This window comes from Panicum virgatum, chromosome 9K (genome assembly GCF_016808335.1).
Source record: "Panicum virgatum strain AP13 chromosome 9K, P.virgatum_v5, whole genome shotgun sequence".
Classification (NCBI taxonomy): Eukaryota; Viridiplantae; Streptophyta; class Magnoliopsida; order Poales; family Poaceae; genus Panicum; species Panicum virgatum.
In genome coordinates this window covers 29,189,071-29,260,831 of record NC_053144.1, presented here as the reverse complement: position 1 = coordinate 29,260,831, position 71,761 = coordinate 29,189,071, and the positions used below count along the sequence as shown (strand labels likewise).

Below are 71,761 nucleotides of genomic sequence, written 5' to 3'. Positions count from 1 at the left end.
CTCATCTTCGCCTCCAAATATTAGGAACATATCCTTAGTTCTTCTCAAGTACTTAAGGATACTCTTTACAATTGTCCAGTGAGCTTCACCGAAATCTGACTGATACCTGCTCGTAACACTTAGAGCAAAGGAAACATCTGGGCGCGTGCAAAGCATAGCATACATGATCGACCCTATGGCTGAAGCATAAGGAATCATATTCATCCTCTTTTGCTCATCAGGTGTCGTAGCACACTGACTCTTGCTTAGAGTAATGCCATGTGACATTGGCAAGAAACCTTTCTTGGAATCTTGCATATTGAACCGATTCAATATCTTGTCAATGTACGTGTCTTGGCTTAATCCAATTAGCCTTTTTGATCTATCTCTATAGATCCTAATACCCAGAATATAAGCCGCCTCTCCTAAATCCTTCATCGAAAAACTCTTTTTCAATGAGGTTTTAACGGCTTCAAGCATTGGAATATCATTTCCGATCAGTAATATGTCATCCACATATAGGACCAGAAACACAAGTGCGCTCCCACTAGCCTTTTTGTAAACACAAGGCTCATCTTCATTCTTGATGAAGCCAAACCCTTTGACTACTTCATCAAAACGAATATTCCAACTCCGAGATGCTTGCTTCAATCCATAGATGGACCTCTGAAGCTTACATATTTTCCCAGCATTTTTAGGATCGACAAAACCTTCAGGCTGTGTCATATACACATCCTCACTTAGATGTCCATTAAGGAAAGCGGTTTTGACATCCATTTGCCATATCTCATAGTCATAATATGCGGCAATTGCCAGGAGAATCTGGACAGACTTTAGCATTGCGACAGGCGAAAAGGTTTCCTCATATTCAACACCTTGAATTTGTCGGAAACCTTTCGCCACCAATCGTGCCTTATAGATGTGAACATTTCCATCCATGTCTAATTTTTTCTTAAAAATCCACTTACAGTCAACAGGTCTTACACTGTCAATTTGATCGACCAAGTTCCAAACTTGGTTATCATGCATGGATTTTAACTCGGATTCCATGGCTTCAAGCCATTTGTCGGAGTCGGGTCCCATCATTGCTTCTTTGTAGGTCAAGGGCTCATCATTTTCCATGAATAATACGTGGCTCTCCTCCGTAATAAGGAGGTTGAGCTTGTCAGTAGCGCGACGTGCCCTTGTAGACCTTCATGGGGCTGGTGGCTCAACTACGGGTTGTGCAACATCTTGCACAGCCCGTGGATCTTTAGTGGGTGCTGAAACAGTTTCGGGTGTTTCCTGAATTTCTTCAAGTTGCACCTTGCTCCCACTAAATCCTTTTGAGAGAAACTCCTTTTATAAGAAAACATCATTGCGAGCGACAAACACTTTACCTTCCGCCTTATTGTAAAAATAATATCCTTTGGTTTCCCTAGGATACCCCACAAAGAAGCATTTGTCTGACTTTGGAGTGAGCTTATCTAACATCAAACGTTTGACATAAGCCTCACATCCCCAAACTTTGAGAAAAGATAATCCGGGACGTTTCCCAGTCCATATCTCATATGGTGTCTTTTCAACAGACTTACTTGGAACCCTATTCAGTGTGAACGCAGCAGTTTCAAGAGCATAACCCCAAAATGACAATGGAAGATCAGCTTGGCTCATCATGGACCTAACCATGTCCACCAAGGTTCTGTTCCTCCGTTCGGATACCCCATTCCATTGAGGCGTTCCGGGCGGAGTTAGCTGCGGAATAATTCCACATTGCTTCAAATGATCACCAAATTCAAGGCTCAAATATTCTCCTCCATGATCAGATCACAGAAATTTAATTGTCTTGCCTAATTGATTTTGTACTTCATTCTGAAATTCTTTGAACATTTCAAATGATTCAGACTTGTGCCTCATTAAGTAGATATGGCCATATCTACTAAAATCATCAGTGAAAGTAATGAAGTACTGAAAACCACCTCTGGCTATTGAGCTCATTGGTCCACATACATCGGTATGTACAAGTCCCAACAAGTCACTCGCCCTCTCACTATGACCAGTGAAAGGCGCTTTGGTCATCTTTCCAAGCAAAAAAGACTCACATGTGTCAAATGATTCAAAATCAAATGAGCTTAACAATCCATCTTTATGGAGTTGTTCAATGCGCTTCTCATTTATATGACCTAAGCGACAATGCCAAATAAAAGTGAGATTCAAATCATTTGGTCTAAGACTCTTAGTATTAATGTTACAGACAGATTTATCCTCAAGATCAAGAACATATAATCCATTCACCAATGGACAATGAGCATAAAAATTACCATTGCAAAAAATAGAACAACGTTTGTTCTCTATTACAATCTTAAAATCACCAACTTCTTCCAAACATGAAGAAGAAATAATGTTCTTGTTCAAGGCAGGAATGCAATAACAATTATTTAACTCCAAAACTAATCCGGAGGGTAGAGACAAGTGGTAGGTGCCGACCGCCAACACCGCAACCTTTGCGCCATTGCCGACACGAACGTCCAACTCGCCTCTTGCAAATCTTCTAGTCTCACTTAGACCCTGCAACGATTTGCAAGTGTGAATCATCGATCCAGTATCAAATACCCATGATTCACAGGAAGATAATGCAATATTTATTTCTATAACATTTATACCTGAAGTGGAAGTCTCACTTCCCTTCTTCTTCTTCTTTTCTTCCAAGTACTTCTTGCAGTTCCTAGACCAATGTCCCTTTTCATGACAGTGGAAGCATTCATCCTCAGAAGTAGGGCCAGATTTGGCCTTAGGTGCTGGCTTTAGCTTAGAGCCCGAGGACTCACCACCGGAACTCTTTTCCTTGCCTTTACCTTTGGGATTAGGAGGCGTCCAACGCTTCCTCTTTTTGTTCCCCTTCTGAATCATCATCACATAATTGGGATTCTTCTTAATGCTCTCCTCTGCTGTCTTTTGCATCCCATGCAACTCACTCAATGTTTTATCCAAGCCATTCATCTGAAAGTTCATGATAAAAGGCTCATAGCTCGCTGGGAGTGACTGGAGAATAACATCAGTAGCCAAGTCTTGGTGAAGTTCAGAACCAAGTCTGTCCAAAGTCTCAATGTAACCAATCATTTTGATCACATGAGGACTGACTGGGTTACCTTCTGACAGCTTGCACGCAAACAAGGACTTTGAGATATTGAACCTCTCAGTCCTGGCTTGGTTCTGAAACATCCCACGCAGCCCCTCGATCATGGTGTGAGCATCCGCATGCTCATACTGCTTCTGCAGATCAGGGGACATGGTGGCGAGCATCAGACAGCTGACATCAAGTGAGTCATTGCAGTGCTTCTCATAAGCTCTGCGATCAGCAGCAGTTGCATTGTCAGGGAGATCATCAGGATATGGCTGCTCAAGAACATACTCCTTTTTCTCTTGTCTGAGAACAATTCTCAGGTTGCGGTACCAATCAATAAAGTTTGTTCCATTCAACTTTTCTTTCTCAAGAACAGAACGCAAATTGAAAGCGGAATTGTTACTGGCAGACATGATCTACAACATTAAAGTAAAGCAAGATTTCAGCACTAAGTTTATGTAAAGACTTTCATTAACTGATTTAACAAAAGACAACCTACTATATCAAAGTCATCTTCCCTCTAATGACATATAGTGGTTCAAGATCCATAATCACTAAAATTCTAGTGAGCTTTAGCATCACGGCTAGAAAAGTAGTGATACAGGTAAGTAACAAATTACTAATCACATCTCTATGTGACTCTTGTTTGTTGGGTGGCATCCAATGCCCCGGCCCCAACCCTCTGCCTTAAAACCCAAAACTGTTTTGATAGCTTTGCTGAGTAAACCAATACTATGCTTGTGAATGTCCGACATCCACCCTATAAAAAAGTGATAGCTGAGGGTACTCTACTTTGGTAAACCTACCACACAACGATCAAAATTTATAGGTGCAGCTATTGGTAAAAGGCATCAAAAACTCAACCCTTTCTGAGGGAAGCTATTCTATCATGATTAAAGTATCCACCATATGTAAAAGCATGAAAGAATAGTATGACAGGAAAATAAACATCACATGCATATAATCATATTATATTGTGAATAGTATGGCCTCTTGCATCACAATGGGCTCCATCGCCATGGCTCCAAGGTGACCTCCATTGCCATCCGTCCTGTCTTGTGGTGATCATCATCGCCATCATGATTGAAGCCTCCATGAAAAGATACTAAGTTACTACATCTAATAGCTAGTGAAATAATTACATGAGGATTCAAACATCACAAGTCGACACATAGGTCGTTATACAATAATGGTGCAACCTCAACCCGGTTGTGTTAACTTGCGACACGCAGGCCGCACAAATCATCACATACATCATCACATGACATTGAGGCCATACCATTCACATCACACCCTGCAAAAATAAGTTAGGCGTACGACGTGTTCTACCAAAGTAGCGCTTAGAAAGCAACGGCGGTCCTGCGGGCCTCAGGGCCCTAAAAACCTCACGGAATTACACAGATCGCATCTATGGAATCCCTATGAAAATCTCATCAGAGTGATCGCATCACCTCAAATCCGAGCCATTCATAATGCCTCAATTTTCACTAGGTCAATCACATTGACCGTGCAAACTTTGCACTTAAGAAGACTGCATCTACACATGACCTCGATCTGTTGGTCCAATCTGCTGACTTATGCACACAGTTAGTCCCGATGGTGATTCCAGCCGGTAGGGACATGTCGTATGCATAACAGAGAAAGAACACAAACTAATCTTTTGTCACATGCCACGCAATCAACTCGCTCCAGTTTTAACCCCTTATGACCAGTTGATCTAATCAAACCGTGCAAAAGTAATAGATCCAATCTACTACAACAACATATCACCTATATGCAAATGAACCAGACCAAAAACTACGCAAGATGGCTCTGGTACCACTGTAGGGAATCGGGTAGGCTACGCTAGCATCACTACCGCATATACCCAAGATACTTGCGAGTAGAAGATCATAAATCGTTACCACTAGACGCGCAGCGCAGCAGAAGAAGTCGCGCGTCGATGTAGAGGAAGTAGTCGATCACGTCCCACGAACCGAGCTCAACGCAGCAATCGCAGCAGCGCCTCCACGGAGGCCACACGTACGGGGATGAAATGCCGGGCGTCGGTGTGCTAGCACCGCACGCACGGCATAGGCGGCGGCCGAGAGAGAGGGAGGGGCGGCGGCTAGGAGGTGGCGTGGCTCACCGGGTTGTTGCCCCCTAGCCCCTCCCTCGTATATATAGGGCGTAATAATGTGCTTTTATCTCATAGGCCCATTAGTAACTCTAATCTCTTGAATCAATATCATTTTAGATCTTTAAAACATATTGTAATGATGGGCTATTGGGCATATCAACAACACCTACCCCTACTATGCTTCCTTCTGCTACCTTTCCCTTCGACCAATTTCTGCTCCCCGTGCTCCCTTGTGCCCCTCGCTGTGCAGCCATGGCCGCCGCCGCCCCTCTTCCAATTCCAGCCACTAGGAGCAATCTCCAGCCAAATTGACTCCCGTCAACGCAATCCACGACCTCAACTATCCCTCCCAGGCCCCTCTCCCCTTCCACCAGAGCCGCCTCTGCCCTGGCACCAAGCACCACCTGGTGCCACCACCATGCATGGCCGCGGCTGGCAGCCGTGGGGACCAGCCCCAGCCTAATGATCCACAAAATGGAACCCGCATGTTCCGTAGATGATATTCCATACCTCAAATCCAACCTCCCAACTCATCTTGAACCATTGGATGGGGTTTCTTTGCATGGCCATGGTGTCGGTCTTGAGCAGGAAGACGACCCCTTGCTCCCGACGTTCGGGGTCCATCTACCAGAGTAGTTTTTTGAGTGGAGGAGAGAAAGGATGGAGAGCCTGTTGGATCTCCCGCCCTTTGACTAGCTTTTATTTTTTATATAGTTCTTTACTTACCTAGTCATTTAGCTAGAAATTTTATCTAATTTATTGGAGTTACTCTTAGATAAAGCCATGTTCCTTATATTAATATAAAAGAGACCTGCGCTTCTCGATTTGGATGTCGGCTCACACAACACCTGGAGAAGCACGCCAAGAGCTAGAGACGGAATACTCGCTAGCATATGGTTTTTACGATTTTTGTCTCCACCCTCTCTCCACCAGCTCAGACTAGGCCGATGATATCGACAACCAATGAACAAGTCTTTAGTCACACTGCTGGTTGCCACGACTGCCGGAAGCCGCGGTCCAATCCATGGAAGAGTCATGAATGCTTAGATGTTTCTACTGCTTCGTTCCTCCTGGATGCCCAGTTCTCAAGAGTTGCTTCAGCAGCATCTGTTTCTTCAACCCAGCGCCCCCCCCCCCCCACCCCCCCCCCCCCCCCCCCCCCCCCCCCGCGAGCGGCGGCCGCGGCCGGAAGGCTCCAGCGAGGCTGCCAAAGCAGCTGATGCTCCCTGGTGGTGTACCTCCACAGGAGCCTAAAAGCGACCACAAACCTGCTGTTGCTAGTTCTAGGCTCTAGCAGCCATTTCCTCTTCCTCCTGCCTCGCCGCTGTGTATTGAGCTTGTGGTGGTGACGGGAGAGAGGCTCTCCTATTATCGGTGGGTGGTATGAGCATAGATGTGGAAGGTTAAGGTCCGTCCGCTTCACAGGCACCCCACGCCACTGATTGTCCCCCACTTCTATCTGTGGAGTCATTTTTAGGTCGGGATGCCTATCTTAGATTTTGCTCACTTTTCTTTCTTATACTTCACTTTCTTTTTTATCGTGTTCTATATTTCTATTGATGAAAACGAAAATGATAATTATGGATTTCCGATGATCGGTTTCGAGATTTTACAGACTTTTAAGGCTAAATGAAAATGAAAACAATTATCAAAAAAATGAAAATGAAAATGGTAAAAAATATGAAACTGAAAACGAAAGTGATTTGAGCATCTTCCTATCGTTTTCGAGAAATATCGTATTTTTGCGGTTTTCTACTGTATTTTACCGATTGAAATACCGTATTCACATACAATGTCAGTACACCCTGCTATCAATATTTTTAGAATGTCAAATCTATATTTTTAGAGTCATGACTCATTATCTTAACCCTAAATCACAACCTAGCGACGTGAATTTATGGGACTATGTATAGTTTCATGGATGACAAGATTAATGTCTAACATTTTAGTATTATAAAATGAGATACATGTCATGGATGGACTGATGCTTGGACTAATATCTTAACCAATAGTAATTGTGTACGAAATATGTCAAATCATATGGTCAGTTTTGCGCTCTATGGTTTGACATCATTTTTCAAAATATAGTTTCGACGGGTTTCGATCGTTTTCGATGTGTCATCAATCATATATTTTCGTTTCCGAAATTACCGTATTACCGATGTCATTTTCATTTCTGATAATATTGTATCATTTTTGTTTTTGATGAAAAAATGCAAAAGTAAAAGTGGTGAAGCCTTTCGATGATCGTTTCTGACTGTTTTCGTCCCTAGTCCTTTCTTTAGGGTCGGGGTTATTTACAGGAGTGTGTAACTTTTCAAGTGATTGAAGTTTTGCTGCTTTTCATCAGTCATCTTCTTATTTACAATTAGACCAGTATTGCTTTATTTGAGCTATTCAGTTGTAATCTAAATCAAGTGAGAGGTAGCAAATTTTCAGCTATGGAAATTGGCAAAGCTGTTATTTCTTAGGAAATTGGATTCGTGATACCCAAAGATTACAGGTTTAGAAAAAATGCCACTCAACCCGACCTGGTATACAACGTTAGTATTGTCGATAGATGTCACCGTGTAGATTTTTCGCCACTCATCTAATTTGGGTGCTAATGGCTAATTTGCATTTTTGTCCTTGTCCTTTTCGATCTAAATAAGATAACATGCACTAAAAATCAGCAACCCTATCATTGCTCCTAGCCACGGTCTTTTCACCACCACCCGCAACAAAATTATCTGCCAACCATCGTCGTCAAATTGGCCGTGCCCTTGCAGCAAGAGACTTTTTTTTTTAATTACACAGTATAATTCAGACACTTACAACGCACGCACATCCATCTCTATGAATATATACACAAACATCTAACCCACGGTAACATCGTCTCCCACTAAAATTACAGCGCCGATAAATTCTAGAATATTCGCTCCCATTAGGAGACGAACTAACCCAGGACCAGAGGTGTTACCGTAACCATTAGACTACATGCCCATGGTATGTATTTTGCCATTTGACTTGTGTATCTAAGATGAGATGATGTTTCACTCAAGGCAGTCTCTAACGTCACACTTTGACGGTTGGTACCTGTAAGGATCGTGGTCCAAGAAGGGGGTTGAATTGGAACTTTTTCAAATTTCAAACTAGTCCTTAACCTAGACTAGTATTGCACAATCTACAAATTTGAAAACTACTCACTAGAGCATGCTAGCAAAAGGTCCTTAGGTAGGTAAACACACTATTATAATCATTTTGTCTAGAAGGTTGTACACTAGCAAGATCAAAACCTAAGCGAGAGTTCACATTACCATGCAAGTTGTCTTAGTCAAACTACAAGCAATCAAAAGCAAGAATAACAACAAAGGGATTTAATTGCTTGAAATAAGAGTAAGGGACACGAGACAACCGGATTTTTTTCCCGTGGTGTCGAGGAGTTGACGCTCCCCCCTAATCCACGTTGGAGCACCCACACAAGGGTATAGCTCCCTTGCTTCACCAAGGAGCAAGTGATCACTAAGAATGCTCTTTCTCCATATCCGGAATGGCGAGCTTCACACCGTGTACAATCTTCTTGTCTTGGGGCTCCCACAAACTCCAAGAGCTCACCAAGAACCTCCCGATCACCAAGACCGGCTAGGTGCCGTCAAACACCAAGAGTAACAAGCTCCTAAGCCTTCACTTGACCTACACTCAGTTAGCCCTAGCTCAAGCACACTTGCTATACTTGCAAAGGATGAATTCTTCAAGGTTGAAGCACAAACAATTCACTAGATCTTCTCTCTTTTGCTCAAAGCATTTTCTCTTCTTCTTAAAGGTGGCCTCAGGTATTCAGGGTGTCAAAGGCAACTGAAATGAGCTAGGGGGTGCCCTTATATAGAGTGGAAAGAGTTATATAGCCGTTGGAAGTCCACTGCAGAAAAACCGTGACCACCGGAAGAACCGACGGGATAGAAAGTATAAGCATCGGTTCAACCGGTCTCTCTGTGTCCAATTAGTAGCCGTTGGAGTTCTGACACAATATCCACGCTTGCGTCATTGCACCGGTGCATGCTCCATAGGGGCATCGGTTCAACCGGTGCTGAAGAGATTCACTGATCAACTCAAACAATCGTTCTGGAACAAGGTACATCCAATGCACCGGTGCTTTGATTCTGAAGCGTCGGTTCAACCGGTGCTGAAGAGAAGTTGAAGTCCACCAAAACATGCTCTCTAGAACAAAGTACATCTAATGCACCGGTGCTTTTCTTGGGACCATCGGTTCAACCGGTGCTATAGATTTTTTGACTTGATTCCTGCCTGCATCCAGAGAAGATAGACCGACAGGGCATCGGTTCTTCCACCAAGCATCGGATGCTCCGATGCTAGGGCACCGGTTCAACTGGTGCTGCTGTTTTTCTTTGTTTTCAGCTGAATTGACTTGGATTTGAATGTAACTTCGATTGTTTCTTCTTCCAAGTGTCGTGTTAACTTATGTTGACCATCTTGGGCTGTTTTTGAGCGAGTGTGCAAGATTTCTAAAGCCAACTCAATTTTGGTCAAGCTACTAACTCATGAACCCCTCTTAATAGTACGGTCAAGAACTAAAAACTATAAACCCTATCTAAAACAAGTGTCCTTCATCTCCTTGTGACACTTGAGACTAGAAAGATCCTTAATCTTTGAAATTGAGTCCTTGGCACACATGGTTGTTCCAAATTGAGGGGTCTCTTTTCACATTTCATATGAGACTAATTTAATCATTAATTTTTCCTTCAAAACACACGTTAGTCGCATACGATTGTCATTAATCACCGAACCTTACCATTAGCATCTATCGGCTTAGATGCACTTCAATCTCCCCCTTTTTGGTGATTGATGACAACACAAAGTAGAGATACACAAGATATGAAATTGAAAGCGATAAACAAGCATGCAATACTCGAAAAAAACACATGTAGGGACATGTCAACGCAGAGCATACACAATATCCAAATAACATGTACATACACAAAATCCATGAAGATCCAATCACGCCACAAACCACCAAGCTCCCCCTATCTCTACTCCCCCTATCTATCTCCCCCTTTGGCAATAAAGCACCAAAAAGGAAGGCGATCTAATCCTGAGCTGGAGAAGACGGGGTCTTCCGGCTGGGTCCGGTGGAGAACTAAGCGGCGGAGATGTCGGCGTCGTCGACCGAAGATGACTTCTGCTCGACCGGAGTTGTCGGAGCAGCAGAAGTAGCTGGAGTAGCGGAAGTAACTGGCTCGGCGACGACCGTGGAGTCCGTCGGAGGAGCAGACGTGACGGGAGTCAGGTCTGGCTGTGTAGGGCGCACGATGGATGGACGGAGCACCTCAGGCTGCGAGGGTGACTCAAACGTGAGGGACTGAGCTGACGGGTGCTGGAGCTGGTGTAGGATCTGCTGCTGCCTAAGGAACTCTGCACGCTGCTCGGCAGTCCAAACACTAGGCTGTGGAGCAGGAGCCGGAGCAGCAGTGGAAGTATGAGCAGGACTGTCAAACAACCCGGTCTGAAGAAGGGGTGACATCGGGAAGGACGCCAAGGGTGTCTGCACAAAACCGCCAACAGGTGGAGCGGGAGTAGTGGGGTCGAACTGGAGCTGCTGGGGTGTAGGGAGCTGAGGCTCAGGCAGTCCAGTGTGACGGTACAGCTGACCAAAGCATCCCGAGAAGAAAGTGAACATCTGCTGCTAGATCTGGGACTGCTGCTGAAGCTGTAACCTCATGGCCTCCTGCTGCTGCCAAATCCCCTCAAGCACTAGAGTCTGGACCTCTTGCTGACAAGCCTGCTCGGCTTGCATACTCAGCTGAGCTGCAGCAAATCTGTCCTGCTGGTCTGATAGCCGAGTAAGTATAGCTGCAAGTGAATCTGCCTGTGTGACCTGAGCTGTGGTAACTGGGGGAGCAGGGGCTCATGCTGCACCGGAGGATCCTGCCTCATCATCATGAGCACCTCGAGGGACGGTAACAATAGGTATGAAGTCCTCGTCATCCTCCGAGTCCTCTGAATCTGTGACCAGGTAGTGTGGGAGCTGGGCCTCTGCCACTGCTAGTGAAGCGTCCTCGGCTGCTGTTGGATCATTTGCAACTCTGCCCTCAGCCAAGACACGCTCATCCAGAATCCGCTGTGCTCGGCACTGGCCTCTCGAGCCACGACGACCGTCTCGAGGAGTAGCAGGTGAGTAAAAACTGAAGTACATCCTTGACTGTTCCAGCTCATCCATATGCTCATTCTGACTGAGCTGAGTGAGTATCCAGCAGATCCAATGAGCAAAAGGATGGCGACAGTGAACTGTCATCCCATCCAGAATCACGTCCTCTAGCTCGCAGATAAAGAAGTCGACGAGGTCAAAATCTCGTCCTGTCATGATATACAGAAGAAGCCACTGCTGCAGAGCTGTGATCCCCTCGTTGTATCCAATCTGGAACAACAGACTCTTCCTCAAAGCTAGGTGTACAGAGTGAGCTACGAGAGTCAGCCTGTCCGGGGTCCTCGGTGTGCCAGGTAGGAAGGGCTGCTGAAAGAGAATGCTGATCTCCTCGTCAAATGGGACGTGCGACTCATGACGACGAGGAGGAGGCACTGTGTTGCCATAAGCCTGATAGTGCACGAAGTGTGGCTCCTCGGCAATCTGAACTCCTAGCAGGGTAGCCAAACGTGCTTGAGTCAATCTATAATGCCTCTGCTGGAACATAAAGTCGATGAACTGCCGGTCCTCCTCAACAAATAGGGTGGCGTAGAAAACGCGAACCCACTCTCTGATGTACCGAGACCTCTCATTCAGCAGAGCTGGTAGACCCTCATATCTCTCAAACAAAGGGAGGATAGGAATGCCTCCTGCTGCCACGCGCATAGCCACCCAATGGAGCATTTTGTGCTCACTGATCTTGATGTCCATCTGTGTATAAGCGTGGTAGAAAGACTCCTGGAGAAAAGTGTGAAAGCGATGGTCAACTCCTACGTCCCTTTGCTCGGGAAACCACTGATCCGGGTGACATATCTCAATCTCTTGACCCTAGGTCCTGGAATGCCCCGAAGATCAAATAACTCAACCTCAGGCAGCTCCTCACCACTGTCCTGACCTCCTGTCTCAGTGCCACTGCCGGTGTGCTGCTGCTGTGCATGACCTGCTCCCCTCTGAGTACCACCACATCGAGTCCGTGGATGTGAGCGGGACTCGGGTGTGGTCTGAGCTGTCTGAGTACGTCCTGAGCGACGTAACTGCTGCTGTGGCTCCCCCTGAGCCTGAGGATCTCTGATCCTGAGAGAACCCTGCCTGTCTGCTGCATCTGCAACTGCCTCTGCTCTCTCTCGCTCTCGGTCCTCACGAGTGCGCTTCTTCTTCTGCACAACCTGCTTGCCCTTGCCCTTTTTGTCTTCGGCCATCTGTCATAGAAGCATAGCATGGAATGATATGAGCCTAAAGCACGAAATCTAGTGGATATCCGTCGAAACATTACACTAAAAAGGGATTTGCAGGATCAAGAAAGGGTGTGAGTGTATATGTGCATGTGTGCGAAGGATGATGTAACAAAGGAACTTCACATGCCAAAGAGTGTGTAGGCCATACCCTTGCTAATCAGAGAAGTAATCGAAGAAAAAGCCTTAGAAGCAATTCCTCGAACACCTTGTGTGCACTCGGGCAAAGGGTGGAAGGAACTCCAAAACGAGCTCATGTGCACGTGCGTGGGGAAGGAGTGGAGCAGCGCTCAGGTGGAGAGGAGGGACAGTAGTGCAGGCAAGCGGCGGTGCTGGCTCGCGGGCGGTGTAGGTGCGGAGCAGGCGTGGCGCGGGAGCGGGCGTGGGTGCGGGCGTGGCGCGGCTGAGGCATAGTGGGGTAGCTGCGGCGGCGGCTTGGAAAGGAGAGCACGGGCGCGGCGGCGGCGGCGGGCGGTGGAGCAGGAGTTCGAGCGCGGCGGTTCGTGTGGAGGAAGAAAAGATCTGTGAGACTGACGAGCCGGGCCCGTAAGCAGACAGGTGAAAAGGTGAGCGCGGGCCCTCAAACCCTGAAGCACCAGAAGGTCCGATGGTGCAGAGACAGGAGCATCGGTGTATTAACCGGTGTAACATTGACCAGAACTGAAAGCGTTGAAAACATGGTCAACAGGGGCACCAGAAGAACCGCTACTGAGGCATCGAAGCATCCGACGGGTGTCGGTGTAATGGCAGGAGTAAGGTCCAGAGACGCTGCAAGGGCCAAAACTCCACGCAGTAGCACCGGTTGAACCGATGCTAAGGCGTCGGTTCATCCGCCAACCATCGGATGCACCGGTGTCCATCGGTGTAATGGTCGGAGGTTGTTCCAGAGACGATGCAGAAACGGAGCCGCGAAGACTTAAGCACCGGTTGAACTGATGCAGGGAAAAGCAGGGCGTCGGTTTAATCGGTGGTTAAGGAAAATTTCTGCTGAACTACAAACTCCACTTCTGATCCAAATTTTCAAAACCAAAGCCATAAACACTCAATTTGGACCATTTTCGAGAGACAACCTCACCCCTCAAACACTCATACTAAGTGCTCGCAAACTTTTACATTAACATAGGCAAAATAAGATCCAAGCGAGGTTTTAAACACAAAAACCAAATGTATGAGCCACTTTGCCTATGAACTTAGAGATTGAAACTTTAAGTTTGATAGGACGTGGCTCAATAGGCATGAAAGCGCAATATTGATCTTATCACTCTTGTAGAGATGATATATCATATTTATCATGAATATCTTTCTCGAAGTGTGATTTGCTCCCTTGTGATGTAGTGCCAATGCAAAGCTAGAAATTAAACATGGATGCATTCTATATGGCAAGCACATGCATTGCACAAATTTAAATCTATCTTGTCAAGTTTGAACCCTTGGCAAGCTTTTTCATGATGAACCATTCTTCATGCCATGAGCGAAACGAAGATCACCGGCTCATGCAAGACCCATGTTCATCACTATCTTGACAAGGTTAGACAAGCCCCTAGCATTTGTACATATGAAATGCATCTATATGACAAGACAATTATATGACGTTAGAAGCATCTAGAACGTTAAGCTCACTTCGCAACCTATAAAAGGTGCTCTTATCTAGAGGTTTTGTGAAGATATCCGCCAATTGATCTTCGGAACGAACACCACAAAGTAGTATATCATTCCTTGCCACATGATCTCTTAGAAAGTGATGGCGAATATCTATGTGCTTAGTACGAGAGTGTTGAACCGGGTTATTAGCAATTTTAACGGCACTCTCGTTGTCACAAAGGAGCGGGATCCTATCTAATACTACACCATAGTCCAAGAGGCTTTGCTTCATGTAGAGGATTTGAGCACAACAAGCCCTGACGGCAATATATTCCACCTCCGCGGTTGACAAGGCCACAGAATTTTGTTTCTTAGACGACCAAGAGACTAAGGAACGCCCTAGCAAGTGGCACCCACCCGATGTACTCTTGCGATCCACACGACATCCGGCAAAGTCCGAATCCGAGTATCCCAAGAGTGTAAAACTAGCGCCTTTGGGGTACCACAAGCCTATGCCAGGCATATGCTTGAGATATCTAAGGATCCTCTTAACGTCACTAGTGTGTGATTCCTTAGGATTAGCTTGAAAGCGGGCATACATGCATACGCTAAACATGATATCGGGCCTAGATGCGGTTAGGTAAAGGAGTGACCCAATCATGGAACGATAGAGGGTTTGGTCAACCGATTTACCTCCCTCATCCAAGTCAAGATGTCCATTAGTTGGCATTGGAGTCTTGATCGGCTTGCAATCATCCATCTTGAATTTCTTGAGTATATCCTTTGTATACTTTTCTTGATGGATGAAAGTCCCTTCCTTCAATTGCTTGATTTGAAACCCGAGGAAGAAATTGAGCTCACCGATCATGGACATCTCGAATTCCCTAGCCATCATTTCTCCAAATTCTTTGCAAAGAGTGGGGTTAGTTGAACCAAAAATGATATCATCAACATAAATTTGACATACGAATAGTTCTTCATTGATGATTCTTGTGAATAGAGTTGTATCCACCCTCCTGATCTTGAAGCCCTTGTTAAGAATGAAGTCACGAAGGCGTTCATACCAAGCCCTTGGCACTTGCTTGAGCCCGTAGAGCGCCTTGTGCAACCTATAAACATGATTAGGATATCTAGGGTCCTCAAACCCGGGAGGTTGTTCAACAAACACCAACTCATTAATAAAGCCATTTAAGAATGCACTCTTCACATCCATTTGAAAGAGTTTCATGTTATGATGTGAAGCGTATGCTAAAAGGATCTGAATGGCTTCAAGTCTTGCAACGGGGGCAAATGTTTCACCAAAATCCAATCCTTCAACTTGTGCAAAGCCCTTTGCCACAAGTCTTGCCTTGTTGCGAATCACTACACCATGCTCATCTTGTTTGTTGCGGAAGACCCACTTAGTACCAATGATATTCTTGTCTTGAGGACGTTCTTCAAGAACCCAAACTTCATTGCGGGTGAAGTTGTTGAGCTCTTCTTGCATGGCTATCACCCAATCCGGATCCTCAAGAGCTTCATCTATATTTGTGGGTTCCAAGCAAGAAACAAACGAGTAATGTTCACAAAAAGAGGCATATTGACGTCTTCGAGTTCTTACTCCACCGGAGGGGTTACCCATGACCAAGTCAATGGGATGATTTCTTGAAGTTCTTGTAAGCCTCTCTTGTGCTTGAGACCTTGATTCTTCTAGTGATTCGCCATCTTGATCTTGAGCTTGGGCTTGTTCACTTGTGATGTGCGTGTCATCAAATGGAAGTTGTTCTTCAACCACTTGTTCATCTTGGGCATCATGGAAAGGAGGTGAGACATCATCTTCTTCATCGGATGACTCTTCATGATGATGTGTTTGTGTAGACTTGTCTTCATCCTTTGAGTCATCCTTGGAAGTGACTTCAACTTGAGTGGATGAGGCTTGTAGCTCTTCTACCTCCTCCTTTGGCTTGACTTGCCCAATAGTGATGTTCTTCATGACTTTTCGAAGTGGTTCATCACCTACATCATCACAAGAGAAAACTTCCCCTTGGTTGCCATTAGTCTCATCAAACTCCACATCACAAGTTTCTTCAATCTTGCTAGTAGCACTATTGAATACTCGATATGCTTTGGAGTTTGATGAATAACCAACAAGAAAACCAACATCACATCTACTTTCAAACTTGCCTAGGTGCTTCCTTTTCTTGAATATGTAGCATTTGCAACTAAACACCCGGAAGTAGGAGATGTTGGGCTTCCTCCCAATGAGAAGCTCATAGGGAGTCTTTCCCAAGAAGTGGTGAAGATAAACTCGGTTGGATGCATGGCATGCGGTGTTGATGGCTTCCGCCCAAAATCTTTATGAGATGCCATAATCATCCAACATTGCTCTTGCAAGAGTGATCAATGTCTTGTTCTTCCTCTCCACCACTCCATTTTGTTGGGGTGTGTATGTTGATGAAAACTCATGCTTGATCCTCATGTCGTTGCAAAGCTCTTCTACTAGAGTGTTCCAAAACTCCGTGCCATTGTCACTTCGAACCTTCACAACACTTGACTCAAATTCATTTTGAGCTTGCTTGACAAAAATCTTGAAGATTCTCATAGTCTTGCTCTTGTCCTCTAAAAAGAAAGTCCAAGTATATCTAGAGTAATCATCAACAATTACAAGACAATAGAGATTACCGCCAAGACTTTTGTAGGTGGTTGGCCCAAAGAGATCCATGTGTATTAGCTCCAAGCTTCTTGATGTTGACAAATAAGCCTTCATGGGATGTGATGATGCAAATTGCTTCCCGGCTTGACAAGCACTACACAATTTATTTTTGTCAAAAGTAACATCTTTGACACCAACCACCATACTTCGTTTGAAGGCCTTCTTGAGTTGTCTCATGCCAATATAAGCAATGCGGCAATGCCAAAGCCAACCCATGGAGTTCTTGGAGAAGAGACATGTCGCCAAGCTTGCATCATTAGATGAGAAGTCAGCAAGGTAAATGTTACCATGTCGAAATCCTTTGAATATTAAACTCTTGTCCTCCTTGCTTGTCACTACAACCTCACTATCACTAAAGGTGCATATTAGTCCTAAATCACAAAGTTGAGCAATAGATAATAAATTGAAACTAACCGACTCAACAAACAACACATTAGAGATAGAAAGATCCTTGGTGATGGCTACCTTACCCAAACCTACCACTCTTCCTTTTGAGTTGTCACCAAAGGTGACATGTTCATAATCGCCCACATCTTCATCTAGTGAGGTGAACATCTTTACATAGCCAGTCATGTGTTGTGTACATCCGCTATCAAGCACCCAATGCTTGCCACCGGCTTTGTAGTTCACCTACACACAAATGAATCACTTTTGAGGTTTGGGAACCCAAGCAAGTTTGGGTCCTTTGACATGAGTTACTAAAGCTTTAGGAACCCATAGTTGACGTGGTAGCTTTCCCTTCATATGAGTGCCAATAAACTTTGTCTTAACTTTGCCACTTTTAAGCTTGCTTAACAAGAAATGATGTTCATTGAATTGAGACTTGTAATTATGAGGCAAGGTAGGAGGTGGACGAGTAGGAATTGGACACTCCCTTGTGTGATGCCCGGTGATTTGACAATGTTGATAATATGAGCCAACTTCCTTGGTGAAGCATGCCTTGAGCTCCGGCGACTTGGGACAATTTTCCGGAGGGTTGGGAAATGATCCAAGTCCATTTGTCTCATAGTGCCTTGCATTGTAGAAGAGAATCTCCTTATGCAAGTATTCTCCCATTGTCACATTGAACATGCATTTGGTCATGCTTTCAAGTTCCTCCTCAAGTTGTTTCTCCCTATCATGGTTAATATTTGAACAAGAAGAAGAAGCATGATGACAAGTAGTAGGGTGAGGCAACTCCACAAGATCATCACAAGAAGTAGCTATATTGACTTTGATGACTTTCTTTTGAGTTTCTTTTATTTCTTCATCCAAAGCATCAAAGGCAAGGTCAAGTTCTTGATACTTCATATTTAAGTTAGCATAATCAAGCTTAAGCTTCTTGTTGCATGAAGTAAGTGACTTGTTAAGCACAACTACTTCCTCATATTTAACATTCAATTCATTATGCTTAACAAGTAGCTTGTCATGCTCCTCTCTAAGTTGCTTGCTAGGAACAATACTTGTATCATGAGTTTCTACTACCTCATTATGCCTAGCAATCAACTCATTATTTGAGGCCTTAAGCTTGGCATATTCAATTTCAAGAACTTTACATTTTGATTTGTACTTCTTGATCACTTGTTGGTACTCATCTAGGATGTTTTGCACTTCATTAGGAGATAAGCAATGTTCACTTTCATCACTAGAGGAGTCGTCATCATTACTCACCTTGGAGTTACCTCTTGCCATGAAGCACATGGGTGGTGGAGGTAGAGGTGCCTCATCACCATCATCTTCATCATTATGCATGGCAATCCCCACAATCTTTTTATTGGATTCTTCATCACTTGAGTCATCATTTGAGGATTCACCATCCATGATCCATTCTCCAAGGAAAGCCTTGACCTTCTATTTTCTTGTGAAAGACCCTTTCTTCTTGTGGTCCTTCTTCTCATGACTTTTCTTTGATGACTTGTGTTGATTGCCATCATCTTCTTGTTTCTTGTTGAGCTTTGAAGGCTCCGGACAATCATAAAAGAGGTGACCATATTTACCACAATTGTAACAAACTTTCTTGACATTGTCCTTGCTCTTCCGGGTACGAAACTTATTTTTCTTGGGGTCATAGTTGTACCCTCTCTTGTTCAACCTTGACATCATCTTGGAGGTCTTTCTCATGAGAAGTGCTAACTCAACATCACCATCCAGATTCCCAAAAAAAGAGACACGGACAGCCTTACTCAAAGTGATCGGTGGTCAGACATCCAAGGACGCTTTGATTGGTCACCTGCATCACTTAGTGATGAGGACATCACTTCTATGGATACAAATGACACTCCTCAAGATGATTACTAGGTCCTATTACTCGCGCATGCGCTCGACAATTGAACTTGCAGGTGAGCTCGTTCCTAAGTAATGTTTATTGTGAATCTGAGAATAGATTACTACCTAATGACTTAATTGTACTTAGGAACAAAGGAGAGGACCAGCAAGGGCGTGGAGAAGGCCTTGGAGGCGTGGAGGACCAGCAAGGACGTCCGGATCAAGATGGAGGCCCAAACCGATTTGACTTCGTTTCAGTTTCGGACTCCAAGAACAGCCCACACTAAAACGGATGTCCAGGTTGCATTCCGAGTTGGATTTGGGCGCACTTGAAATGGATAGAAAGATAATTTCAAGACGCTTCCGATGGCACTGGTCTCAGGCCCAAATTCATCCGGAGTCGACAGGAATCGTCCATGAAAGTTGACGTCCAGAATCTGTCCCGGTGCTGCATCACTGTTTTTGGGCCGATGGCCCGTGTATCATGTTGGAGCCCAATAGGGGCGCGTCCAGGGGGTCTTGCACGACCTAAACCCTTATTAGCAGCCGCCGCCACCATCGTGAGACTTGAATTTTGCTTAGATTCATTCTGTCAAGAACAGTTGTCGTCGTTCACCGGTTTGTGAAACCCCAACTCGTGAGATTAATCATTCATCTGCAGAGTCACTTCATTTGAGCTGCGTCCTTTCGAGTTCTTGCTTGTGTTCTTCGTTGCGCTTGCAGGGATTAGCCTTCTTGGCGATGTCAACCGGGTTGTGACACGGTTGATAACCAGAGGAGTTGTGGTGCTAAGATTGTTGGATTCGGGTCTTAGGATCTGAAGCCGGATCGGTGTCTCGCTCCGCCTACAACGAGAGTTATCCAGAACCTGACGGAAGATCGGAAACCCACGTCCCCATTACTTAGTCCCTGGAACAGATAGGTGGGATGTGCAAGCTCTAGGCCCCGACACGTGGACGACTACCTTCCCATCTAGGGGGGCCTTACGCCGAGCCGTGAAGTACGGGGCAGCGGACATAAAAAATAACATGTTTTTAACATTCGAAGAGTTTGAAGAAGAAGAGAACTTTGGGTATGAGGTCTCCACAGTTTGGATGAGGGTCACCAATTTGCCACGAATCTTCAGAAGGTATGATGTGCTCTGGGCTATTGGGACCATGTTTGGTGCTACACAGTGGGTCGATATGGAAACAACTAGAAAGAACAGTTTCAGTCGTTTTCAGGTTGGAGTGTTAAACAAAGATCTGGTCCCCACACAGATGGATGTGGTAATTGGGAATAGATACTTGGAACTCCTGTTTGTTATTGAGAAGGAGCAACAAGCAGGGACAGCTGCGACTAACACACTATCCACTGATGGAAACAGTGACCAGCAGAATGATGATGCGAACGCTCAAGGAAAAAAGGACAACACTTTCGAAAAGAACTTAGGGGGGGCTGCTAATTCTTCTAATAATGCAGCACCGGGTGCAAAATCTAACACCCATGAGATGGAGGAGGAGGATGTACAGGTGACCGATTTTGATATGGAGGAAGATGATCTCCTTGAGGAGGGCCCATCACAAGTGCAGGTTCCCATCAAAGTGTTGCGAGTCCACCACTCGCCTTCCAAGCAGCCTGCCAACCAGGTCCTCGCCACGGAGGCTGCTGTTTTTGCTGCACAGCCATTCAGCAACATTAAATCCGCAGCAGTTCCTTCCCAGACCAGTGACGGTGCTGCTACAGCCAGCGGTGCTAAGGTGGCTCCTGTGGTTGAAATGGCAACGCAAGAGGATCTGGCTACACCACCTCTTGTCCCTCTGATCGACCGAGCATTGCGTGAGGCGAAATCAACCCAGATTCTAGCGCAAATGCAAATTCCAGAGAGGAGGAGTCGGAGGAGAGCTGCAACAGCGGATGAGGACTCTATTGAACGTGCATCGAGACGGGTAGCTTAAAGAATTTAGAAGAACCAGAAGGTATGTTTTTCACTAACTCTTTCCTTTCACTTTCTGATAATATAGTAACTGAAAGATTACAAGCATAGGCATATCTTTAGGCGATGATGCTGATTTGATTCGTAATTCAGTTACTCTTATTAAGAACGTCAAAAAAGATAGAGTTCAACCTATGCCGTTACAGATGGCTATAGACAGCCAGCTAGAGGTAGAGAGTACAGTTTCTTCTGAATTCGAGGAAGAGGACCTGACCATAGATAATTTTTGTGATACCTTTGGAGATGACATGGTGGGCGATTACAGTAATGGCCTCGCCGTTCGGTCTAAGTCTGATTCTCGCTGCACACATAACTCATCTAAAGGTACAAAAAAAATAACTAAAAAAGGTTGCCCGGTGCAAAAAAAAGCTTTTTCCACAATGAGAGGAATTTTTTTGGAATAGTAGAGGCTTGAGAGACCTCGCCAAGAGGAATTTTCTACATGACCTGTCGGTTGAGAAAGGGCTGGACTTCATTGCCATACTCGAGACGCACAAAAGAGATTTTTCGGATGAGATCCTAAAATCTTTTTGTGCTGATAGAGAATTTAGTTGGCATTGGATTCCTCCTAAAGGATAGTCTGGTGGTATTCTGATTGGGGTCAATTAACAAACCTTCTTGGTAGAAAACGTCCACTTGGGCGAGTTTCACATTAAACTTCATGTTGAAAATAAATACGATGGTTTTCGTTGGGTTCTTGTTGCTGTCTACGGGGCAGCTCAACCTGAACGTAAAGAACTTTTTCTCGCAGAGTTCGTAAACATTTGCTCAAATGAGACCTTGCCACTTATGGTGGGGGTGATTTTAATATTATTAGGAACCCGTCAGAAAAAAACAATAATCGGTATGATGGTAGATGGCCAGCCTTGTTTAACGCTTGTATTGAATCTTTAATTCTAAGAGAGCTCGATTTATCAGGCAGAAAGTTCACATGGGCCAATTCTGCGGAATGTCCAACTTTTGAACGACTTGATAGAATTCTGGTGAGCACTGATTGGGAACAAAAGTTCCTGCTGTCAACGGTAGAAGCTTTGACTAGAGAGATTTCATATCACACTCCACTTTTATTAGACACAAATCAGGCAGCCCATAGAGGGAACACACCCCTATTCAAGTTTGAATTAGGGTGGCTCACTAAGGATGGCTTTTTTTTATTTGATTACTAACGTGCCGTGCACTGAAACTAGGGGAAATATGCCAATCCCTCGGTGGCAGAATAAAATTAGAGGAGTTAGACGTTTCTTAAGAGGCTGGGCTAAAAACCAAATGGGTGAAAATAAAAAGAAAAAACAATGGCTACTACAACAGTTAGACTGTTTGGATAGAAAAGCAGAATCTACTTTGTTGTCAGAGCAAGAGATCGAAAGTAAACGAGTGTTATCGGTGGAGCTTAGAAAGTTGCTTAGAGAAGAGGAGCTGTATTGGCTCCAAAGATCAAAGGCAACTCGGTTGCTCGAGGGAGATAATAACACAAAATACTTCCAACTCTTGGCAAATGGACGACACCGAAAAACAAAAATTTACCAGCTCGAACAAGATGAGGGCATTGTTATTGGTGATGATAATCTCAAAGACTATATCACCAATTATTATAAGAACCTCTTCGGGGAACCCATGCACAATGATTTTTCTCTATAGGAGGAGAGGAGGGAAGACATTCCCCAGATCTCACATTTAGAGAATGAAATTCTCTGTGCTCTTTTTAGTGAACAGGAAGTCAAGAAGGCGGTCTTTGAGATGGAACATAACAAAGCCCTAGGTCCGGATGGTTTTTCAGCTGAATTTTATCAATTCTTCTGGGAGACTATTAAAGGGGACTTGATGCATCTTTTTTATGACTTCCATCAAGGGATTCTACCCATTCATAGTCTAAATTTTGGGGTTATAACACTCTTGCCCAAAAAGGCGGACACAAGTAGAATCCAACAGTTTAGACCCATCTGTCTGCTAAATGTTAGTTTTAAAATTTTCACAAAGGTTCTCACAAATATATTATCTTTGGTAGCAAATAAAGTTATAAGACCATCCCAAACTGCATTCATCCCGGGAAGGCATATTTTGGATGGGGTGGTCATCTTACACGAAACCTTGCACGAGATGCATAGGAAAAAGAACATTGGGGTCATCCTGAAACTTGATTTTGAAAAAGCATATGACAAGGTGAAGTGGCCTTTTCTTCAACAAGTGTTGAGAATGAAAGGGTTTTCGCCTACATGGTACGACTGGATAAATCAAGTGACGACTAAAGGGACAGTGGGAATAAAGGTAAATGAGGATATTGGCCATTACTTCCAGACGAGAAAAGGAGTTAGGCAAGGTGACCCACTGTCACCCTTACTCTTCAATATCATAGTGGATATGTTGGCAATCCTCATTTGTAGAGCCAAAGAAAATGGACAGATATCAGGGGTGGTTCCGCATTTGATGGATGACGGGCTCTCTGTTTTACAATATGCAGATGATACGATCATTTTTATGGACAATAATCTTGACCAAGCTGTCAATATGAAGCTCTTGCTTTGTGCCTTTGAACAGCTTTCTAGACTTAAGATTAATTTCCATAAGAGTCAATTGTTCTGCTTTGGGGAAGCCAAGAACCAACAATGCATCTACTCGCAAATTTTTGGATGTGGTATGGGAACTTTCCCTTTCAGATATCTAGGTATCCCAATGCATTTTCCAAGGATCAAAAATGACAACTGGAAAGAGGTGGAGGAAAGATTCCAAAAGAAATTATGCGCTTGGAAAGGGAAAATGCTCTCGGTTGGAGGGAGATTAGTTCTCATAATTGCGTCCTAAGCAACCTTTCAATGTATATGTTTTCGTTTTTCAAAGTCCCTAGGGAAGTGCTCTAAAAACTAGATTTCTATAGGTCTAGATTCTTCTGGCAGTGTGATGAACATAAAAAGAAGTATAGACTTACTAAATGGAGCATACTCAGTTCCCCGAAAGACCAAGGGGGCTTGGGAATCCTAAACCTTGATGTACAAAACAAATGTCTGTTAATTAAATGGTTATTTAAATTGATAAATGAGGATGGGATTTGGCAGCAAATACTTAGGAGAAAATACTTGAGGCATAAAACAATCATCCAAGTGGAATATATGCCTGGAGATTCTCACTTTTGGTCAAGTTTGATGAATATCAAGCAAGACTTCTTGAGTTTAGGCAGATTCCAACTAGGGAATGGGGCTCAAGTCAGATTCTAGGAGGATACGTGGCTGGGAAATTTGCCTTTTAAATGTCAATACCCAGGTTTATATAATATAGTTAGGAAGAAATCAGCTTCTGTGAGTACAGTGTTTAGATCAAACCCTCTTAATGTAGCGTTCAAGAGATCCTTGGTGGCCAACAACCTATGCCAATGGCAGCAGTTAGTTGCCAGGGTGGTGGATGTTCAACTCCATGATCGTGACGATAGATTTATTTGGTCTCTACATCAAAATGGAATGTTCACAGTTCGCTCAATGTATAGGGCTTTAACTACCAATGAAGTTCCACATCATCATGTTATATGGAAGCTGAAAACTCCTCTTAAAATTAAAGTATTTATGTGGTATCTGTTAAAAGGCATAACTCTCACTAAAGATAATTTAGCAAGGAGACGATGGAAAGGAAGTGTAAGGTGTTGTTTTTGTAATCTTGATGAAACAATTCAACATCTTTTCTTTGATTGTCCGAATGCTAAATTTATTTGGAGACTGGTACAGGTTGTGTTCAATTTACCTATACCCTTAAATGTGAATGATATTTTCACTAATTGGCTGAATGGGGTAAACAAAAAACTGAGGTATCAGGCTTGGGTGGGAGCATGCGCCACTTTATGGGCAATTTGGCTAAGACGAAATGATGTGGTTTGTAACAAGGCACAAGTTTTCTCCTCTTTGCAGGTAATATTCAGGGCGACTCACTGGATCCGCTTTTGGGCATTCCTCCAAAAAGAAGAGGGAAGACCACCAATCATGTCGGGGTGTCTTGCTCTTGAAGTAGCTGCTATGGAATGCTTTGCCTCTAATGGATGGTTTTTTAGCAATCGAATTGCTAATGTTTAATTTCTATCCGCTCAGCACAAACTTGGTTGTGGTGCTTGCTATGTTTGGTCGTTCTGTGGACTTGTGGTTGGTTGTAATAATGAACAGCTACATGTATCTATCGATACAGAAGCTGGAATATTAATATATATTCTCTTATCTAAAAAAAGTTGTGTGCACGGCTTACAGAAGGGGCAGGGACTATTATGCTACCTTCAGGCCCTCCACAGTGTGACAGTGAAGCTAGAAAAAAAATATGGATCGTCCCATGGTGAAAAAACAAGCATCGCTGCCGCATTGATGGACGATAAAACTGACACCGAAGTTATCTACAAGTGTGGGATCCTGCATAAAATAAACTACTGCTGCATTTGCTCTTTTTGTACCTCTCTTTGTACCACAAACTGCTTTTAAGCTCTCACGGGCTGCACAAGGTTTTTTTTTATTCACCAGCCACCGCAGCCTCAACTTGCATCCTCTGTTCGCCCAAACAGTACTTTAATCTGTTTAAATAGCGTTTAAATGGTAAACAGAGATCACTAGTGATGTTTAGACGATCCTAGATGGTAATTTAAACCGTTAGACCTTTAAATCCCACTACAAAAAATCTAGTGATCTATGACGATTAAATTTCGTCACAGATCACTGAAATACCATCATAAAACAGTATCTATGACGATCTTAAATAACGTTATGTATTGAGCGTCACAGATTACACCTCGTGACGTTTCTTTAAAAAAACATCACAGATTGCTTAATCCATGACATTTTAAAACCATCATAAAATGTCCAGGACCCCGAAGCCCAACCCAAGCCCATATTTTGTGACGAAAGTAAACGTCACGGATTTAATTTCCGCATCACATAATATCCACACAGGCGCTGACGTGGCGGATAAAGTGGCACTGACGTGGCCGATGTCATGGCACTGATGATGTGGTCAATGATGTCAGATGACATCACGTAGCCCATTTGTGGCTGGGCCCAATCTAGACTAGACTACTAAAATGAGCCAAACATTTCTCAGCCCACCATTTATTACCAGCAATACACAGCCCATATAAAATTCAGCCCACCACTTAGCCCATAAATAAAATCAACAATTACAGCCCAAAAATCAAAGAGTGTATATATTAGAGCCAATATCTCAAGGTACATCATGTCAAAAAAAAAATATCTCAGGTAAGTTAAGAAGCACATTGAATAGCTAGTTATTACACTCATGTTTTCGTCTTTGCATCCAACTTCTCATCCATAATCTGCAACCAAAATAAAAATATGCATCAGCACAAATATATATATAGTACTCTAGGTAGTCCTGTCTTAAACGAAAATAAGAGCATGAACAGAACTATATATCAAATGTTGTTACTAATAACCACCAAGAATTAATATGTGAATCAGAAAGAGCTACAACTGAGCCACTGACAGCTACTGAGCTATTGCCACTTGCTACCAGGACTTCATGATCCACCAAGGAAAATAGTACTACCTAGTAAGAAGTAGTAATAGTAAGAATCAATCAAAGAAAATATGAGGTATCAATGTACATATAGGTTGCAGCGATAACTGACATAGGTAAACTTAAGTGATAAAATATACTAAATGAATCGTGCCTATTGAAATAAATAGGAATACAATTCAAGGAGCACGAACTGAGTACAGATGAGCTTCAGGCATCAATACGATTCACATAAAGATGAGCTTCAGGCATCAATACGATTCACATAAAGCACAGCAGGTTGATTACTGCTACCATCCCAAATTGAACTTAACCATATAATCGCTGAGATGTGGTACTTGTACATAACTTTATCTAAAATTTGCTCAATAATCAGTTAAGGAGTAAGGCAATGATATCTTTGCTAAAAACCTACAATACAGCTATGTTGACCCAAATTTATTTCTACGTTGAATCAATAAGGAAACTTCTTGTAGGGGAAAGTTGGGCTTACCTCAACTAAAGTTTGCATATGGACATAATTGGAGAGCCATGCATCAGATTTCGCAGTATGTGTGAACATAAACTGTGCATTCCTGCAAGAGAAGGGGAGTTCATTAAAAAAAACTCACAAGATAGTGAGGCTTGTTGGTTTTAACTCATTGAACGGCAAAAATTTAGGATCGATTTTTTCACAGAAGTCATGAAGACCATAGTTAATTCAAAATCTGTGTCTGGTCAGTCCATTCTTGTAAGACAGAAACAAGGTTATCTAAATAACAAATTTTTGTTACACGATTACACAAGATTCATGGAAAACATATCTGATTAAAGGTTTTACCATTGCCTCTACAATCATGAAACAAAGATATTAGGGGCACCTGTCTTCACACAGGTAGTGAATTGTGATAAACTAAATTTGCTATAGGTAAGCAGAACATGAAAAGCATTGAAAGGAAAGCATTGTCTTTTCGTGTACCAAGATGGATTGTGTAAAGCAATCCATACACATAAACATAAACATGGGACAAAGGGTAAAAGGAGGGGGAAGGGTATACAAAATACCTAACCGACCTGCCACTGATGTGTGCCTATCTGCGTGCCGTATTTCTTCGGCTTGGTGCCCACCCTGCCTCCGCTGCTCCTGTTAAGGAGTCCACAAAGACGCGCGTCAGTCGGCATCACTAGAAGAAAAGAGATTATCCACGGATTGGACATGAGCAAAAATAATTTGGGGAAGAATAGAGAAAAAAAATTAGCCATCGATGCACAAGAGTAGAAAAGACGAAACAGAAAGCTCAATCCAAGGACAAGGGACTCGATTTGTGCTGGGAAGAGGTCGATCCAGCTCATTTCCTGAGGAGAAATATGCGCTCGTTGGAAGGAGGAGACACTACCTGATTTCCACGCATAGATGTGAGGAGACGAGCAGGTTGAAGAAAGATGTGATTTCCGTGCATCCGTCCGCCGCCTACGCGGACCGCACCCGCTGCCCGCCGCCGCCGCCGCAACCATCACCCGTGTGTCGCATCTGAAAGGTAGACGGCCAGGAGACTGCACACTGCGGTGCACCGCACCTCCAGGAGGTGCTCCTTACCGTCACCCCCTGCCGACGCCGGCGCCGGCGCCAGCGCCATCCGTAGCCTCAGGGAGGACTGCATGGTGGGGAACTGGAGGGGGTGGGGGAGGCGAGGAGGGGCATGGCCGGAGGTGAAGCTGAGGAGAGGCGCGGCAGGACCGCCTGTGCTCGCTCCCTTTCCACGGGCTGCTATGCTCCGGCGCCATGTCCGCGAGCGGATCTGAGGACGACGACACCGCGGCGCACAGATCGCCGAGGGAGGCGACGATGGCGGAGCGTGTGTAGGAGCGGCCCGACTGCGGGTAGGGTCGAGCTGGAGCGGCGTGCGGCGAGCTGGTGCCGCGAATCTCGGCTCTCTTCTCTCCAGATGCGACGGCCGGGAGACGGAGGAACATGGCGTGGGGACTGGGGAGGGATGAGGGGGGCTTCTCTCCATACTAGAAACTTGGCGCGACTTTGTCGCACCCTCCGCTTCATAGCCAAGGTTTGTATGGTCAAAAAACAGCAAGCATCATAATACTATTCTATTGTTTATACATGCCTTCTAAATCATATCAACCATTAGTATGCATTAGCAATAAGACTTTTATGAAGAAATATATATACATTTGAGATTTTTTAGATTCATTTGAGATATTTTTGGTAGCATTAGATTATGTGATTTCAATGTAATTTAATTTTCCTTGTACAATTGGAATTGAGGTATGTCCATCTTTAATTGTAGAAAACAAAAGTTAGTTCTAAAATATATGTGGTAATTCGAAAATCAAATCATTCCGAGTATTTTGTTATATATAATATTTTTAGCGATTGCTCCACATGTTCCATCGTGATTTTCAATCAACATTTTCAGTCCCTTTGTTTAGTTTGTGAGATTGCAACACATATAATTTGCCATATGTGAATACTAGTTTCTTCAAGTAACTCCTGCATTTTATAGAATTTGTCCTTAACTTTTATTAGTAATCATGGAGTAACAATCTTTTATTAGAAACCGGCTTCAACGTAGAAGTGGTGTAGGATAAATCTAGCAACAATCGTTGGCCATTTACTTTCTAAGTAAGGGGAAGGGAGTTTCAAGTGTGCTGCGATTGGAAGAGAATATGCGAGAGCTGTGAAAGGGGAAGTGCCCCTAGGATTTACTAGAGTCGTCCGAACGACATGTGTTGAAGAAGTAGCTGGAAGTGCGACCTGGCGCTAGCTTGTGCTTTGGCCGCAGGATTAAATGGGACAGCAATCGAACGGACAAGATTAATGGAGACGTGGCTCATCCTGGGCTCGATTCCGGCCTGATGGCATGGCAGGGTCAGATTTCGTCTATTAGAGATGCGGCGGCCGGGAGACGGAGGAGCATGGCGTGGGGATGGATGAGGGGGGCGTGGGGAGTCTAGGGTTTCAACCGGTTTAATACCGTGGGAGCGCGAACACAACCATTGGATCTGAAATAGACGGTCAAAATTACTTGGGCCTTTTTGGGCTGAAACGGACCTTGTTTACTTAACGTTTTTCTTTTTCTTTTTTATTTTATTGCACCATTGTTAAGTAACATATAAAACTAATAATAGTACATATACTAATATATTTTTACATATAATAGACAATATGTAAGTTGTTATGTAGGAGTTTCAATAATTACTGAGTAGATATGATATTTTCCATCATTTAAGTGACTTTCTGCGTGGTTATCAAAAGTAATTTTAAGTTTAACTACGTGTACCTCCAATAAGATTTGAAAAATTCTATAAAAGTTATATTTAGACTAATATGTTCCACTATATCTCATGTCTTGAAGATAGATGAAAAATATATTTATCTTTTAGGAATAATTCAAACTTCTATCTCCAAATCACCACATAATAATTAAAATAATATCTAAATTTGGTAAAAAAATTCTACAAATTGATGTGACAACATATTTTTCATCCATAAGCTTGCCATAAAAGTTGAATAAGATTTTATAAAAGTTGGAGTATGCATTGTTCATAAATAAGACACATCTCTTTCATAGTTTCATATACTTCAACTCAAATTATATGTGGCCATGCAGCCCGAGCCCGTTGGCCCGGCACGGGGCCCGTTTTTTTGGCCCGGCCCAAGCCCGGCCCGGCCTGGTGGCCAACGGGCCCGGGCTAGCACGGCCCGAAGGAGCGAGCCGTGCTTGGGCCGCACCCCAGGCCTGAGGCACGGCACGGGCACGGCCCGCTCCAACGGTCGGCCCGGTGGCGGCCCGTTACCCCCGCCCCCCTCCCAACAGCTCCTTTCCAATTCCAGGACCAGGCGAAGGTGCGCCGCGCGCGGCCCAGCCCACGACCACCGCCGGCCCCGCCCCATATAAAAGACGATGCGGCGACGGGCGACCCCCCCCAAACGCCAAACCCTAACCACTCACTCGACCTCTCCCCTCCCGCCCGCCGCACTCGCTCTCTAGTCTCTTGTTCGTGTCTCGTCTCGGCTTTCGGCTCTCGCTCTAGATCCATCGGCCGCCGCTCGCCTCCAACCATCCCCGGCTCCGGTGACCACGCCGACGCTCCTCCATCTCCCTCCCTCCTCGAGTCCTCGTCTCCTCCCTCCCTACTCTCCCTTCCTCTACTCTGTCCTCTCTATCTCCCCGGACTATGTGAGTTCGTGTTACTGTCCAGTCCCTCCGCCGCTCGCCGTCGATTCCAGTTTCTAATCGATTCTATCTCGTCTCCTTTGGGTGGCCCTCGTCCGGCACCGGGCTCCGGTAGCGCAGGTAACACCTCGAAACCTAACCCTAACCCTAGATCTAGATCGATGGCTATCTCTCTCTATCTCTCACTCACTCTCCTTTGTCCTCTGCACAGGTCGGTGTCCGATGCCGAGTCTTCCTCCTCTGGCCTAGACATGGCTCGGCGCCGGCCCAGTGCTCCGTTGAGGAACGGTGCTGGAAGCGAGGGTCAACCGTCCGGCCCGTCCGCGCTCGGGGTCGCAATGCCGGGGGTGGATGAGCATCCTGGCGACGACCACCTAGCGGATGAGTTGGAAATGGAGGACGACGACGACGTCCGTGAGGACGCTGCGGTGTTGTTCGGTATCGATGTCGGTGACGGCAACGTTCCGAACAACGTTATTGATGTCAATGCAGAGGCCGGTGCCGGCGACGGTGGTGGAGGGGCCACGATGGCAGCAGGGTGCGGCTCCACCGACACTCATGGTGCCTCATCTTCAGGTAAACGCAAATCCAGTGTCTGGGCTGATTTCAAGGAGGTCAAGGAAAATGATGTGCGAGTTGCTGCTATCTGTAACATTTGTAGCAAGAGATTGTCTGCTAGATCTTGTTCTGGTACTGGTCATTTGATTAGGCACCAGGCTTCCTGTAGGAAAAAGGTTGATCATGCTCATAGGGTCCAGTCTAGGCTTGCTCTGAATCGTGATAGTTTCCGCAACTGGGTTTATGATCCTGCTGTTGCTCGTACTGAGTTGTGCCGGTTGATTGCTAGGCTGGACCTTCCATTAGGCATAGGTGAGACACAGGCATGGGAGGATTACATTACTCGTGCTCATAATCCTCAATTTGTTAAGGTTTCTAGACAGACCACTACTAGAGATCTTGGTAAACTCTTTGCTGATCGACGTGATGTGCTTATGAAATCTGTGTTGCCTGCTGCTTCTTCTGTTTCTTTAACTTCAGACATTTGGTCTGGCAATGCTAAGGAGGACTATGTTAGTGTGGTTGCTCATTATGTCAATTCTGATTGGGAGTTACAAAAAAGGGTTCTCGGTTTAAGGCTGATTGAGGTTAAACATTCTGGTGAAAACATTGCCGAAAGGATTGCTAGTGTGGTTGAGGAGTTTGGTTTGATTGATAAGATTTTTGCTGTCACTCTAGACAATGCTTCTTCTAATGCTAAGGCTATGGAGACTTTGGCACCTATGTTCTTTGGTTACTTGGGTTCTGATCCTGCACCTATAGCTTCTGATCCTAATAAGCGTAAGTATTGTCTTGTGCATCAACGTTGTGCATGTCATATCATTAATCTTATTGTCAAATCTGGACTGAAAAGGTTGAAACCTGTTACAGAAGATTTTAGAACTGCAATTAACTTCTTAAATTCCTCTAATCAAAGAATTGCACTGTTTAAGGAATATTGTAATGCTAAAGGTGTTAGACCTAGAAAGTTTGGCTTGGACATGGATGTTAGATGGAATTCCACATACCTGATGCTTAAACATTTGATGCCATACAAGGATATCTTTTCTGTGTTCATTAACTCTCATTATGATTCAGAATTGTTGACTAGAAATCATTGGTATGCTGCTGAAAAGGTAATGGAATTTCTGGAACTCTTCTATGATTCAACTGTTGTTCTATCTGGTGTTTATTATCCCACAAGTCCACTTGTTTTGCATCATATCTTAGAGATTGCTTCTCATTTGCATGCTGCTGAAAGAGATCATAACCTTAGAACTATTGTTGCTCCAATAAAGCTTAAATTTCTTAAATATTGGGAGGACATACCACTGCTTTATTCATATGCATTCATACTTGATCCTAGAGCTAAAATGAGAGGATTCTTTAATGTGCTGGAATTACTTGCTGAAAGTTTTGGAGGCACTTACAGTTCATATTATGCTGATGTTAAAATTGAATTGTATAAACTGTTTACAAAATATGAGAACAAGTTTGGTGCAGCTAGATCTCAAAGGGTTGCACAGCCATCAGCTCAATCAGGTAAGAAAAAGCAGGCATGGGGAAGGATCTTTGGAGGCCGTGGTGGTTCTGGTTCAGGTGTTGTTGGTCCTCCTCCCTCTTCCACTTCATGTTCATCTTCCTCTGCTGTTAGTGAGCTCTCTGCTTACTTAGATAGTGATTGTGTCACTGCTTATGATGATGACTTTGACATACTTTTTTGGTGGCGTGACCATAAGCTAACCTATCCAATCCTATCTATAATGGCTAGAGATATCACGTCTGTTCCTGTATCTACTGTCTCTTCCGAGTCTTGTTTCAGTTTAACAGGAAGGATCCTTGAAGAGCGGCGACGGCGCCTCTTGCCAGAGAACGTGGAGATGCTTACCTGCATCAAGGATTGGGAGTTAGGGGCAAGAAGAGAACAGCATGAAGCCGAGGACACAGAGCTGGAGGAAGCATTCAAGAACCTCTTTCTTGATGATGAAGGAGCTGGTGGTGGTGGGGCTGTGAGCTGAGCTGAGACTCTGAGAGTGACTGAGAGGGTTATTTTGCTGTGAGATGAGTGAGTAATCTGTGGACTCACTGTAATTTTAGGTGGCCATTTGAACTATGCCACTGTGGACTGTAATGATTAACTTAATTAAGACTTTGAGAGCTGGCTGCACTCTTTTTTCCTTTCTAGGGTTTCTCACAAGGGTGAGTTTTACCTAGAAAGGTTTTTAATGAGGCAGCATTACACATCAGCTTCTTTTGAGTTATCTCTTTGAGTCTTTGTGTTGCCTTCTCTGTTTCAGACTTTCAGTGTTTCTTGATCTGTTCATTTGTTATCTGTTCTTGAACTCTTGGAGTCTTGAACTTGGAGTTGGAGTCCTACACTTATGTGTTTCTGTTTGTGAACTTTGAATGCCTGATTTATGAATTGGGAACTCAATTGTGAGTAGTTTGAGGTCTTTTTAGGGTACTGGGTCGTGGGCTGGCACGGCACGGCTAGTTGGCCGTGCTAAACGGGCTGGCCCGACACGAAAAACGGCCCATAGTGCCGTGCCTGGGCCTTCGGCCCAGGCACGAAACCCGTAGCGGCACGGCACGGTAGGCCCGTCGGCCCGTGGCGGCCCATCCAGTACCGGGCCGTGCTGGCCCGAGATCGTGCCGGGCCGGGCCGGGCTGGCCCGTTGGCCATCTATAACTCAAATAATATAGTTTTTAAATCTTGGAACAATTTAAAACTCGTATGCTCCTCAAATTTGGTCACGACCTTGTGTTTATCTTAGTATTAGAAAATATGAAGTTGCATTAGCAATTATTATTCCAGAAAATGTTTTTCTATTTTATACTTAGTTGGAAGAAAACAAGTTACATAAAAAAATCTCGAGAAATAACAATTATATGCAAAAAAAGCTATTGAATGAAAGAGCTTGATTTTAGAAAAAATTGAAAAAAAGAATCATCAAAGTTGGATTCTTTTTGACAGAGAAATACTATATACAGGTTTTAATTCTAGATTAAAAAGAGAAAGAGCAACAATTTCTGTGTTTTTCATCTCAATCAGTTAATCGAATTTTTATAATATATAATAGTCTTCTGCTTGCTATCACAAAACTACACCCTAGTTCAATGGTGCACGTCGATTTTTGTGGAGTGAGTGACCCTGGTACGAATCTCAACTGGGGCGCTTGAAGCCCAATTTTTTCCCCATTTTACCTCCCCGCGGGCACATGGTACTTTTAATTAAAATAAAGAATAAGTTCTCCCACAAATAAAGTGGCGGCCTGGTGGTAGTGCGCTCTACTCTAAGGCCAAGGTTGCAGAGTTCGAGCCTCCATTTCACCACATTTTTTTTGTTATTGTTTTGGGAGATTTAGACTGACAGGATGGCCCGTTGACTGGACAAATGATGTGGCACTGCAGACGCCACGCTAGCAACAAGCATGAGAAGAAATAAAAAAAAATACCAAATTTAGTCACAAGTGAAACTATGTTCAATGGTAAGCATGGATAAGTCTACTGGGTATATCAAAGGCTCAAGTCATAGATTAAAGAATTTCACGTAAGTATCAAATAAGAGAAGCAAAAACTTGAATAAAAATGATGAATTTCAAAAGATATAATTAAAATAACTATGACGATTTCTATGAGATTAATGTTAAAACGTCATGTTTTGTGGACTCCATTATGACGAATTCAATAAAACGTCACTAAGTTTTGGGCCTAGGGCCCATACCTTAAAATTCATGACGAAAATCTGAAAATTGTCATAGATTGTGTGCAGTTGTGACGCTATTTTACAATGTCACAAAATTTTTGTCATAGATCACCACATTTCTTGTAGTGTCCATTTAAATCGTTAAAAACCATCTAAATAGAGTTGAGTTAACATCCATTTAATTCATAACTTAGTCAATAGTAGGATTACAACAACCACAGTCAATATCGAACTAATTAACATCGTAAGTATATGAAGTGTCGTGAGATTCAGATTTCTTCCAAAAAGATTATTTGGTAGAATATTTAATTTTTTATATGTGCAAACATATAGACTTTCTAGTATATTTGACATTTACGTACATAAATATATACGTTACTATGTCAAACCTTGTGGGGCCATTTAACTCCATTTAAAGACCGTTTAATTAAGTGGGTTAATACTAAACAAAGGGTGAACGACTATTTACAATTTAGCATTTGGGATAACATTGATTGCATCGCTTCAGAATCTTCAAGCACAAGCATCATTTTGGCATGAGAGCTGTAGTGTGTAGAGTGGTGCTTAAAATGGAAAGAGAGTATTTAGACATCACTCTCTGCACACAAAAATTGTGGAGGGCCTTAGGTGGCGTGTTTGTTTGTTGTCAATAATAATAGTTGATTTCACCATTGGGGGCACTGTTATAGTTAAGTGAACACTGTATTGTTGGAGGCGCTCTTAGTGCCAATAGCTCCTTCTCTTGAGCCTCTACATAAATGAAACTTGTTCTTTCCTATATTTGGCAAAGTATCCCAACACTGGCTACTCCAATCCATTTATTTTTTTCACTTTCACCAAAGTTATCTTGTCATGTATGAATGCAAGAGATACAACTCTTCTAGTGCGTTCTCTTTTAATCCCAGGGCAATTACTCCTTCCAGAATATTGAACCTATGACCATGGACCTAAAATCAAGTGCCACTTGAAAAACCTCCACCCTAGTGCTACTGAGGTTTTTCCAATTTTATGCCCAAATTAACTATATCTCAACGATGACATAGCTTTTCTATCTCTCCTCTCATATATTTATTTACTACCAAATCAGCAACAACTACTAGGTGACAATTGACTAATATGCATGTTATAACCCAGTGGGACTTGGGAGTAACCTTAAATATCTAGGGACATATATTTAGGGTCTATTCACTACTACAGAAAAAAAAATTTAGAGACAGGTAAAAGTGTATTTTTAGGGGCGGATGCAGTACCCGCCCGGTTCTCGCAGCTAAAACTGCCGCTTGATTGTAGATCAGCGTCAACGTTTACTGGCACAAAAGATGTAATAATCTTCCTATTCAAATCGAAAAAAAAGGATCGATCACGCATCATCACATAATTATTATTGCACTTTATTCTTCCATAGAACCCAGATGTCCCTGTACATTATTTCGACCACGACCGACTGACGAAAAGATAGGGTCTACCACCAGCAGTTCCGGAACACTATTAGGAGCCAGGATAGAAGCCCTTCATCGAAGGGCGGATAACTAGCCCGGGAATCCTTTGGAGCTCCTCCTCCGGATCCTCAGACAGAGACAACCTTGCATGAACCATCTTGCATTGCATCAGCACTCCTTCCCCCCTTGTCATCAGTGCTCTCTCTTCCTCTCCTCCTAATGCTGAGGGGGTCTTGGATCAGATCAGAGCCTGAGCCACAGGGCATCAGGCACGTCCTCCAGGCGCTCGCCGCTGCCGCCGGCGTCCATCCTCTTGGCCGGCACCTCCTCCTCGTTGAGGTCATCATCAGGGTTGTTGCCGCTCCTGCTCACAGAAACACGTGTCGTCATTAACTTCGTTATGTTTGTTGTGATCTGCTGTTCGAATCAGGAAATTATCCGATCCGAACAGCATGGACAAAGAATTTACAGGACGGGCAGATCGATCGACACTGGATCTCTGTGATGTGACTAATTCTCCGGGCCGGCCGGCCCCTCACCTTCGCTTCCTCTTCTGCAGGAACCTCTGCAGCGACGCCTTCCTTGCTATGCTTTGCAGGTCGACCCCAGCCGAGGGCTCGCTGCCCTCCGGCACGTCCACCACTACCATCTCCGGCAGCGGCGGGGCGTGCATCACCGACGACCCCGCCATCTGCATCACCCCGTTGGCCCTGTCCGCGGAGACGTGGTCGAAGAACATCACCCGCCCCCCGTAGAAGATGGTCACGGGCGCCTTCCCCATGTCCGGCCTGAAACGAAAGCCACCGTGAAACCTGACTCGACCGCCATGAACGTACGACGCCAACCCAAAGGAAAAGCTAGCTAGGGATCGATCGATCGATCGATCGATCAACGGTCACCTCTGCTGGTGGTGGGCCGGCTGCGGCATGGCGGCGTCAGGGTGCGCGGGGAAGAGCTGCATGGTCCTCTCGCCGCCCTCCTGGGGCGGCGCCACCGGCCGGGTCGGCGGCGGCGCCCGGAGCACGCGGGCGAGGTTCCCCATCCGCTCCTGGCGCTGGCTCTCCTTCTCCCTCATGTACTGCCGCAGCAGCGCGCACGTCGCGGCGAACGGCCTGCTCCGCCTCCCGGGTCCGGCGCCGGCCATGCCCTCTCTCTCCCTGGTGCCTTGGGTCACTGGTGGTGGTGCTGGTGCCTCGGGGCTCGCTCTCTCTTGCTCGCTCTTGGTTGTGTGGGAGGCTCGTCCGGCGGGGCACCCTGCTATTATAGCCGCGGGGCTCGGCCGGGTTCTCGTCTGGTTGTGCGTCCAGGTGAGCAAGGGAGCACGTGAAATTCGAGGGTCTTTCCTCTGGGAGGAGGGCGAGCGGAGGGCCGGGGCGCGCGACGGGGGACTCCGGCTACGGCCACACGGACACTGATGCGCAATAGTTTGTGAACAGTGCCCTCTCCCTCGTTTCACTGGGGGGTTATTTTGGGGTCGTTCGTTTCTCTATATCTTCTCCATTCATCTAATTTTGGCAAATTCTAGCCTCTGCCTAATTATCTTCTGTGATGTGTTATTCTTAGAGGCCGGAGTGCTCTGAACTGAGGTATAGTGGCTCATTTTAAATGCGCAATGTGTCATGCATAGTTACATTAAATTGCTTCCATCTAGGAGATATATATGCTACCAACAAAATAGAGAAGCACATAAATGATTCCTTTTAATAATTACGAACAAATTTTTTTCTCAACGGTTTATTGTTGGTTTTTAAAATTGTTTGTTAATTACGGACAATTAACGATCCCTCAAATGATGCAACAGTGGAGTGGTACGAATGTGGTCTCTATGTTGAGGAACATTTTTTCCGCGGTGCACATAAACTTTAGATCTAGCCTAACCAATAAATGAATTGAACTCGGTGAGGTAGGCAATGGGCCGTAAAAGCTACCTTTTGGTTGCGTATTGTATCCATTGGCATGAGCCGCCGCTATTCCCCGGGGCTCCCTGTCCCCCTTCCGGAAGATGGATAACAAATATATCTATAAAGTCTAATTACAAAGGTGTCACGCGGCCGGCCCATCAGAAGCTCACAGCCGGCTGCCTGTATCCCCAGCAGCAGTGCGCCACACGCCGGTGCTTCTTTCGAATTGCGCAAGCAAGCATGTGCAGCTTGCATGTCATCACTCGAAGGTGCAGGTGGTGCTAAGCGTCCTTTCATTTTTTTCTCTCTTCAAGCTGCATCAATAATTAACACTTTCATTAAACTACTACAGTCAATATTTTAAAATACAATATTCAACATTCACTCAAACTTAATACAACATTTCTTATAAACTAGTTAAACATTTTATATGAAAATGTTGAAAGTGTATGTCCAAAATGTTGAATATGTATACTTAGATGTTGCAATAGTATACTTTGAATGTTGATTTTTTTAGAAAAATAAAATTAATTAAAATATATGCATATGTGATCTTGTTTTGTTGCATACATTCCAAATAACATCATGGTTCAAACGGAATCCAAAACATATTTACGGTTTGAAAGAAAAATAGAATCAAAGTTTTGAATCTAGATGGAATCTCCACGTCCACCCACCAACATCCAGCCATGCACACTTCCAAGCCGGACATGCGCAGAGCGCTATACTCCATTGCTCGAATCTTATCCGCTCGATTGTACCGCACAGATCTCAAACACTGAAAGTTCAATGGTCTTCCTATCTTCCGGAAGATGTATAGGATTCCTGCTATTCCCCCGCATAAATTAGGCCCATGAGAAATGTCGAGATTCGCATGATACTTTAGCACCCGACCTTGGCCCAGACCCATATGCATGATTAGGAAACCGGACGATATTCCATTGCATCTCACAATGCACCTACCGGCCCAAGACGTATATATATTCATAAAGCCTATGCATATCTTTATAGGAAACACTCAATTAACATTCAAACCGGCCTCGCAAGCCCATCATTTCTCGCAATGCTGAGTTTCCGGATGACCGCACGTAAGGAAAAGTTACGGTCGACATGGCCCACCACGTGATCTCCTCCCCCACCTGCTCCCTTCCTCCTCTATCCATTTTTTCTCTTTCTCATTCTGGATCTGGATCCAGGCGAGCCGCCTGGCACTGTCCGTCCGTCCTCCTCCCCATCCCTTCCTCTCCTCCATGGCCGGCCGTCCTCCTCCCCATCCCTTCCCTCTACCTCCCCCTTCCTCTCTCTCTCCCTCCCTTCCTCTGCTCCATGGCCAGCCGTCCTCCTCCCCCTCCCTTTTTTCTCTGCTCCATGGCCGGCGGCGGGGGAGGGGAGGCGAGGCGGGCCTCTCTCTGCTCCATGGCCGGCGGCGGGGGAGGGGAGGCGCGGCGGGCCTCTCTCTGCTCCATGGCCGGCGGCGGGGGAGGGGAGGCATGGCGGGCCTCTCTCTGCTCCATGGCCGGCGGCGGGGAGGGGAGGCGCGGTGGTCCGGTGGCAAGGAGGTGAGGGGTGGCGTGGCGGCGGCAGGGACGGGAGGCGCGGCGCCGGGCCAGCGGCGTGGAGGAGAGGCGGCGGGGTGGGGAGGAGGCGCCGCCGCCCGCCGCTGCGCCAGATCCAATTTTTTTTTTGCAAAAATTTTTCAACAATTTTTTTTGAATTCCTTTGATTTTTTCGGATGAATATTTTTTTAATGATACAAAAAAAATTTCTTGAATTTTTTCTGCTCTCCAAATTTTTTTTCTTGAATTTTTTTTCTGCTCTCCTTTTTTTTGCTTGAAATTTTTTTTGGTCTCCAAAATTTTTCGTCAAAAAATTTTCTCTCTCCAAAATTTCTCTTAATTTTTCCCCCAAAATCAGAAAACGACAAAAAATTACTAAAAATGGAAAAAAACAAACGGTCGGGAGATCGACCGTAGGGAGCCCCTCCCTACGGTCAACCGTAAATTAGCGATACCCATCATTTCTAACTTTCCCGACACTAGTCTCTCCTCCTTCTGAACCGTTCATGCGCCGTCACCTTCTATTAATGGCCAAGCAAAGAGGCGCAAGCCCAACCGCTTTGTAACAAGCACCTTAGTTCCGATGTGGCATGCGAAACGTCTCCATCAGGTTCCACAAGCACGGAACCGACCGAACCATTGCAAACTACTCCCTCCTTCCCCGTTTATAAGGCATGGTGGAACATGACACGGTCTTCTAAACAACACTTTGACCATTTATTTATCATATATTATATCACTTTTGATTATAAACTTATAATCATTGTAAAATATATTTGATTATGAATCCAATCATATGAAATTTGCATTATAAAAATAAAAATTTAATAGTCAAATTATTGGTCAAAGATGACAAGGTTTGAATCTTGATATACGTGTATGCCTTATAAACAGGGAAGGAGGGAGTAGTTTTGAAGCGCATACGTATACATTATTATATTTCTTTAATTGGAAGTTGGAGCTACTAGTTTCCAGTGTCAAATTATTAACTTGGCAAGTTAATCAAAACGTTGAAATTCAGTGCGTGGTAACTTCAAATATTAAGTGGCCGTCCAACAGTAAATGTGAGGATATACAGTGGGAAAGTGGGCGCGAGGTGGACAGCAGCGGGGTACGCAGAGCAAAGGTGGGGTACCGTACTCCCTCTTACAAACTACCGCTGGTCCCCAGCAGTCAAAGAAGTTTCTACTGACAAGACAATCCGCCCACAGAATGCATGGGGCAGGGGGGGCGCCACATCATCCATACATGTAAAGGCACTTGCAGTGCCTTCCTACACTCCACAAACGCCTCAAGCAAAGGTCATGCTCTCGGCGCCCCCGCGCTGAGTGTGTGGCAGCCCTTCACATGGATCGACCTGCTGATGAGCATCTGCTTTGCTTAATTGCTTCCCCGGCACTGCATGCTAACCTACAAGTAAACTGATCGGTGGTGCCTTGCGGTGCACCTCGTAAGTTTCAGCATCATCTGCCGCCGGATCGGCCCGGATGTGCGTGATCGATCGGTTGGCAGGCAGCAACGCGCGTGTACGTCAGTTAGATCCTGCTGATGATGAGATAAGGGTTGGGGCGTGGCTGTCTGAATCTTCTTCATCACCACCACCGAAAGTTATTAGCCGCTGATCGGTCGTCCGATGATCGAGTTGATGAGCGGCGAGTGATGTGGAAGGGCGCCTGGCAGCATCTAATTAACGTGCCGCGACAAGGGTAGTATGCGTGTGCGTGCCGAGCAGCAGTGCAGCCTCGAGAGAGAGCTTGCTGCGTTGGAGATGACGACGGTAATGCCGTGATCGAGATCATCAGCGCCGAAAGCCGAGAGATCGGTGAGCAACAAGCTAAGGTTTCCATGAACAGCGTCCGTTTTAAAGAGGATGGGCGTGCGTTATAAGGTACCTCTCTTTCAGTCACTAGCGGCAAGGTCGTCTTGTCCTACGCTTAACAAACTTCCCAGCTAGCTAGCGTTCGCGGCGGCCCAGGAAGCGAACAGCAACGTCAGGGAGAAGAGAAAAAGGCCGGGGAGACGGGGCAAAAAGGATCCAAAGAGCATGGTGGATGGAATGGAAAGCAGCTTGGATTCATCAGTAGGTGATGCCTTGTGGTACACATCATGTCGCAGGTAGCAGCAGCGGATTCAAGTGTGATTGTCAGCGCCGCTCTTCACTCGGATCTGTCGCGTCCGTCGGTGTCACTCACCACGCAATGACGAGCAAACGACGGCCGCTACCAAGAAAAAAGTGCAGGCAGGCGTAGGATAAGACGCCGGATGTCGGGGCACAGCTCATCTTGACGACGAGACGTGTGTATGTATGTATGTGTGTATGTGCTCTCTAGCTAGCGATCAACGGGTGCTCGCACGCGTGTCGTGGCCGTGGCTGCTTCTCGGGATACTCCAAACTCATGTGTCGTGGCAAAAATAGAGGATCATGTATACACACATGTACGTACCGGCACACCGTCACAAAGCATGCACGCGTCATATAGGTCTGAAGTTGAGAATTTAGATTATACAAGACTTTTAGATGATTAGATTGTATTCCAGTGTGCTTGTAACTGATGATGTACTCAACTATGGTCTAATATATTTCTTCTTTCGTCTAAAAAATACACGCACACAGCCCATCTCGAATTGCGGTGCCTAATAATAACTTAACCCAGAACAATGTAGATCGAGAGGGCTCTCATCCATCTAGATCAACTCGAGAGCCCTCCCAGTTTGGGAAGGTGGAGACAGGATGCTGAAAAGTAATAAAAAGAAAAAAAACAAAGACGGTAAATATCAAATTGAAGAAGTAACCAATAATTGAATTGGACAACCTCCATCTCCGGCAACCTCATGAGGGACTCTAGATCTAGCTGAACTCGAGATCGAGCTCTCCCAGTTTGGAAGCCAAGGGAAGAGGATGTCGGAAGGAAAAAAAATAACCAAAGAAGGGGGGTGCAAAAGAATGTAAAATCGAATTGAACAAGTAACAAAATAAATCGGACCTCCCAGTACTACAGAATTGGTCATTGAAAAGGAGCTCTTCTTGGACGAACACCTCAACTCCATTGATAAATACAACTTCAGTGAGCTCTAATTATCTGAGGTTGGGATTACAGTTCTGTGGTTTGGGGTTGGGAAGGGAATATGTGCCTACGAGATCCAAAGGGATGGCTGTGGGAGGTTGCCGGACCGCCGATGATGTTGGGTTGTGGGTGGGATGGCGAGGCCGTGCACCTATTGTGGTAGTGAAGGATTTGGTTGGACGGTGCCTACGACAGAGGAATCGTATGCTTAGGCCGAATTAGCATGGTAGCGGTCAACGTTGTAGTGAATTCGACAGTGATGGCGCCGCTGGAGCCATAAGAGGTGGTCTCGAGGCGGAGGAGCTCATCCAAGCGGGATCGAAGTACACCATCGGTGGATGGGGAGGCAGAGAAGGAGGGAGGAGAGAGTGGTCCTCGTTGGCATTGCCTCCAACACCAGCAAGGGGTAAGGCCGCTGGGGATAGGATTCGCCATGGGGGGCATGAGCAGGCGAAGAAGACATGTAGGCAGAGGAAAGACGACATAAGAGGTGTTGTATTTTTCTTTTCTCGTGCAATCATCGACCGAATGTTATTAGGAGAGCTCTCTTGCCCTTGTTTCCTTCTTGATTTAAACTTCTCACAACAATGTTGGTTCAACCACATGCAGGTCATGGTACATATCCACGGATACGTCCAGCAGCTTCGCGTAAATCATGTTGAGTAAAAGGAGCTTTCTATAAATGTTTTACAAGATCCTTAAGCCATGTAACTTGCAGCCCACTAGGCCCAACTAGTATAACCATTGCAGCCCACAAACTTGCCACCATGGACATCCATTAATATTTTTTTACAGTTTTCAAGATAATGGAAAGATATTTCTGGCTTAGGACCTCCTCCAAAAAAGAACCATCATTCCACAATTATTACAATTGCACTCAAAATTTAGACCATACTACATTTATTATTATTGACCAATAATCAAAATCAAAGGCCATCTGTCCAACACAAAGAACTACACAGCTCGAGACTCTAGATGCCACTAAGCATCAACCCCCCCCCGATCATCAGCAGACCAAAATCGAAGCCAATGTATCGCCCTAAAAAGAACCTGAAAATATTATCTACAATTGTTGAACATAGTATTATTCGGTGTGAGCCAGATTGCCAAATAAACATCTCTAGCTCATGCCAATAACAATAGATTGTTCTTCTGACTCTCATGTCTGCACGCTGGACCAGTTATATATATATTATTAAACAAATATTCTATATTTTCTGTGTTGGTATACCTAACGCAATATGAACTACAGGAGAAACAAAGTTTGCATAATGGCATTCGAAAAGCAAGTGCTGAATATTTTATGGCTTACTGCAACAACAACAATACTCCCATTCCAATTCCTTCTAGCTACTTATCTTCCATAAGGATCACTCATAATATACCATGTCCAAAAAATTATTATGAGAGAAATCTTCCTAAGCCAAATTCTTGCGTAGATTTATTTAGGCCTTGTTTGGAATGCAGAATTTTTATAGGAAAAACATATATAGGAAACAAAAGCAGAAGAAAGTTTTTGAGGAAAGGTGTTTGGATTAAAGGGTTCATCAATTCCTTTATGGAATACTGTTGCAGGCTTGTAATTCCAAAGGAAAATAAAAGAATCTAGTCGCAGCTCTTTGTTTCTCTTCCTTCACGCGAGTGCTTAGCCTGAGCACCAGGTGGAGCTTTGACCGCGCTGCAAGTTTGCAGCCTCGAGTGTGCTCAAAGGCTCATGCTACCAGCGAGAGCTAATAATGTGATGAGCTCCGATTTGTCGCCCCCGTGAAGCTCCCTCCACTTCCAATAATCCAATTGGAATCTCATTGGTAAAGCATCATGATTGCTGGGAAGTGTAAACGAAGGAGCTATGGTAGAGATAGAAGAGAACAGAGGAGGATGTGAAGAAGAAAAACAGTAAATGAGTGGAGAGGAAGGGTAATGGATAAGAGAGGCATGAGATATAAGAGCTTAAATGTGATGAAAATATACCACGTATAAATCGTAAGTGATTTGGGTTAATCTATCACTAGGTAGCTAGGGTGTTTAGTCTCTTTTATCCTATGTTATGGATTCCTGTTCCAAACACCTTGTTTTTTCTTTTCTCTTGCATTTCCCCATCCTGTGCTTTCACACTACACCGTTATCCACTATCTGCATTTTTTTCCCATTCCTCTGTTTTTCTTTCCCCCGTTCCAAACAGGCCCTTTAATACCATTATTGACTTGATGCGTATATATTGAATTTACTATGGAAGTCCCATTCTTATGTAAAATAAATCCAAACCCTCATTTAGATTGATATGTGCAAGTCTAGCAATGAGAATCTACCACTCAGTTAACTTATCTCCAACTAAGGCTCTCCCAAAAGGAGACATTAAAGGTGTGCTTTGTTGGACTTCCAAACCTGCTTTTGCTTCCAAAAAGTTTAAATTCACCCTCATATGTGTAACAAAAGCAGCTTTTCATACTTCAATTTTCACATTCTCCCCTACTTTTTTTTTTGCTGTGAAGGGTAGGTTTTTGCTCAAAATTACCCACCTACCACTAGCTATGTAGTGTACCTTGGGGTGGTGATGGATCCGGGTTTCAGTGCTATCTTCGCAATCCAACTTTGTCCTTATATATTTTTAGCTTAAAATTATATAAGATAAGAGCCTGATCATTTTGACCCAGACTCTTAGATTATCTATGCTAAACTTTGAGGTTCTTGTACCACCTCTAGGCGTATGCCTCTGTTTCTTTAATTTTTCCGCCGATCCCTTCCTCTCTTCCAAGCCTGCGCTATGGGATTTTGTCGGATCAGCAATGGTGCTGGGTTGTGGATAAGATGGCATGGCAATGGTGATGCCTGCCTAGGTGATGGAGGATGGCGGTTGGGCACTAGTAGCAGTGTGGGAATCATATTCTTAGGCCGGATTAGCATGAGAGTGGTTGCTAAGACAGTGGACCTAGCGTCGGCTCAAGCTGAAAGAGGCAACCTTGAGGTGGGCTAACTCATACAAAAGGAAGTAGACTGTGGGTATATGGGAAGGAATATTGGAGAGGGAGGGGAAGGGAGGTCGGAACTTGCCGGCTGGTGATAGGGCGCGATTCACCATTGGGGGGCATGAGCAAGCGGAGGAAGATGCGCAGTCAGGGAAGATGACATTAGCATGGGCATATTTTTCTTTACTTTTCAACAATCAGCGGATGGATAAGATGGGGGCTCTCAATAGAACGTTATTGGAAGAACCTTCACCCAATAATTGTTTCCTTAACTGAACATTCTCGTCATGATGGTGGTATTGCTGCATGCGGCTAACGCCAGTCTCAATGGAGAGTGTCATCGCACAGATACCAATACTGTGAACTAAGTAACCGAGCCGGAAGAATATCACGGTAATAACACTCATTCTCTCTCTTCTATCATATCAGCAAATTTAATGCGCATGATACTTTCATTGAGATTGACCTAATGGTAATACCTCGTACAGGTGCTTCACGTACATGAGCCTCTTTCTATCAATAGTTTACAACATGTAAGTCATGTAACTGGCAACCCACTAGGTCTAACCAGTATAACCATTCCAGCCCCACCAACTTTCCACCACAGACATCCTTCAATATTTTCTTACACTTCTTTTAGATAATGAAAAGATAGTTCCGGCTTGATTCGGACCCTCCAAATAGAGGCAGCAATCCGCAATTGTTGTAATCACGCTCAAAATTTTGAACGTACTATATTCAACATTACTAACCAATACGTAAAATGAAAGGTTATCCCTAAGATGCAAAGAACTGCATAGATCGACATTCTTGAAGGAGGAAAGCCTTGAGCAGCCCCTTTCGTTTGTCATTCTGCTGCAATAGAGCCCAAAATCAAAGCCAATGCGTCCCAAGAAAAGAACCAAAAAAAAAGTTTAGTCTGCAATTGCTAAACGCAATATCCATGGGCACCTTCTACCACTCGACATGTGACTTAACAATGGAAGACAAATATATTTTCATCTTTTTGAGTGGTAGAACCAAAGGTGGAACCTTGAATAATTAGAGTTTGATGAGGAACACAAATATTGTAACAAAACATTTCTTGTAGTTTTGTATTGTAACTTGATTAATTTATGCCCAACTCATGTATTATATATATGCAAATAAATTATTATGTGACAGGATGGGAACAAAAATTATACACTAACGCTCTGATTTGGCAGGAACTAAAATTTTAGAACATTATTAGAAAATATTTTAAATATTGAAAGAAGCTATTTGAAAAGTTGATGGGAGCTTTTGCAGGAGCCAGCCTGGCCCTGTAGATTTAATTTTCAGCAACAGTCCATTCCTTGACCGGCCCTTGGAAAAGAGTGGAGCGGGTGACGACATGGTCCACTCCTGCAAATATTTTATTTCTAGCAGCAAAAGGGTGGGGAGGAGAGAGGGGGCAAACCGCAGACCTACCCCTGTAATTGATGATTTACCTGTCCCTATGAATGTTTTCTATAATAGTAAAAATCAAAGAGGTCGTGGTGGGATGAACGCGTAAGATCATCTCCAACAAACTAGGTAAATGCAAATCGATTTGCAAAAATAGAAAAGAGCCATCAAAATTGTCACCCAACAGAACTGCTATCTTCCTCTACTCGCTTTCTAGTTCGCCATTCCGTCTCCCTTGCTAGCTTCTTTGCCGATCCTTTCCCGCACGCCATCCCTTCTTCCCGCTCGTTCCTCCCCGCCGTCAGGAGTAAAGCCGCGCCTCCCCCACCGTCAAGATGCCTCGCCATCCGGGAGGCCCCGCATGTGTGAGTGTGGCAGCGCCGTCCCCGGCCACCTCCGACCCCGACTCTTACCTCAAATTGATCGCAGGTGATCTCCTCATGCTCCCCCACTAATTCCCCACGCCGACAAGCCCTCCCCTCGCCGGAATTTAAGCTCCACCGCTGTAGCCATGTCTCGGGGACTACATTGCAAGATCCAAGTTCTTTCTAGGGAGTTTAGTGCAAAATCCAAGGATCTTATTTGAATTTTTACATTCTCAAAATTTACCTGGTCTGTTGGTTTCGCCACCATTTAGGAGGCTCTCTATATTTTTTACTGGGTTGAAAAAACTCGAAATTTAACTAGAAGGATAGCTATTCTCTTTGAGTTGCTATGCTCTAAGCAGCAATGGGCGTCAACTCTTCTTACCCTTGGAATTACAAATATTTGTTGCATGTCTTGGAGAAACCGGCAAGGAACTACACTAGTATGGTTGCACCAGATCTATCTAACTCTTGGCTGGACACATCCAAATAGAGAATATACATTGAAAATTTGATCTGCACATCTTTAACGCTGAACGACACTGGAGCCGCCAGCTTATACGACCCTTAGTCGAAGGGTAGATAACTCATCAAAGAATTATTGGGAGCTCCTACGAATTGACGATAACCTTAATCATCTTGGATGATGACACAACAGTCAACAGCACCCCCTTTTTTGAGTGCTAAGGTTTCATCTTCTAAGATGGTTATTGAAAGTTTTCCATCAATGTTCTCCTAAATAAACGCTGAAGGGTTTTCAGAGCCGGAGCCAAGAGGGATCAGGCACGTCCTGGACGAAGGGCTTGCGGGCAGCGGTGTGTTTCTGCTTCTTTGCCGGCATGGAGTCCTCGTTGTGATCACTGTTGTTGTCGCTGATCCTGCGGAGTACTAATAAATGCGTGTTATCATCGGAGATGTGATCGATCGCAGACAGTGGAATTACTAGCTAGACGCCGTCGTTCTATCCAAACACCGACGAGAGAAATAACTATTAGAAAAAAAGACAGTGGATCTCAGATGTCATCCAGCTCGAGCGCAATAGATCGTCGTGTCTCGGTGGATCTCAGATGTGATCGAGCGCGATCGCCGTGTCTCCTCCCCTTACCTGACCTTCCTCTTCCTGAGGAACCTATGCAGCGACGCCGCCCTCATCTGCGCTTCGTCTAGTTGATGAGGAACCTCGTAGAAGATGGCCATGGGCGCCTGCTTCCTCATCTCCTGCCTGAAACAAACCGAGAAGACCACCGTGAAAGTGAAACTAACCAAACTCATCTCATCAAGAACACATCATCAGCCCAAATTAAGGGAGTAGCACGCTCACCTCTCCTGGGCCGGCCTCGCCACGGCGCACATGGGGAAGAGCTGCATGATCCTGTCCTCGTCGTTCTCCCCGGGCGCCACCGGGGGCGATGGCGCCTGGAACAAGACGGCGAGGTCACCCATCTGCCCCTGGTGCTCCCTCATGTACTGCCGCAGGAGCGCGCACGTGACGGTGAACCTGGTGCTCTTCTTGCCGGCAGCGGCCATCCCCCCGGCCCTCCCCGTCCTCGATCGGTGTCCCGTGGGTCACAGTTGCTGCCGTACGTCTCTCTCTTGCGAAGGAGGCTCGGTATTATATATAGCCGCGAGGCTCGGCTGCGTTTTCGTTTGCTTGTGCGTCTGGGTGAGCGAGAGAGCTCCTGAAATGGGGTCCGGGTGTGCCTGGGAGAGGGCGAGCGGAGGGCCCGGGAGCGCGAGGGGGGAGGCTACAACCACACATCACTACGGGGCAAAGGCCCAAAAAAAACACAGAGCAAAGTGTTTGCGGTGTGTAACATACAGCAAACTGCTCACGCTATACAAGCGCCAGCAAATTGGCGCTTTACCGTGGGTTGTTTCTCGGGCACACCGCAAAAGGTTTGCCGAATGCTAAATATCAATTGGCAAAAAAAAAATCAGAAAACTGATTTTAAAAATAGAAAATAAAAAAATTAATTTAAGGAGAAACCCCACCGGCCAGCCATCCGTCTGCTCCATCAAACCCGCAATCTCCCCATCGCATGTAACCTCCTCTACCACTGCACTATATACTCAATTGTGTCTATACTCTATTTTCTTTTCCCACATATACTAATAAATCGAGTGTAAATTTTTTTATTTAAGGCCTAAATGAATTCAAATTAAAAATTTGTCGACTACAAAGTTTTATAACTTTTCGAGATCTACAACTTTCATTTTAATTTAATTATTTTCTCATCCAAGATCATTTACAAAATTTGAAATTCAGTTTGCCGTGTGTCAAATCTAGAGCACACGGCAAACATCTATTTTTTAAAATTTCTCCATGGTGTACCAAATTAATTAGTTAAATATAATAAATAAATATAAAAATATACCAAATTTTAACATAGAGTACCACATGTTGTATGTGAAGAGCATAAAAAAATTCGAGACGAGAAAATTTTATTACTTTATCGTATGAAAAAAAGCACACGGCAAAGTATAGCTTTGCTTTGCCGTGTACCAAAATAAAGTACACAGCAAAGTATAGTTTTGTTGTGTGCCTAATATTTGCCGTGCATTTTTTTTGACACGTGTAAAAGAGTTGGTTGCTCACGGCAAATTTTCGACACATGGCAAATCCGCCATTTCCGTAGTGCATGCATCGGCCACTGATGTGCAGCACTGTACGCTTCGCTATCTCTTTCTCTCATTTCACTGAGTACAATTTTAGGGTCCTTTCAATATATCTTCTCCTTTCCTCTAATATTTGGGCTAATTTTAGCCTGTCTAAACTGTTCATATATAGTTATATAATTCTTAGATTAGAAGCCGGAGTGGACTCATGTTTAGGTTTCTAGCGCGGTTAGTTGTACTGGTGTACTGTGTGAATTCTATTGTTTTCAATTATTTTGAGAGGAGATGTGCTAGTACCAGTGAAACAGAAAAGAACATAAATGATTCCTTCTTGTTCACTACGGACAAAACACTAGACTCGTTTGGTGCTTTATTGTCGGGCTTTTTATTTTTGTTATGCAGCTTTATTCAGGAAAAAAACACTTTATTCTTCCAAGGAAGGTGTTAGCAGCTCAACCATTCTAAGAGATAAACTGATTATAAATTATTTGAAATTTTGTGTTGGCGCAAATTTGGTCAACACACGAGTACTCTAGCACGCGCAAATCGCCATCAATCTTCACCAGCGAAGCCTTGCATGGACCGGTCAAACCGGTTGGAGCAGAGACACCGTGAAAACCTAGAACTGTGAGCTCGGGAGGGATCTCATTGGAGCTTGCAGATCTAGGGTTGTTCTGAGGTTGGCAGGCCACTCAGAACGCCTTCGAACGCCTTAAAGACGCAAAAAGAACAGCAGATAGGGTTGAAAAAACTAAAGTTTGGAGATAAAAAGTACGATAACTGTGTTGATTCGATTAAGGATGTCCTCAATCGGTCGTGACCCTTCATATATATAGGATGGGGAAGTCTGTACCCAGTAAAAGTCGAAACCCATACATATCTCGTGTCAAAATATAACTCCTAACTCGGATTGGACTGTTCGGACTGATCTGACCGGTCCTCCAACCCGTCCCGCCCGAGAACCGGTCTAACCGGTCAGACAGAGGTGCAAGTCTTCCCGGAGGCATAACTTCCTCATCCAGATTCCAAATTGGACATTCTATATATGCATTTCGATCATCTTGACGAGATCTATGCAATGGTGTAGTATAATTGGTAATTTGACAATATTTTTTAGATAATTCTGTCCGATTTAAAAGACCGGTCTGACCGGTTTGCCCAGATTGCCCAGCAAATCTGACTTGTGTCAATTTTGGGTGTCAACATATGCCCCTTGTTTCTTGGTAATTGCGTACCAAGGAACATCTCTCAAAGCCCAAACTTGTACTAAAATAGTTAGAAGCACATGTGCACCAATTTCATCTTGCTTTCAAGAGTGACAGTGTATATCGGCGATGTCATTTGATTCTGCTCAATATTTTGACTTTAGTTCTAGACTTGACTATGACCAGATTACTCTTGAACCCCTCTTGTTTGCATTCACCTAATCTTTCCATGCATCTTGGATTATGCAAATGTCCAACAACAAGCTTTCTAACTAACCTCAGCCTCAACAAGTTATAAAACTCCAATAGCCGAAGTAGCAGCCCTACCGGTCAGATCGGTGTCAGTGATGATTAGAACCTTATGCAAACCAATTTACTGAATAAAATCTTCATAATGTAAATCATCATTTGCAATATTTTGTGCCACCCCTAGCACTAAAGTCTCGTTGAGCTCCATATTGGTGCATTCTTGGTGTATCTTCATATCCCACTACCTCCTCATCATCATCTTACACTGAAGGCGTCTGTGATGGTTCTTCATCACAAGGAGCCGAAATGGGCTCTACCGATTCGGCTTTCTGCTTAACTAAAGGATAAATCGATCTGGTCAGTTGCTCAGCGGTCAGACTAGTTGATATGGGCAGTCCGACCAGTCCTACTAGCTGGTTAGTTGACTTGACCTGCCACACCTTGCTCTGAGGGATGATGGGCATGTACTTGTTGAATTGTTCATTCCTCAACCTTTCGGCCTCCTACTCCTTCTGCTCTTGACGATGCAGACGCAGCAACCTCCTCTTCTGTGTATGAGTCAACCCTAGCGGACACCACCTGGGTTGAGAATATTTATCCGTAGAGTTGCTGCTGGCTTCTTGGTCATTAGCCATGACAGGCTTCCGGTCGCAAGGATCGACCAATTTGCCAAAAAACCATCAGTCTTTTCCCAACATCCTTGACAACCACTCTGACATCACCGGTCTGCATGACATCACTGGTTGCAGTATTCACTGGATCCACCAGCATGAGCTGTATCTCGTCCATCTTCTCCTTGACACGATATTCCTGTCTTGGAGGACAAAGATGGGCCGGTCCCTAACAAGGACGGTCAAACCAGTGTTGACGGTCCTTAAATGCCAAATTGGACCATCAACTAGACTCAATAATAAAGAAAAATCAAACACCTTACTCGCATATTTGTATCACTAACCTTGCTCCACAGTTGTTTTCGAGTTTTATACATTTCAGACGAGCAAGAGTGGAATAAGACGAAAACACGCAGCAGACACCACATAACTACGCAGAATATCGCACTCGACGTCACACACTTGAAAGGAGGGCCCATCTGGCAGAGCAAACAGGCGCGCCATGCAATATGCATACAAGAAAAGATATTTGGACCCACATGTCATCCTGCCAGAAGAGGATAGGGACGAACGGCCGCCAGGTGGGGCCAGCTGACCCCTAGGGTCGGTCGAACCTGGACGGCCTCTCGTCCAGGTGCACTTCCAGGAGGAGTCATGGCCAAGGCAGTTGATCACCTTCCATATGTGTAGATGGTGGGAAACCGACGTCCACTACTATAAATAGGCCTCTCCTCCACCCCTGTAAACACACACACACACACACACACACACACACACACACACACACACACACCTCTCATTCAACTTCTTCAAGGAGGCTCTCTCTCTCTTGCTCTCTTAGCTAGGTAGTGTAACTAGGCTAGTTCTTCTTTAGGGAAGCGAGTCGTCCTCGGGGCTGTTGAGCAATTCTCGGCTCCTGGTATGGCTTTGTATTCGACTTGTCAGCTTTCTATTCATAATATAGAGTTGTGCCATGGTTTCTTTACTATCTTGATAGTTTATCAATCCATTCTTAGTTTGTTCATGAGTTGTGCTACGGATTTGGTTAGACCAGATGACAGGGTCAAGCTCATCCCGTTCATGGGGTGGGTCGAGCTCCCGTCATTCTCCCGAACCTACACCAAGACCAACCACAATGGATTATGAACAAGGCGAACAAGAAGAACAATTTGAGGAGCAAGCTGACAAACCACTAGCCGAGGACATAGAGATAGAAGAAGATGATGCATCATACCTCGACTTGCGAGACGACCGTGAGCGTCAAGATCAAGCATCGAAGCTTTGGTCACACCAGAGTCTTCGATCCGGACCTTCTCGAGAAAATAGGTATGGACGTTGACTTCGCTCATGTTTGGCATGCAGTTGGATGGGATGACTTTGTGCTTGTTGTGGAGAATGGTTCTGGTCTCCTCACCATCCAGTTCCTTTGCACTCTTTGGGAGGTGGACGATGGTGTTTGTTTCTGGTTTTTTGGAAACGAATACTATTTTACTTGGAGAAATTCCAGCTACCTCCTTGGTTTTAATGCCCAATTGCCAATTCCCTTGGAAAATCTTGTCGCGGTTTTAATCGACATGAGTTTTGGGGTTTGATTTCAGGTCAAGTTGTTCATGGCAAGTTTGCACCCCGGTGCAATGACATTCAAAATCTAACACTTTGTCTGATGCACAAGTGGATGGCCATCACTCTCTTTCCAAGAGATGACCCACGGACTATGTGCAACGATTAGTTGATGATATTATATGCCATGGTCAACAAGATCCGAGTCTCCCCTGCAAAAGCAGTGGTTAAGCAATGGCTTACGAATTTTAGAATGACGGGTCCTATTGAGTGCACTTCTTTGGTTACTCGCATCGCATCGAACTTGAGAATCTTAGATGGGAACCCTGTTCCTTCTATTGAGGGTCCTCGTGCTTTGATCGATGAAGCTTATTTGGTTCAAGGCCACACACTCAATAAAGGCCCGAATGAATCCTTGATTTTCTTTTCTCTTGGTTATGCAAATGAGATCTCGTTGCCAAACACGGGGTATCATTTGTATAACTATCATTCGCTAACCACTCTTCTTGTCCCACAAGAGGAAAACCGTAGCAAGAGTGTTTCTGGTCTACCTGACAGGATCACAAGAAGCAGAACCAGAAGAAAAGGACTTCAGCAGCCACAACCACAGCCTCCTCAGTAGTATGAGGCTGGTGGTTCGTCGTGGCAGAGTACCAGCTCCGCTAAGTGGGCACGGCAGGCCCCAGGGCACCGGTCCACCAGTTCCAACTCTAGTGGACCCCCCCAATCTCCACCAGATGCACAACTTCGTCCAGAGGTTTTGCTACTCTTACTCAGCAGATGGGCGAGCTGAACGTGCGCGCCAACGACATCGACGAGTCACTAGGCCAGCAAATTCAGTCAACCCAGAACTAGCAGCGACATAGAGGCAAGAGGATCCACAACATGGAGCAACAACAACAGCAGATGCAGGAGTAGTGGAGGGCTTACTATCGTTGGGCTGGGTTCAACCCCAACCAACAGCAGTGAGTCTAAAGCTAGCTTAGAGGAGGACCCCCACGAGAGGTATCTTGTATCAAACTCTACCTTTACCACTTTCAAAACTATTGCATGAAACCAAATAAAATTTGCAAAACCCAAAAAAATTCATAAAAAATTGCATAACTAAAATCAAATAAAAACTTGCAAAACTTAAAGAAAAAAACCAAAAATATATTCTTGCTTTCCAATATGTATAGTAAGCATGTATAGTTTTTTCTTATTGAGATGAAGAATAGTTGCTCTATTAGTTCCTTTCTTATGCCTAGTTACAACCTTGTGCTCTTCCTAAGTTTTAAGATTGGTGGCTAAAATGTTCAAACCTTAAGCTTGAAACTTGTGGGTAGCTTGTGGGTAGTAAAAAGTAGAATCCAAATCTAGGTTGTTGTGGGTTATGTTATGGCTGAAAGAGTTGCTATGATCTTCTCCTACATGACGCTTCATATCTGGAGTATTTCTTTTCAAAAATACAAAAATAAATTAAAATTCCTCAATGATATGAAATTCATATCCAGAGCCAAATAAATTGCAAGTTTGCAAAGCCTTTCCACATATGTAACTTACTTTCTCAGTGAGCTTTGTCAAATTGTTGTGACCCTTTGAGATAATCATATCATACGCCCATGATCAAGATCACGTACATGACCACTCACATGCTATACTTCTACACTGGAAGATTGCAAGAACATCCACCCATCCATCCAGAAAAAAACTCCATGTCATACCATGATTATCTCTCTCCAAAGTTATCATAAAAAAGTATCGCCTATACAAAAAGAAATAAAAGATGCATACCCAAAGAAGGTATGCCACATGCCGATAAGGCATGTCAAAAAAATAATGATAAAAAGAAAAGATGCATACCCAAAAAAGATATGCCACATGCTCACAAGGCATGTCAAAAAAAAAGAGAAGAGAAAGAAAATATAGCCCATACCAAAAAAAAGAAGACATGAGAGAAAGAAATCATGCAAATGAGTTCCTCTACTATCCACCAAAAATATCCACACACTTGCACATCTTGATCAAGGTTTATGACTTGTTTCTCCTTTGGATCCGGACTTTGACTCAGCAAAATATGAGAAGCAGGTTTGCCTCCATATCCTCTATACCTACAACTCCACCAAAAAGAAACCTTTAGGAGTAGGATGGAAAAGAAAGGCGCATGAAAAGGCCTTGGGGAGGAATGAAACACACTTGAGCGATCCAAGAGATCACCTGAGGAACTTACAAAATTCTTTTCAAAAACTTTATATAACCTCCAGATTGACAGTTGAGCAAAGGAGTGGGTAAATGGTACTCTACAAGCTATTCTAACCCTCAACCACCAAAGATGAGAATGTTGCTATAAACCTCACAGGAGTAAGGTAAAAGGTGCGAACAAGGCCAACTTATTCAAAATCAAGGTGAGAACACTCGGTTGTGCCTTGCGCATAAGTCAGGAATGCGACATTGTAGCAACTCCTAATCAACAACCTAAGTCTAAAACTTTGCTCGGGATGAGCAAAGGGCTAGCTTGGGGGAGTTGTTGATGGTCCTTAAGTGCCAAATTTGATCGTCAACTAGACTCAATAATAAAGAAAAATTAAACACCTTACTTGCATATTTGTATCACTAACCTTACTCCATAGTTGTTTTCGAGTTTTATACATTTCAGGCCAGCAAGAGCGGAATAAGACAAAAACACGCAGCAGACACCACATAACTACGCAGAATATCACATCCGCCATCACACACTTACATGGAGGGCCTATCTGGCAGAGCAAATGGGCGCGCCACACAATATGCATAAAAGGAAAGATATGAGGGCCCACACATTAGCCTGCCAGAAGAGGATAGGGACGAACGGCCGCTAAGTGGGGCTGGCCGGCCCCTAGGGACGGCCGAACCTGGCCAACCTCCCGTCCAAGTGCTCTTTAAGTAGGAGTCACAGCCAAGGCACCTGATCACCTTCCCCATGCTAGCCCATTTTCCTAGCACCTGCAGCCCTAACCATGTTCTAACATGACCTCAGCTTTGGTTAGAAGCACTAGGACACCTAACCTAGCCTAAGCTCCACTAACTTAACACATGGTAGATTAGTTCGTTCTTTCGTTCTTTCTCTCTTTTATTCCTTTCTCTTTGGGTGTGGTTGTGTGCTGTGTTACATTACCCTTTGCTTATTTCTTTATCATGACTTACCCCTGTCAGAGCTCTGCCTATTGCTTGAGGCACAATGTCATGATTCATGATAAATACAATACCTTTGACACTGCCATCCTTTGAGAAAATATAAATCACGATACCCTTACTCTTCGGGTGAAATGCTACAATGGTATATCCGTGCGCTTGCGGATCCTTCTGTAATCGTATAGACTATACCACGAGAGTGATGTTCCCTTGGTGCAGTTGCTAGGATGGTTGGCACCCTCATTTCTAGTGATTACACAAAGGAATGCCAACAAGCATTTCTGAGACCGTTGTCGGGAACACAAAACCTGGTAGCGACTTAAGAAATGCCAACAACCAGTCGGCAACCGGTCTGACCGGTGCAGGCTATTGCCTCTGACCTGATTGGTAAGAGCCCAATCGGTCATGCACTGGTCATGACAACCTGACAAACACAGGTCTTCTAATGTCTCCTCCCCTCTGGTGAGATGGTGGATGTGGCATTGGATAGCATTGCATCCAAACCCCTTCATGCTCCCATGTTGGGCAAGAAGAATCCGCTACCGACGGTGCCCATGGCATAGTAGCGTACACCTACCGAGGAGGGAACGAGGTGGTGACATCACCTCTGTGCTTGCTGAATTTTCCTCTAGGAGATACAAGTTTGTCTTGACGTAGAGGTGACCTTGATCTCTTTTCTAGCCGTCGATCTTTTTGGAACGATCTTTATGTACTTTTTCAGCAATTGATGAAAGGTGGGTTTCTGCTTTACAACTCTTCCAAGTACCCACTTCCGGGCATTTAGACTTGAGAATTCTAGGTCGGTTCTGTACCTGACCAGTTAGACCAATTACTCAACTGGTCTGACCGGTTGAAGCAACTGGTCTGACCGGTTGTGCTTGGGCAGCAGGCTGACTCGTGTCTCGCGACGAACTCTCTTGCTCCCAGGCCTTGAATCTTTTACAGTGCTTTTTAGTGACTCCTATCAATCAGGAGTCTTTTCCAACGCCACTTCCCTGGCTAGAATCGTGTCATCGACATTCTTCAGCCTTGGCTCACCCAAGATCACATTTTTTTTTCCTTTCGCTCATTCGGCTTGTTCCGGCCGAATGAGCACCGTAACATTGTTCAGATCAATTGTATGAATAAGGAAGGGAGCTTCGTCAACCTACAACTCAGGCAAAGTCAATCATCCTTCATTAATGACCAATTGAACATGTCAACGAAACACATTGCAGTCATTAGTTGCAAGAGAAAATGAATTATGCCACTTACAATATGCACGTCGCTTCAATTCTTCAAGCAGCGGTATGGCATGAGATAACTTGATGTTTCCACTTCTAAGCAATTCATCGAATATGTGATCACACTTAGAAACATCAAAAGTGAAAATGAGCTTCTTCTCGCTGATTCTTTTTAATCGGCTTAAGCGATGGACAAAAACATGGCATAGCCTCAGATGGCCATACAAACTCAGCAACATAAACTTCTTTCTTCTCATCGTCCGAACCATTGGATTCACACTCATCATGTGTGTTGGACTTATGAGATTCACAACTTTCTTTAACCTTCTTAAATTTGTATTATTGGTTTAAAGCTCTAAGCTGCAATTGATTAATCGAATAATACGCAAAACCTTCGAGCTTCTCTTTAAAATGTGAATGCAAACCACCAAGAGCTACATCTGCTAAATCTCTATCAGAAATTGACATATTAAAGCATCAATTTTTAATTTCTTTGAACCTCTTGAAATAATCAGAGATGGACTCATCCCTACCTTGCATTACTGATGTTAAATCTATCAATTTCGCCTCATTGTCCCCCTATAAAAGTGATCATGAAACTTTTGTTCTAATTAGTTCCAAGAGTGGACCGAATTTGGAGGCAATAAAAAAATGAAGAAAAAACCGTTCCAGTTAAAGATAAAGAGAATAAGCGAACTCTCAATGCATTACTAGAACTAGCTTCTCCAAGTTGAGCCACATATTGACTAATGCGTTCCTAAGTTGTTCGATTATCATCACCACTGAATTTTATAAAATCAGAAACATGCCAACCAATGGGATAAGAAACCAAATCGAAGTCATCAGGATATGGTTTTTGATACAAACAAGATCTACTCATATCCACTCCGAGTTTGGCATTAAGCATATTAGTCAGATCTTCTTTTAGTCTAGTGACATCGGCTTCATAATCTCTACTTGTAGATGCTTGTGCGTTAGAAGCTAGACGATATGTGATAGGATAAGTTTGTGCCATCATCTATACAAAACTAACGGGTGTGCGCTTTAACAAATCACTATGCACATTGTCCGGAATCGGCCCACGATGAACACCCGATCCTTGCGGAGGAATAGGCGGCACACTGCACACTATAGTAGTATATGAGGAATCAAAATTTGCCAACTTATTTGTTCGGCTAGGGCCAGCTGAAGAAAGAATTGAAGCTATCGGTCTTGGTGTTGCCGGGCTGACCACCATCGCACCGGTTTAACCGGTTCGGCCATGCTTGCTAGGGCCGAATGTGGCGGCGATGACTGCCCAGTGAAATAGTTCGACGGCATACCATACAACAGTTGTGATGTAGACATTACTGATGAACTGGCATTAAGGGTTTCTGTAGAATGACCATTATCTACCCTTTTGCCCTTTTCCAAAGATTGAATTTTTTCATCAATACTAATGAGCAAGTTCTGTGTAAACTGTTGTGATTTATCGTATTTCTTAACAAATGCAACCATGAATTTATGAACAAGATCAGAGGGCAGATCGCTTACATTGCTCGTTCTTGACGGTCCTTAAATGCCAAATTCGACCGACAACCAGACTCAATAATAAAGGAAAACTATACACCTTACTCGCATATTTGTATCACTAACCTTGCTCTACAGTTGTTTTCGAGTATTATGCATTTCAAATGAGCAAGAGTGGAATAAGACGAAAACACGCAATAGACGCCACACAACTACACAGAAGATCGCATCCGGCGTCACACACTTATAAAGAGGGCCCATCTGGCAGAGCAAACGGACGCGCCACACATAATGCATACAAGGAAAGACATCAGGGCCCACATGTCAGCCTGCTAGAAAAGGATGAGCACGAGAGGCGGCCAGGTAGGGCCGGCCGACCCCCTGGGTCGGCCGAACCTGGCCGGCCTCCCGTCCAGCTGCGCTTCGAGGAGGAGTCTCCCCCAAGTCTCCTAATCACCTTCCTTATGTGCTTTTGGCGGGAACCGACCTCCACTAGTATAAATAGGGCCCCCTCTCACCCCTCTCAACAAACACATTTCATTCCACTCTCTCCAAGGAGGCTCTCTTTCTTGCTCTCTTATCTAGGTAGTGGAGCTAGGCTAGTTCTTCCTTAGCGAAGCAAGTCGTCGTCGGGGTCGTTGAGCAATCCTCGACTTCTGGTATGCCTTTGTATTCAACTTGTCAGCATTCTATTCATAATATAGAGATGTGCCATGGTTGCCTTACTATCTTGATAGTTTACCAATCCATGCTTAGTTCATTCATGGCTTGCGCTACAGATTTGGTTAGGCCAGATGACCCGGGTACGGATAGAGGTTCGTTGTGCCTTCGGGCTTGCTTTAGCATTTTACTTGTCCATCCGGAGGGTGGGAGACCCGGGGATGCTAGGGTAGTGACTTCATACATGAGCGTGGTGCTCGGGTATGCGTGATCCTTCGGATATGACCGTGCTCCACGGTGTGACTGGGGTAGTCGGTAGGTGGTGACAGCCCTGTCCGTCCGGCGTAATAGCTGTGTTGCGCTTAGCGTATTCCCCGATGTTCATGTTTGGTGTACGAGTTCATGCAAAGAGGTAACGGGACTGGATGTACTCCAGTATGGGACCTTCTCCACGCTATCCCATTTTTCTGGCACCTGTAGTCCTAACCATGTCGTAACATGACCCCAGCTTTGGATAGAAGCACTAGGATGCCTAACCTAGCCTAAGCTCCAGCTGACTTAACGTAGGATAGACTAGTTCTTTCATTTGCCGTTTCTCTCTTTTGTTCCTTCCTCCTGGAGTATGGTTGTATGCTGTGTCGCATTGCCCTTACTTATCTCTTTATCTTGGCTTACCCCTGTCAGAGTTTTGCCTATTGCTTGAGGTACAATGTCATGATTAATGTCGAGTACAATACCTTTGCCACTGCCATCCTTTGGGAGAATATAAATAACAATACCCTTACTCTCCGGGTGAAATGCTACAATGGTATATCCATGCTTTGCGGATCCTTTTGTAATCGTATAGACTATACCACGAGAGTGGCGTATTTTTGGTGCAGTTGCTAGAATGGGTCGGCGCCCTTGTTTCTAGTGATTACACTAAGGAAAGTCAACAAGCATTTCTAAGGCCATTGCTGAGGTCATAAAAACCTGGTAGAGACTTAAGAAATGCCAACAATCATTTTTGCCGCCGTTGCCGGGGATGGCATGTGAACAAAGTTATTGTGTTGATATTAATCTAGGCTTTGCACTCAAGATATAGCCATTAGTCTTTCAGGCTAATGTCACTTTATATCTTCTTTTATGTTTTATTTGAAAAGAAGACAGGTAATGGGGACGTGGGTTTCCGATCTTCCATCAGGCTCTAGATAACTCTCGTTGTAGGCGGAGCACGACACCAATCCGGCTTCAGATCCTAAGACCCAAACCCAACAATCTTAGCACCACAACTCCTCTAGTTATCAACCGTGTCTCAACCCGATTGGCCTCGCTACTAAGGGTAATCCCTGCAAGCGCAACGAAGAACACAAGTAAGAACTCGAAAGAACGCAGCTCAATTGAAGTGACTCTACAGATGAATGATTAATCTCACGAGTTGGGGTCTCACAAACTGACACAACGGAAAAACTGTTCTTGATAGAATAATCTAAGAAAAATCCAAACCCTAACAAGGGTGTGCCGGCTGCTAATAAACTCCCTAGGGTCGTGCAAGACCCCCTGGATGCGCCCATAATGGGCTCCAACACGATACAAGGCCCAAAAACCGAAAGACGGTGTCGCAGCGCCGGGACAGAAACAGGACGTCAACTTCCTCGAACGATTTTTGTTGACTCCGGATGCAAACCAGTTCCATTGGAAGCCTCTTGAAATTATCTTTCCAGCCATATAAAGAATGTCCAAATCCGACTCCATATGCGACCTGAGCATCCATTTTAAACTAACATGAAGTCGACTTGGACTGGGCCTCCAACTTGTTGTGCACGCCCTTGCTGGTCCTCCATGCTCCCAAGGCATCCTCTAATCCCTTCTTGATCTTGTATACTGTTCCTAATCATAATAATATCATTAGGTAGTGATTTGTTCTAAAAATGGGTAAATGGTGTACATAACAACGAGCTCACCAATAGATTTAATTGTCGAGCTCAAGCTCTAGTAATTGTTCCTCGCATAGCAATTTAATAAATCTTGGGCATATCCATAGGAGTGATCATCCTGCCCTCCTTGGAACAAACCGTCCTCGGTTTTACTGTTGTTGTAGAGGTTTGTGGACGCAACAACCAACAATGCTCCCCTTCTTGGATTTTAACTTGTTGTTTTAAAACAAAACTAGAGGAACTAGAGATGCCAAGATTATTGCTGTTGCAGCCCTCTACATGATCACATTCTTGCACAACCAAAGGAGATTTCAGATTTGAGCATATATAGACACGATGTACCATATACTCTCCTTTACAATTATATCGCCCAATAAAATGATATATACATCTGTGCAAGAAGGGGAAATTCAGCGCATATAAATGATATCTACCATGGCAATTCAGTGCATATAAATTTCTCCTTCAAACTACTTAGAGTACAAAGATTGTCGAATTCTATATAATCCAAAGTATTTAAAGAAGACAACAATTTGAGCTCATCAGTTACAGATGCAATGGGAAGCAAAGTTATATTTTCAACACAACTATTTCACTCCAAAGTAATGATATCAGTTGCAGGGACTAGTTGTGACATATGAGCAATAGTATCGTTGTCACACAACTCTTCTTTATCACAAGAAACATCATGCACCTCGGCTTGTGACAAAGGTAGAGTAAAAAAAGGATTCTCACCTTGGAGTGTTTCACAAATGTTATTACCTATGATCACAATCTCAGTGGAAGGAAGTGGAAGTGTTGGTTCTGAAATTTCACCAAAAATTGTGTGTACATCTTCCTCCTCATTTATCTCATGTTGCTTGTAATCTCCAAAGTCCTGCAAAATATTGGGCATAGATGGAGGTACAACAAGTCACTGCTCCTCTATTTGTTTCTCTTCATCTTCGCAAATAGGTGCATGAAATTTTGATAAATTATCATCACCTAAAAGTTGTTTCTCAGCCATACAAGCAAGTTCAAATAATTGTGAAAAAGAAGTGTAATACTGATCAATAAGAACATTCTGAATTTCAGGTTGAAGCCCATGCAAAAATCTATTCTCAGTTGCTTCTACACATTCATCTATTTCACATTGTAACATTAAAGCTTGTATTTGTTTTCATAATATGACTTCACTGATTTACTACCTTGTTAGAAAAATTGAAGTTTTTCACACAAAATAGAGTGGTACATGGGCACATAGTCATATCTTAAAAGTTGTTTCAACATCATCCATGTTTTAGGTGTCCTATAATTTTCACAACGAAACCGCCATCATATTAAAGCATATCTTGTGAAAGCACTAGTGACGGTTCTAATTCGTTCATGTTCAGAAACAAAGCAATTCCTTCTCTACCTCAAGCTTGCTGCTTGAGCTGGGCTTCATCTTTATCACTTGGTTCTAGTCCTCTAATAACTCAAGAGCAACTTCATCTTGGCTTCCTCAGCTTGCTGCTTGAGCTAGGCTTCAAAATCTTGGCGATGCACTTCAGGTATTTCATATACTTGATGTCCACAATGTTCTTGGGAACAACCATGGAAGCATCTTCACCGGCCATGTTAACCGATGTAGACTTGTTCTTCCCTAGCGAAGTCGCCAAAATATGTTGACGCAAATCTGGTCAACACACAAGTGTGCTAGCACGTGCAGATCGCAATTGATTTTCACCAGCGAAGCCTCACGTGGACCGGTCAGACCGGTTGGAGCAGAGACGCCGCAAAAACCTAGAACCGCGAGCTTGGGAGGGACACCATTAGAGCTTGCAGATCTAGGGCTTTTCTGAGGTTGGCATGCCACTCAGAACGCCTTCGAATGCCGTAGAGACGCAATAAAAGCAGATGGGGTTGGAAAAACTAGGGTTTGGAGATAAAAAAAAGTGGGGTAAATGTGTTAATTCGATTGGGGATGTCCTCAATCGCCCGTGGCACTATATATATATATATATATATATATATATATATATATATATATATATATATATATATATATATATATATATATATATATATATATATATATGATGGGGAGGTCTGTACCCAATAGGAGTTGAAACCCATACATATTCTGTGTCAAAATACATCTCCTAACTTGGATTGGACTGTTTGAACCGGTCTGACAGGTCCTCCAACCGGTATGACTACCCTGAACTAGTCTGACCGGTTAGACCGAGGTGCAAGTCTTTCTGGAGGCATAACTTTCTTATCCGGACTTCAAATTAGATGCTCTATATATGCATTTAGATCGTCTTGACGAGATCTACGCAATGGTGCAGTCCAATTTGTAATTTGACAATATTTTCCAGATCTTTCTGACTAGTTTATACGACCGGTCTAACCAGTTTGCTCAGATTGCCCAGCAAACTTGACTTGTGCCAATTTTGGGTGTCAATACTTTGATTAGGTTATCAAGTGTTAGTCTAAACTTTAGTTTTCATGTTCTGCGCTCTTCTTACCCTAGCTTTCAAGCCATCGTGTGGTTCCTAGCTAGATAGGCCACACTATATATACCTACTTGCGCCGCTTTCCTTCTTGGAGACATCACCAATACGCTACCCTACCTATGGGTACGTATTAATGCCGGGTGCTATGGAAACCGTTTGAGGGAATCTTCATTCGGCATTACGCTGGCGTCAAAATTGATAACATTTTTTGGTGTCATTCTGTCCTTGGAGGCATGTTGATATCTTCTCACACCCATACAGTAGACGGAGGTTTATGTGAAAAGACTTAGCAAGCACCAGATGATCCAAACATCAAGTTTCTAAGCCTACAATGTGATGGATTGGTGCTGCATAAAGATTTTATAAGGTTGAAGTTCAATGAAGAAGAAGATTGGAGTTTAGACTTCTAGCTTTTTTTGTTTTATAGCTTTTTCTCTTTTTTCGAACATCTGACTTAAGGTTTAAAGTTTAAAATCTCGTGTAACTTTTAGCTGTATATATCACTCGTGGATATAGCGGCGGGTTTAGCCCTTTATTAAAAAAATATAGATGTACTTGCACAAACTGAAAGATCGAGAGGGCAAATGTAGTGAGTCAGTGTGACGGTTTGGATCTAGCAGTCTGTCTCGCTGACCATATACATGATGTGGAAACTAATGAGTGCGAACAAGAAAAAATGCGTGCACGCTCGAGCACTGGCCCAGGCCCTGTCTTAATTCTCCGTACGCGGTGTGCATAGGGTAGTGAATTGATGGTACCAAAATGTACCTGTAGCTAGTCTCTTGCTATCCTTGGACTTTGCTAAAAAATTACGAGTATGAATGTCCCTTTCTCCTCGACTGATACTGCCAGAAAACGGCTTATTTGTTCCTGTATGTTAATACCGGTCGCACTTTGGTCCGGTACTGACAGATCAATTTAGTATCAAGCGGGAGCACAGTGCCCTTGGGAGTCGGTTAGTACCGGCTAGAACTCCAGCCGGCACTAAAAAGTGCCACCGACACGAGTGGCGCAACGGCTAGCGAGAATTTTGTACCGGCTGGAGCCACGAGCCGATACTAAATGGCGCCGGGTTCATTTAGTACCGGCCGGAGTCTCCAGCCAGTACAAAACATAGATCTTTAGTACCGGCTGTAACCACCAGCCGGTACTAATTCACTCACTATAAATCAGGTCGCCTTCTACCTCCCCGAGCCCGAGCCAACCATTTGACATAGCTCGGGCTTTCTTCCCATGGCGAGTTAGAGGGGAGGTGCTCCCCCATTTTCTCAAGTTTTGTGGAGATTTCACTCATCCAAGTGTACCAAAGGTTTGCAACTTCATCCTCTTTTGTTTGATGGTATTCATTATTTGTTTCTTGCTCTATAGTTAGAGAAATTTGTGATTTTTAAAAATAGTAAGAATGAGCACGATTTCTTTGATTTATGTATGGATTTAAGATGTATAGAACCCATTACTTGAATTTGGAAAAGGTCTATTGGATAGTTTGAATGTGGATAATTTATAGTGATTTTTTTTCAATTTTTTTCCAGTGGCATGGTTAATTAGTTTGGTATTTGTTATGTATTTAGTTGTACATTGTACGTTTCCTCAAAAAAAAAAAAGAAAGGAGTTGCATATTTTTTATCTTGGAATGAACCTTACGTGTTCAGCTGACCGCGCCTCTTAGCAGCCGGCAAATTCCTTATATGTCAGCTCATACAAACTTGGCATGAGCTATAAAAAAGAGAGATTTTTTCTTCACACATGTACAATCTTTGCTGTAACTATGTTCTACTTCCAAAAATCTGGAATTCTTCTTGTGCTATCAGCAAAAAATTGAAATTCCAGCGAAGTACTCCCTTATAAATGATGGCTAAAATTGGACAACAATCGGAGATTGGACGACAAGGGCTAAAATCCACTAAGCGATGTGAGCGTATCAAAATTCAAAAGCTCAAAGCAGAAAGAGTCTGCCCACCAGATATTCAGGTGTTTTACTGGCAACTAACACTCGGTTGTTTCCAGTCGACAGAACACATAAAAATTGACACAAGGAAATTCGGGTGTTACATATGCATCCAACACCCGATTTTGTATCCATCAGATTTAGATGAAATATTCTGACATTAGTAAACAGCATAAACCGACAAAAAAAGATGTGCATATGGACAGCTTTAATCAGTCAAACAAAAGCGAAAAGTATCAGATGCACACAAAAACTGCAGATTTCAAATTTACACAGTACAGATTCAACACAAATATATGTGCACAGACTACAAATTTTATAGGTGACATATTAAACTTCATGAACATTACAGAATATAGATGTGCATATATGCAAATAACAGAAGTGATCTTTTTTTTGACTCTGACGCTCATATTAAGTCATCGAATAAGAATTACAAACGCCATCTGGCGGATCAAAAAGCCAAATATGCTGGCCGATTGAGCTGAAAAGAGAGCTCCTCACCAGCACGTGGGCGTCGGGGTTTGCTTCTCTTCTTTCATGAACAAACTCATCTCCTGGAAAGCCGGTACATCTTCTTTGATCTCCTTGATGATCTGGCTGTATGGTTCCAGCGTGGTTTGTGCAATACTTATCATTGCATTTGTGCAGTCACTCGCCAACCTGACCCAGTGCAGCACTTAAGCCATTTGCAAGTGCTAGTCCTTGTCTAAATGCCAGGCCCAAAGTCTTTGTTGCCTGGTGGTCAATGGGATGGAACTGATTACCTCTGCACCCATCGGATAGAAAAAAAGGCTTGTAGCTTCTGTTGATCCCATGATAGAGTGGGTCAATCAACTCGTGAACCCACTGTAGTGCATTTGGGCACGAGGTGCTGAACGGAACGGCCGGAGCTGGTTGTCTTGTGGTAACCAGTTCATACTCCATATGTTTGTTGCCTCACCGCTCCCAATCCTGCGGATGATCCCTTGCATTAGCAGATCATTCCCTTCTATGATTGCAGGCCATACATGTGATGGTCCTGTGCCCAGTTCTGCTTCCAGGAAATCCACGCACGGGTCCTACACAGCTTTGAATATCCTCACGCTCAGGGAGGTGGTCCCGTTCAGAATCCTGCTTGCCGGGCTAGCAAGGCTTGGTTGAACAGCTCGATATCTCAGAACCCGAGCCCTCACAATGCCACTGCTCGGGCTTGATCATCTCCTCCCAAGCAACCCCCCACCAGAAGCCTCTGATAGTCGCGCCGATATGCTCACATAATCCTCTCGTCAACTTGAAACATGACATAGAGTATTGCTTGCGTGACTGCCTTGATCAGTAGGCAGTTCTCCATCCCTGGCTTGCTGTGCCACATCATTATCAGCTGAATGGAAACTTTCTCAAGGGCCCATACAGTCAGCATCACACAGCTGGAATAAACCATTGTTAACACGTAGCGATCACAAGACGATCCTGAGATCCCTCCTGGATTTATGCCGAGTAGCCTTGTAGTAGGGTATCATCTGTAAAAAAAAGGAGGAAATATGAATTTGTGGGATAAAAAGATGTGCTAATGATACCAAAAAAAAAAAGACAGGCATTGACTTTCAGTGTACAAACACAAAAAGACAGAAATTGATACATGGTCATAAAAAGTAGACACTACTTTGTTTCACATTATGCCCAGACCAACCACATGATCTGTAGATCTGATTAGTAAAAAGTAGTTGTAAATGAAAGAATGACAGTTTCATTAGCGTATTAGGCTATGTAGGCTACCATGTAGAAATACAGAACTCTAAAAATAATGGCAGTACTGTGATCCCGACCAAATTGAACATATTTGCTAAATGACAGCGATCTTAGATGCAGATTTTGCAAATTTGAACTGTCTAATCAATGATTAGCAACTGTAAATTCTGCTATTGTATAGGAAAACAGAACTCTAGAAAGAATGGCGGTCTGTGATCCCAGGCAAATTAACATTAGCTAAATGACAGCCATCATACATGCATATTAAAATTAATTATTAGCAACTATAATTAAGGATAAAGAATCACTAGTATCAGAATGATTAGTAATAACATAACATGTAACTGAGATTGGACCATGCAAAAGGATGCCTAGTATCAGAACTCTAGTATCAGGATATGAATGGCCTACTGCAAAGAGAGGAAGCAGATATGCATTCAATGAGTAGCCTACTGCAAATTATGATGTAATAACGTAATGGAAGATGAGTGGTGCAGTAAATGGTGAGGTGAGTGAAAAAAATTACATGTAATAGCACTAAGCTACCTAAAAAAAGATATTGAGATAATTATCTACAGCTGATTATGCAGGCATAAACATATACCCTGTGGAGGCATGAATGAAAATGATACCGAATGGCTAAAGAATTGCAGATTCAAGGTTGGAAAAGAGGAAACAAGATATAAAGATATAGTTTGCATTCGGCAAGGGGCAGATATCAGAAACTTAGCTTTTCATGGTTGACGATGCATCTGAACAGGGGAAGTAACTCGCAGCTTGATCTCATCAGGGACAGGGAGACATGAAATTGATAAAAAAAACTGCTTAGTAAAGTGATTTGAGCAAAAAGGTAATATTGTGAAACAAACGAACTATTAATAACTTGTGTAAGTAAATAAAGACAGATGCACAGAGCACCATGAACTCTTGAGCAAGCGCAGACCTAGCTGAACACTAACTATGCACGAATGAATATGTGTAGGAAAAGTAAGCAGATAGCTGACCTTAATGAAGATTGACGAAGACGCGATGGAGTCCGGACGGCCGGCAATCAGGCCGCCCAGACAAAGAAAGGGCACACCGGCCCCAAAGATGGTGTCCAATTGCCACAGATGAAGAAGTGATGCCCTTGCATTGGCCCTGGCGTGGCCATCACCCCTCTTCGGATAGCCATGCCGCAGTAGCAGTAGCAGTCTGCAGCAACAGCGCCACTGAAGCACGAGCTTAAGCTACGATTCACTGGAGGCTGTTGCGGCTGAAGTATTTGCTGCGGCTGCGGCTGCGGCTCTGGATGAGGCGGTGGCGCCAGAGAGCCGGTGATACAGATGGTCGCCCCTCGCTGCATCAGCTCTGCGAGGAGGCACGCCGTGTTGCGGGCATCGTCGAGCCCGCAGTGTAGGCGGCCGTTCCACTGCAGACCCGCCTCTGCGACTGCCTCCTGAAGGTTGCGCCGCCCAGCGCCAAACACTGCTTCGAAGGGGATCCTGAGGTTGACCCACTGGTTGAAGTAGGACGGCTTGGTGAGGCACTTGAAGCTGCATTCAAACTCAAGCATTGTGCGGCAGTCCCAATCGCCCCAAGTGACGACGGCGAGGCTGTTCTTGGCGGCGCCCGCCTCCTTCAGCCACGCGTCGTGCATCGCCAGCGCCTGCTCAAGATCCACGCCGCCGTCGACCTGGTCTTGCCGGATTCCCGTCAGCTCAGAGCAGAATTCGGTGAGGCGCGGGTGGTGCCGAGGCCTCACGTATGTGCGGAACGATGAGACGAGGCCTCCGGTGGCGGCGTCGACGAGGACCGCAGGAAACTCGATAATTTCCTGCGGGTAGATTCTTGAATCTCGCTCGCAGGTGGCCTCGAAGTCGATGACTACGAAGTAATCGAACTCCATGGCGCCGCGCGCCGCCGGACCTGTCGGCCGAGACGCTGTAGCGGATGAGTGGTGGTGCTTTCCTTGCGCCGCAGTGGTTGGGGGAGCAAGGCTCTGCCGCTGAGCCTTGTCGCCGCGCGCCGCCGGATTTGCTGGGCGGAACGCAGCTTCGGTGGAGGGGAGGCAGTGCGTCCCTTGCGCTGCAGTAGTTGAGCGAGGCAGGTTGTGCTGCTGCTGCAACGCCATGGCTCCGCGCGCCGCCGGATCTGCAGATCGGAAAGCTGCGGCGGCGGAGGGGCGGAGCATTGCTTGCGACGAAATTGCTGTGGTTGCGAGACGAAATTGCTGTGGTTGGTTCGCGTGAGATTTGTTTTGGCGTGAGATTTGATCGGAGCCAGCCGCGGTAGGGTTTTAGATGTAGCGGCGGAGGGGGAAGGTCGGCGGCGGAAGGATGTCGGTGGCGTACGGACGACGCAGTGGATTTTGTCTCCGACCAGAATTCAGATGGAAACAACGGGTAAGGCGGGCCCACCGGTCGTGACAGCTTGGCTCGGTTGACTAGATGAGTAACCCACGCTACCTAGTCCCTGTTTGGTTACGTAATGAAAAAAGTTCATCAAAATATTTCTATATATTTGGTAAAATATTTTCATATATTTAGTAAAACTAACTCATGGGCCCGCCTATGGCTCCATCACCTGGGCTCAAATTCCACACTATTCCAACCAAACACATGGATTGCATCATCGAAAAAAATTTCCCCTCACCAAACCAAACAAGGCCCTAAGGAAATTTTTTTCCTAAAATAATACTCCGTATATTTTTGGGGGAATATCGAGAAAATAAGTGCTCTGATCCTGAAATTGCTAATCCAGGCAACCTATCTACGAATACGAATATATTTGGTTCGGGAAGAGCTCATAAAAATTGTAAACTTAATAGTAAAATAATCTACTATCATTAAAAGATTTATCAGATAAACGAAAATAGAGGATCTTAAGTACTATTCAAAATTCGGAAAAATTGCGTAGAGGGACTCTTAAACAACTCGAAAAAGCTCGAATTCGATTACACAAAGTTGAACTAGAAGCAAATGGAATACATAATACTCGACCAACCGTCCTACAAGAAAGACGAATATTAATTCGAATATTATTTCTCAGATATCTGGGTATTGTTCTAAATATCCGATCGGATATCGGATTCGGCTACAATATAACCAATATCTGGCGCATATCAAATATCCGGTCGGATAATCCGGATATTCAATTTGGAAGCTATTCTATAGATGTATTATTCCAAATATATACA

The 71,761-nt window shown here is 44.3% G+C and overlaps 4 protein-coding genes and 1 long non-coding RNA gene across 7 annotated transcripts; 1 reads left to right on the top strand and 4 right to left on the bottom strand.

The window, feature by feature from the left end:
• Positions 1-26,193: 26,193 nt before the first annotated feature.
• Positions 26,194-28,589, bottom strand: LOC120651149. Of its 3 annotated transcripts, none has more exons than XR_005665965.1 (3): positions 27,973-28,589; positions 27,641-27,719; positions 26,194-27,171 (listed from the first exon to the last, which is right to left on the bottom strand). It is a non-coding gene; the product is annotated as an uncharacterized LOC120651149 (long non-coding RNA). The 3 variants fall into 3 exon arrangements; XR_005665964.1 differs by having other exon boundaries at positions 27,650-27,719; XR_005665963.1 differs by having other exon boundaries at positions 26,194-27,719.
• A 2,155-nt stretch (positions 28,590-30,744) lies between these two features.
• Positions 30,745-33,323, top strand: LOC120647930 (zinc finger BED domain-containing protein RICESLEEPER 2-like). Its single transcript, XM_039924734.1, has 2 exons — positions 30,745-30,888; positions 30,980-33,323. The coding sequence occupies exon 2, from the start codon at positions 31,020-31,022 to the stop codon at positions 33,321-33,323; it is 2,304 nt and encodes a 767-aa protein (XP_039780668.1). The 5' UTR covers positions 30,745-30,888; positions 30,980-31,019.
• A 3,052-nt stretch (positions 33,324-36,375) lies between these two features.
• On the bottom strand, positions 36,376-37,594 carry LOC120647929 (protein TIFY 11d-like). Its single transcript, XM_039924733.1, has 3 exons — positions 37,350-37,594; positions 36,990-37,238; positions 36,376-36,814 (listed from the first exon to the last, which is right to left on the bottom strand). The coding sequence occupies exons 1-3, from the start codon at positions 37,592-37,594 to the stop codon at positions 36,694-36,696; spliced, it is 615 nt and encodes a 204-aa protein (XP_039780667.1). The 3' UTR covers positions 36,376-36,693.
• Positions 37,595-48,485: 10,891 nt separating this feature from the next.
• LOC120647928 (protein TIFY 11d-like) lies at positions 48,486-49,255 on the bottom strand. The gene is made up of 3 exons (XM_039924732.1): positions 49,050-49,255; positions 48,834-48,950; positions 48,486-48,606 (listed from the first exon to the last, which is right to left on the bottom strand). The coding sequence occupies exons 1-3, from the start codon at positions 49,253-49,255 to the stop codon at positions 48,486-48,488; spliced, it is 444 nt and encodes a 147-aa protein (XP_039780666.1).
• Positions 49,256-67,093: 17,838 nt separating this feature from the next.
• Positions 67,094-70,989, bottom strand: LOC120651148 (ERI1 exoribonuclease 2-like). The gene is made up of 2 exons (XM_039928543.1): positions 69,588-70,989; positions 67,094-69,385 (listed from the first exon to the last, which is right to left on the bottom strand). Exon 1 carries the CDS (start codon positions 70,754-70,756, stop codon positions 69,635-69,637), a length of 1,122 nt encoding a protein of 373 aa, XP_039784477.1. The 5' UTR covers positions 70,757-70,989; the 3' UTR covers positions 67,094-69,385; positions 69,588-69,634.
• Between the last annotated feature and the right edge of the window lie 772 nt (positions 70,990-71,761).

Excerpts from the sequence above, each read along its gene's own strand:
- LOC120647930 (XM_039924734.1), top strand. The coding sequence starts at position 31,020 with ATGGCTCGGCGCCGGCCCAGTGCTCCGTTGAGGAACGGTGCTGGAAGC.
- LOC120647929 (XM_039924733.1), bottom strand. The coding sequence starts at position 37,594 with ATGGCCGGCGCCGGACCCGGGAGGCGGAGCAGGCCGTTCGCCGCGACG. Across the intron at positions 37,239-37,349 it reads CCGGCCCACCACCAGCAGAG|GCCGGACATGGGGAAGGCGC; the intron begins GTGACCGTTGAT and ends CTTTCGTTTCAG. Across the intron at positions 36,815-36,989 it reads CTGCAGAAGAGGAAGCGAAG|GAGCGGCAACAACCCTGATG; the intron begins GTGAGGGGCCGG and ends TTCTGTGAGCAG.
- LOC120647928 (XM_039924732.1), bottom strand. The coding sequence starts at position 49,255 with ATGGCCGCTGCCGGCAAGAAGAGCACCAGGTTCACCGTCACGTGCGCG. Across the intron at positions 48,951-49,049 it reads GCGAGGCCGGCCCAGGAGAG|GCAGGAGATGAGGAAGCAGG; the intron begins GTGAGCGTGCTA and ends GGTTTGTTTCAG. Across the intron at positions 48,607-48,833 it reads CTCAGGAAGAGGAAGGTCAG|GATCAGCGACAACAACAGTG; the intron begins GTAAGGGGAGGA and ends AGTACTCCGCAG.
- LOC120651148 (XM_039928543.1), bottom strand. The coding sequence starts at position 70,756 with ATGCTCCGCCCCTCCGCCGCCGCAGCTTTCCGATCTGCAGATCCGGCG.